Source organism: Lissotriton helveticus, chromosome 1_1 (genome assembly GCF_964261635.1).
Source record: "Lissotriton helveticus chromosome 1_1, aLisHel1.1, whole genome shotgun sequence".
NCBI lineage: Eukaryota > Metazoa > Chordata > Amphibia > Caudata > Salamandridae > Lissotriton > Lissotriton helveticus.
Genome location: NC_136057.1, coordinates 558,494,045 through 558,566,133, shown reverse-complemented (window position 1 = coordinate 558,566,133; position 72,089 = coordinate 558,494,045).

Below are 72,089 nucleotides of genomic sequence, written 5' to 3'. Positions count from 1 at the left end.
CTTGTGGGTGCTAGGCAGAAGGAAGCAGATAGCGTGGTGGTCAGACCAATCACATGGGTCTATAGAGATAAGTTTGACCGTTGATTCCTTAGCGGGGATCCATCCTAGAGTGGTGCCTTTCGAGCGAGTAGGGAGTGCGCAGGCTTGGGTAAGGGCTTGTTCGGCCAAGAAGTCTCTGATGGCGTTGACCTGAGGGTCCTTGGGTCGTTCCAGTGCAAGTTGAAATCACCGAGGAAAATGTCATTAGAGTTAATGCCAGCCAAGGGCGCAGACGCTGGGGAAGTACCACTTGGGGATCAGGAATCCACTCCAGCAGAGACCAGCTGGGCTCAGTCAGGTCCAGTGCAGAAAGTCAGGTGGGCAGTTGCAGAGAGGCTCTGGAGGTCTCCTAGTATAAGGTTTGTGCTGCCTTTTAGGGAGCTGAGCTCATAAATATTCATAGGTAGGGTATTTGGTATTGTGGAAGGGAGTTAAACAAAGATTGTTTTCTGTATGATGCTAATCCACCACCAATGCGATCCTTGGAGCTGCAACGAATGAAGTCCGGTGGGGTGAGGAGATCAATGAAATGGGCTGAGGGGTTGTTCAGCCTGGTTTCAGTTAGAAAGTAAATGTCAATTTTGTGTGTAGGATAGTTTCAGCTATATCTGTGGCATGCTTGGCTGCTAAAAAACTATTTAGTAGCATGCAGCAAAGCTACCTAAAGTACATGCAATCAATTTAGAAGAGAAAGTAGCTAGACAGGGGTCCTGGATAGCAGGATTCCAGTCAGTCTAATTAGAAAACTGTGATACATCAGCAAAAAGTGAAGGTAACAATAAGAAGCATATCCTACTTTCCTACATGGGAAGGTATTAAGTGCTGTATTTTTTGTAGCATATTTAATTGGAAGGTGATGCTGTTAATGTGTAGAATGGAAGTGAGGGAATGATCGAAGGTGAAGCCCAATGTTTTGATTGAGGTTTCTGGAGCACTGGAGAAACCCCAGATGGGGCCACGGCCCATGCAGGTAACAGCTGTGGAGTGGTGCGGCTGGGTGGGGATGGGGCTTTCACATACAACAATGAGGGAAAATTAAATGATTAATTAATTTTCCCTTGCAATTGTCTGTCGAAATACCCCCAACCCGCCCCCACTGCTCTTACCTGCAAAGGCCTCGGCTGGGTTCAGGCAAGGCAGATTGGTGGGAAGAGAAAGTCCCTCACATTGTAATCGATACCCATCCCCTGAGCTCCCCACCTGGGGTGATATCTGGATACATGGTGACAAATTGTATTCATGGGCCAGCATGGATCATGTGGGTGCCCCATGACCAAGGCCTGCCTCACAGATTGCTTACTGGTTAGAAGGGGTGGGTCGCAGAATGCTCTACCCTCATAGTTGTGAAGGGCTATAGTCTTTACCAAGAGCGAAGTAGAATGAGCACTGTACTGGCAGCTAACCATTTTATAATGAGTAATCAATAATACAGTCAGGCCTGGTTACTTCCCTAATTGAAGTGGGGGTTTACTGACCCAGTCAATTGAAGTTCTGTTACTGTGTGGATTTTTGGGCTGGAAAAGCACCTGTGTTTCATGGCGTGCTTTTATGTATGTATGTCTATGACAGCAGTGCATGGAGGCATACATGCTTCTTTATACGGCGCACTATTATGTATGTGTGCCCATGTCAGCAGTACATTGAAAACTATACACAGGTTTTCGTGCAGCGGTAAAGGATATGCAAGTGCCTTGGAGTAATAAAGTGCACGAGGCTTGTGGGTCTAGATTGGGAACACCAGCACTGGATGGAGGAACACATGGAATTTGAGGTTTCCCCCAGACAGATTTGTGAATGACTGCTTTCCTAAATGCTGGGTGGGGCACACACAAGAGGAAGAAATAGTCAGGCTTTCAAATATACTTCAAAATGGGCTCCTTGATTCTGAAAAAGATCGCTGGTCAAAGTGGACCTGACCACATCTCAGGAAGAAGATGGGGCTGATAAAGGAATCATAAAGAGGAGGGCTGGAGCCCTTTGTTGACCTTTTGATGCACATATCACTGAGGCCGGACTCCATTTGTGATCCTCTCGTAACTCCCATGGCCTGGGTTTGGGGCTGTCAAGATTGGAATTCTTCCTGTTGTGATAGACTGGTCTCTGGAGGAATAACACAACAGAGGAGTGGGCACTTCAAAGTGGTTGAGTTCCAGAACAGAAACTTCAGAGACACTAAATCACATTCATGTCTGAAAATGGATTATTAATAGGGGAGCAGGAGACTCATACATTATTCTACTGAAGTTGTACGTCAGAGTGGATAAGCTCAGCATGAGTTTTGTCTGTTGTAACCTGGACTGGGGACTAAGGGTCAGCCAATCTCCCATGCTGGGTAAGGGGATATAACCCAGGAGAATTAAGAACACTTGCCTAGAGTCCTGAGCAACAGCTTTTGTCTGGCCCAAGATGAGAGGACCCTGTGAGAAGAAGGAGATTGCCTGCAGGGAGTGAGTTCCTCTGGGGATCCTGCTAAGTTGTTCCCAGGAGCAGAGTGTAAGATTCAGGTTCAGGTTGAAACTTTGAAGAAGAGTAAGGGTCATCACACTTGGTGGTGCGCTGTCACCAAGAGAAGAGCGGTCACTTTGTACAAAGCTGTGACATGTGGAGGGCTGTCATCTTATTGGCATTGCTCATGACCCCCATGTTTCAGATGGGGGCCACGGCGCATAATGAAGCTCATCATATAACCCTTAGTGCCATGTGATGAACAGAAAGTCAGTTGCCCTATACAGTGTGTGACCCGAGGAGGGCCGTAGCCTTAATGCTACTCGTCACGCCCCCCGTATGCCAGATGGTGGCTGCAGAGATCATTGAGGCCATCTCCCTGGTCCATCACTGTGACGAGAACACGGTCATCACCCTGTAACGAGCTGTGACCTGAAGGAGCTATCACAATGTATACTAAAGATAATGTGGGAGGTACCCTTCTTCTGGAAAAGGGATGGTTGTACAAAGACAAAAAAACAAGGGGGCATATTACCAACGATTAGCGATATTTATCGGTAACGATGCTTAGCAACGAATTTTTTACCGCTAAGCATCGCCGGAAATTATCTCAGAGATAACTTGCTATTAGCAAGGTTTATCTCAGAAGTGATAAAAATCCTCGCGCTAACTGCCAAATGAGAGATTATCACTGGAAAACCAACGATAATCTCTCGAAGTTTGGCGTTAGCTTGATGATAGGGGCTCACAAACTTAGCCATGATATCCACCTTCCATAGGATATCATGGCTAAGTCAGGAAAATACCAGGTGTAAAAAAAGCAGTGCTAACTGCGGTTAGCGCGGCTTTTTTTTATCACTAACAGGGTTAGCGAAATCCTTGATAATAGGAGAAATGTCGCTTAACAACATTTCTCCTATTATTTTTCTCTGGAACGCCCTCTTTGCATCTCATTAGAGATGCAAGGGGAAGCGTAGAGAAAAAGGGTGCTAACATGCGAATTTGCGTGTAAGCACCCTGTTGCTGATAGGGAGATCCTTTTATCTCCGCTTTCTTGGCTTTTAAAGCCAAAAAAGCGGAGACAAATCCCTTGATAATATGCCCCAAGATTCCCTTTTACTTTCCTTGTGGTTGGGATAAGGTTATTTCTTCCAGGCCCACTGTTGTTAAAAAGGGTAGATTTGGTATAGGATCGAGTCAAGACAGGTTACCAAATTTACAAAGACAATTTTATACACTACTTCATGGTTGAGAAAACCAAACAACAAATGCAAAGGAATGAGATGTTTGCCTATTTTATGTACCAGTAGATTATTCTGTCATCATTATTCATACGGTACAATACAAAGAATTACCATTATTTTTATTTAAAAAAACATACAATACATAATTAAAAAAAGTTTTGAAAAAAATGTCGACGCTGTGTTTCGGTGTTCTAAAATATCGTCACCTTCTTCAGGACAACAATTTCAAGTTTAAAAACATCTAAACAGAAATGTAAATATTGTGTTATTCAAAAGAACTGGTATTTTTATAGTAACATTCCTTTGCTTATTTTAGGGAAATACATAGAGGTAATCTTCCACAATTGTGTTTAACATCCTGTTCCACTAGAACCATATATTTCTCCTCCTTATTTTAATTGAACATTGACCAATAAATTCACAGTAGCGCTGCGTCGACATTCTTTTTCAAATATTTTTATTTATTATGTATTGTATGTTTTTTAAAATAAAAATTATGGTAATTTGTTTCTATTGTAATGTATGAATAATGATGACATAAGAATCTACTGGTAAATAAAATAGGCACACATCACATTCCTTTGCATTTGTTGTTTGGTTTTTTCAACCATGAAGTATTGTATAAAATTGTCATTGTAAATTTGGTAACCTATCTTGACTCGATCCTATACCAAGTTTACCCGTTTTAACAACAGAGGGCCTGGAAGAAATAATATCTTCCCAACCACAAGGAAAGGAAAAGGGAATCTTGTTTTTTGGCTATCACAATGTATGCCACTGTTCACAACCCCCAGCATGGCAGGTGGGAGGTCGTGTTAAAGTGAAAGGGCCGGAGCCCTGAGGGAACATGCAACTATGAAGCAGGTGTGGGCCATGACCCATCCAAGAAGAGCAGCGATTCAACTGCCTGAATCCAGGTTCACCTGAGTCCTGCTGCTGGATTCAGAGACTGAAAGAACGTGGTGGAAGTCTTCCGCCTTGACTGCAGGATCCAGATCTTTGCTCATCACTGGGCTGTAGATGTGTGCTTGGACACGTGGCCCCAATGCTCTAGTTTGAGTGGGTACTCCTAAATTTCTGGATTTCTGTCCTAGGGGGAGATGACTTGCTCTGATTTATGTGCTAAGAAGTGGGAACATTTTGACTCTTTCCAAGCCAGTATGGAACTTCTAAGACTCAAAGTAATTAACTAGCTTAGCTTGAATGTCACCTCACATAACTGGGGAATAACCAAGAACTTTAAAGAGGGAGTTGGGACTTGAGAAGTTGACTCAAAGAACGCTGGTGGGCCTGCCTTGGGAAGAAGGCGTTTATGCTATTTCTGGAGTGCCATTTTATAATTTGTGTTCTTTTATAAATATTACAGTTTTTCTAAAAGCAAGTGTTTAACTAACTGGACAATCATTTATCAGGGATTGCTGGATATATTTTGTGTTGTGGGCCTATATTCACCCCATACCTACCTCCTCCCTTGAGGAGCCTGGGACTGCTCGACCTGCACTACCACTGAGAGTCAAGTGCTGAAGATGTACTTGACCCAGTTGCTCAGAGCTCATTGTTTTTTTTAACAATTCTTTTTATTGAAACAAAGCATCAGCAAAAGACACACTTACAGAAGATTATTATCATAGCCAATATAACACCTACTGGGGGTACAGGGCACAAGAATAAATACATGTCAGAAACCTATGGGAATGGGGGTACATCAAAAACAGCAACCATGGGTGGCACACAAATCTCTCCTCTGTATTTATTCCAAGGTCCCCATATCGAAGCCAACTTTCGAGGGCGGCCTCTCGCAATGAAAGCAGTCTTCTCACGAAACATACTCCAGTCTAGGTTATTTTTCCATATCTCAAGGGAGGGAGGCTGCACGGATCCCCATTGCTGGGCAACATTCCTTTTTGCTATCATAAAACTCAATGTAGCCCACTGTGTTTGTGCAGAGTTGCGGTCAGTGAGTTCCCATATGTTGAGGAGGCATCTCCTTGCCTCTGGTAGCAAGGAGACCTCCAAGACCTCGTGTATAGTGTTATGAATCCTACGCCAGTACTCAGAAATATATTGACACTCCCAGATGATATGGAGGAACGTCCCCACAAGACCACACTTTCGTCTACACAATCCGGTATCAGACAGTCCCATGTGAACAAGACGGGGCCCGTGACATAAACCTTGTGTAGTATTTTTAACTGAACAAGCCGTAGCCGTGCAGGAATGGTAACCACCTTAGGAGAGGACACAGCCGATTGCCAGTCCTCATCATCCAGTTCTATTCCATCTCGCACCCACTTCTCCCTCAATTCCATAAGTAGATCCGCCCTGAGATTAATTAGCTTCTTATAGATCAGGGAGAGCGTTTTCTCGGGGAGATGGCCTTCCAAGATTCTATCCTCAAGAGGCGAGGCCTCTGGAAGATCGGCGTCCCCAGGCAGCGCCGCCTGTAGCGAATTCAGCCTGCATTTCCTCAAATTACTTAATCCTCCCTTTGCCCCATATGTCTTTAATGGCGGAGATCCCTATCAGGCCCCACTTATCGAATCCTTTCGTCTTCCAGAGCTTACCCAGCTGCTCGAGTCGAAGAGTGGGGTAGCTAGCGTCAACTATCCCAAAGAGTTTGTGGCATCATGCCAGATATGGACAGCGTGTTTAGTCAGCCCCGTCAAGTCTAACTTTGCTAGCTTTGAGTACAATGCTCTATTATAACTGCCTCCGGGGAGGAGCCATTCATCCATGGCATGGCCAGGATTGGCAATGGGGCCATACATTCCATGATTGATCACGACCAGATGTGAGGCCCAATAATAACATTTAATATCTGGGAGGGCAATGCCTCCATCATACCAGGGGAGCGTTAATCTAGCTAAAGCGATATGGGGTCTGCCCTCACATAGAAGACTACGCTGCAACCCTTCCACCTCACGGAAATAGGTGGCCGGCACTACATCTAGGGTATTTTGAAGGGCATAGAGGAAATGAGGCAGTGCCATCATTTTAAAAAGGACTGCTCGCCCTAACAGGGAGAGTGGAAGTTTTCTCCAGTTGGCGATATCACTTCGAAGCCTCTGCAAAGGGGGAAAGAGATTCTGGGCAGACTGAACTGCAGGGTCAAGAGAGATAAAGATCCCCAAATACTTGAACCCATCTGTACTGAACTGAATGGGACAGTTCCGCAGAGGGACCGGGGGTTCCCCCCTGAGGACAAACAACAGGGATTTCCCCCAATTGATTAAAAGCCCAGAGTTCTTACTGAAAGAGGCCAGGACATCGCACACGACAATAAGGGACTTCCGGGGAGAGGTTAAATAAAGCAGAATATCGTCCGCATACAAGCAAATTCGGTCCTCCCAGTCAGGGGACCACCGAATGCCCCAGATAGAAGGTTCCCAGCGCAACCAAGCCGCTAGGGGTTCCAGGGCCAATGAGAAAAGAAGAGGTAAAAGAGGGCAGCCCTGCCGGGTACCCCGACCAAGACAGAAGGATGCCGAGACTCGATTATTACGACTATTTGAGTTAGCGGCTCAGTATATAACAAACAGAGCTCATTGTTAATCGGGCCCCAGGACATGAGGATTAAAAGGCCTTAACCAGCATGGTTGGGCCCAGTAACTCCTGCTTGCCCTGTTGCATGCTGAAATGGGTTCTGACGCAGGTCAAGCCTTTTGCTGCTAACCACAGAAGAGGGGATCCTATTTTTTTCTGATTAGAAAAAGAAGAAATTTCATGTTCATCCAGAATTGAATTCAGGTGGGCTTTATGTCACAGTCTCTCAGTATTAAACCCAGTAGCACCATTTCAATATTATAATGGGTTAGAGTTAGCATTGAACACCGGGTACCCCACAAACAAATCTGGCAGGAACAGATATGTGCTTTCCAGTTTTTTCCTGAGTGTGTTGATCTTCAAGGACAAAGAGAACCATTTAAGAACAGTTCCTCTGAAACCTATAAAATGTCCGGTGATTTATATAAGTTTTCCATGATTGATCATGCTGAAGGTCGTAGTCAAGTCAATGAAGATGATCACTGCGGAATCTTAGATCCTCATGGTAGCCATTAATACTATAACCAGCTCTAAACCCTGATTGAGTGAACTGGATTGGTGTGCTACGGTTATTTCAGTGGCTTCTCGGAGCAAGGGAAGGTTGTATACTCAGGGGAAACTGGCTGAGTTGGTTGTGTCTAGCCAAGATTTTTCATGTATTGTAGATATAGTTATAAACAATAAAGAAATGACTTCCTAGCTGAGGGAAGCATTAGATAGCATTAGCATTTGCTAAAGAGAGAAATTGTCTTTAATGATTTTGGTTGGTATTGTATCCTTAAAATACTTCGGAGACCTGAGTTTTCTGATAGGGTTTTCTAAGTTACCTGCAGAGACGAGAGAGGACTCACATTTATCGGAATGTTTTGAAGTAGAATGGGAGATGATGAAAACAGGTCAAATTTGTCTTTTTGTAAACAGTTTTTTGATGAAGAAATGAGTTAACAAGCAATCACGCAGTTCACTGGAGCAGATTGATTGTGGTTTAAATTTAGAAGGGAATTGTTTTACATGATAGAGTGATAAGGAAATTATTTGACCTCAAATGTATAAAACGTTTTTAGTCTTGAGGGGCATCTGAGGAGACTTGAGCTTCTACCAGCTTCCCCCTGCATTTTGTGACCATTGCTATTTGAGCACAGAACCAAGGTTCACTGGCTCTTGCATGTATATTTTGAGGCAAAGTGGAAGTAGCTAGTTTTTTTAAAACAATTTTTATTTTCATTTCATCAAACATACAATACGTAACACTCAAGTACAGTCATCTCCAATTAAATTAATTGATTATACATGGTCCGGTGGCTTTTACGCAGCAAGGTTCAAGAACATCATATCGACTTTAACTATCCCGCTAAGCATCCCCACCCATATCCCCCCACCCACCACACTATTTTGGATTCCCAGCTACTACATCGGGGACCTCCCCTTTCATGGGCTGTTTTCAGGTGTCAGCTCTGTACACGGTGCTCACACAAGTTCCCCCGGGATTAATTCCATATCCCCCATATTCGCGTCCCCTTCTTGGGGCAACCCCTATGAGTGTAAACCGCTTTTTCCGCTACCATTGCGAAGTCCATATCACTTTCCCATTGTGATTGTGTGGGTGTCACCCGGAGCCCCAGTTCCGTGCTACATATCGTTTTGCAATGGCCATTCCCATCGTAGTCCACGCTTTCTGCGCCACATTGAGGTCTGTTGGTTCTCACTTAGAATACAACATCTAGGGTCTGCCAGAACTTCCACCCCGCTCACCTCCGAGATTTGCTCCAGCACTTGTTCCCAATATGATCGTATTTTGGGGCAATCCCACAATGTATGATAGTATATGCCGGTTTGTCCGCAACCCCGCAGGCAAAGTGGGTCAGGCGCGCGCCCCAGTTTGTGTATCATGGTGCGAGAGAAATATACCCTATGCAGGACTTTGAGCTGTATTAATTTCAAGCGGAATGGGATCGCTGCTTCCCTGGCTGACGCTAGCGCCTCCATTTAGTCTGAGTCATCTATGTCCCCCAGTTCCACCTCCCACTTGCTGCGCAGAACCACAGTGGGGTCAGGGAGTCTGTTGACCAATTTTCTGTATGTTTGCAAGATGGCTTTTTTGTCTAGGTGGTCTGTGAGGAGCCTATCCTCAAGTGGAGAGGCGTCTGCCAATGTGGTTCCTGGGGGAATAGCGCATTGGAGTGCATGTCGAATTTGGATGTATCGATATAATTCTGTGTCTGCCATTCCGTATTTTTCATAACATCAAATATGTTTCCGTCGTTAAATACCAAAGAGAAACTTGATCAATGGTCTAATCTACATCTAAACTGGTGAGGATGCATTGCAGCAATTAAAATGTCTGTAACGCGACAAATTTTATATGTATTGTCTATGCTGCCCTTCTCCTTCCTGTCCACTTTTTATTCTAATATCCATTATTTACTCAATTTCTTTGGTGTAATAAACCTGCAAGTATTAGTCTTACGACTTTACAATTGCCCAAATTAATGTGCCCAACCGTCTTGTCTCCCAGAGTGGGGTAGCCAGCGTAAGCACTCCCTCCCAACCTAGCGCTTTCTGGGCTGTGTGCCATATTTTGATTGTGTGGTCTGTGGGGCCTGTCAATGCTTGGCGCCTCTTGGTTGTGTACAAGGCTCTCATTAGACGATCAGCCGGTAATACCCCCCTGTCTAGTCGGTAAGCCGGGTCGTCGTGTGGTGCGTGTAGCCACTGATTAACAATTACTAGCTGTGCCACCCGGTAGTACAATTTGATGCTTGGTAGCGCTATGCCGCCATCATACCAGCTACGCGTCAACTTAGAGTGTGCTATACGAGCCGGCCTCCCGTCCCAGAGCAGAGCGGCTACTTCGGCATTAACTGCCTTAAAATAGGAGAGTGGAACCGGGAAAGGGGTATTCTGCAGTGCTTAAAGGTACCTAGGGAGCGCCAAGATTTTGAAGAGTGCTGCCCTACCTAGCAGAGTGAGCGGGAGGGACCGCCAGTGGGAAAAGTCGGATTTCAGTCTATGTAATGGCTTCAGTAGGTTTTCCTCCAGAAAAGTGGTAGCCTGAGGTGTGATATAGATTCCCAGGTATTTGTATCCTCTGGTCACTATTTGTACTGGACAGTCTGGGGGCAAGGTCGGCGCCGGGCCTTGTAGTAAGTAGAGCAGTGATTTTGACCAGTTGATCGTGTAGCCAGATTTCCCCCCATATATTGTAAGGATGTCCAGTAGGGCCTGCAGGGACTCTGTCGGGGATGTCATGTAGATTAGCACATCATCAGTATACAAGGAGATACGGTCTTCCAAACCCGTCTCCCATGTTATCCCCCGAAACAGCGGCGTCGTGCGTGTCCAGGCTGCCGAAGGTTCTAATATCAAGGCAAAGAGGAGCTGCGAGAGAGGGCAGCCCTGTCGCGTTCCCCTGCCCAGCGCAATCTCCCTCAAGGTATGACCATTCGCGACCACATGTGCCAGGGGTGCTGTATATAGTAGCCGAATCCAGCCACAGAACTTGGGGCCGAAACCCATCCGTCGTAAGACGGCAAACAGAAATGGCCATTCCACCTGATCGAATGCCATCCTTGCGTCCAGGGAGAGGATGGCCGTGTCATATTGAAGTAAGTGGGTGCGAGCCAGCACCCCGTGTAGGCACCACAGATTGAGGGAGGTGTTGCGGCCGGGCATGAAGCCCGACTGGTCTGGGTGGACCAGCGTCGTCAGATGGGGCTGGAGGCGCATCGTCAGTGTTTTGGCCAATAACTTTGCTTCCGCATTAATTAGTGATATTGGCTGGTAAGACGAGGGTTGTTCCGGGGGCTTACCCGGTTTGTGTATCGTTACAATTGTCGCTAGCCTCTGGTCCTCGGGCAGAGTGCCATGCATTAGGCTGTCGTTATACATGTGTAGCAAATGGGGGGTGATCTTGCCCGCCACCTTTTTATAAAATTCCACCGGCATCCCATTGGGTCCCATAGCTTTGCCCGTGTGTGGTGCCCCTAGTGCTTTCCCCACCTCTTCTGCTGATAGGTCGGCTTCTAACAATTCCATATCCTCCTCCTGTAGTGTCGGTAGTGGTATAGTGTCTAAGAACTGCCCACAGTCTTCCTCTGCTGCTTGTACTCGGGGTGTGTAAACCCTCTTATAGTATGTTGCCAGCTCCTCGACAATTAGTTGAGGGTCCGGTGTCAGTGAGCCATCCGCTAGTGTCAGTTGTGCTATCCACCTACTCGCCCTTTCCTTCTTTTCTAGCCATGCGAGCATTTTCCCTGTTTTGTCACCCAATTCATATACTCTGTGCATTGTGTCCGTGTGTCTCGCTTTAGCCACATCTTCGGCATATGCCCGAAACTCCTGCCCCGCTAGTGTCAATGCCCGTGCTGTGGTTTTATTGGGGTCTAGTGCGTGCGCCTACTCCGCCTGTAGTGCCGTTGCTTCTAGGGAATCCATGATTTGTTTTTGTTCCTGCTTGTATCGGGTGATAGTTGAGATTGCGTGCCCCCTAATGACCGCTTTATATGCCTCCCAGAGTGTGCATGGGGAATCTACTGACCCAGTATTGTCCGCAAAGTAGAGGTCTTTGGCTGTCACCAGGGCCTTTGCAATCTTACGGTTCTGTAGGAAACCGGGGTATAGAGGGTAGATGCGCTGTCGCCGTGGGCGGTGAGTAGTCTATGTAAGCTGCACCGGGGAGTGATCTGAAATTCCTCTAGCAAGGTGGTCGATCGCTGTGATGTTCTTGGGGATATCGACAATGTAAGGATGTAATCTATGCGGGAGAGACTGTTGTGTGCCCCCGAGTAGTACGTGTATTGTTGTTCCGTGGGATGTTTAAGTCGCCACATGTCGGTCAGACCCATGGCCCCAAGAAATTCTCTGTGGAGTTGACTGGGTTTTTTACTGTCCCTGGGTGGGCTTCGGTCGACGGTAGTGTCACATACTGCATTTAGATCTCCACCTAGGATTAATTCGCCCTCAGGTAAATCTAATAGTAGTTTACAGAGATCCTGGAGTGTTGCCTGGTGAAGTGTCGGGGGAATGTATACAGAGACCATGTTGTAACTGCAACCTTCCCATTGACAGGTGAGTGCTGTGTACCTCCCATGATCGTCCGTCCACGTTCTTGTGATCACCAAAGGGGAGCTCTGGTGTATCAATACGCCCACTCCCCTGGATCCAGAGGAGAACTCCGCATGCGTGGCCATTTTAAACCCCCATCGATTGAGTGCCTTACACGCCGGTCCAGTCAAGTGTGTTTCCTGAAGTAGAACCACTGTGGGGGCCTTCCGCTGCAGGTATTGTAGGACTAGACCTCTCTTAATTTTGTGGTCCAAACCATTTACGTTCCACGATATCACTGTCAAGGGGGGGCGATCATGCGAGGTGCCTGGGGATCACTGCCCGTCAGGTCGGTGCTCTGCATAGTATTTGTGGAGTAGAATGTCGTGAACAATGCCGCTGTCAGTATACGTGCGTCTCATATTTGTCCCCCGTGCCCCATGCCATCACACTATCGGTTTGAGGAGAGACTGTGTAACCATAACCTGTAAACAAATGCACAGAAACTTTGCATAGCTTAGAACCCCTGCCCCCCACTCTGCCTCCCTGCCCGGCGGATCCAAAACTGTCCGCCACCCCAACTGAGCAGAGCGCTTACACTCCCCTGTAACCTGCATAACTCGGGAGGGTTAGACCTCGTCGACCCCAGGAAGTCCCCCATTCGGATTTAGTCCCATAATCCCCATTATTGCGTTTTAGGTCCAATATCTCCTACCTCTTGCCGTCTTCTCAAACTGGCTGGCTGTATCCGCCCAGGTCTGTGGCTGACGTTAGTTGCGCATTGGACCCACCCACCCCCGTCAGTGCCTGCCCAGTAGTCGCAGTCTGCATTATTGAAAATGTAGCCAGGATCACCAGTTCAGTTGCAGTCTCTCGGTCATGCTGCAATCCTCCAGGGGGACATCTTTCAGTGTTCATCCATCAGACGCTGTCTGCCCTCCTCCGGTTCGTCGCCGATCCTCGATTTTTAGGGCCTCTTGCCAGCCGCCAACCCTCTAGCCAGTCTCTCGCCTCTCCCGGGGACTCAAAGAACCACGTCTTCCCTTCAGATTCTACGCGGAGTCGCGCTGGGAATATCATTGAGTACTTGAGTTCCCAGCTCCGCAATTCTTTCTTAACGTCTACAAAGCTCCTCCGTAGTTGCGCCACCGCCGCTGTATAGTCCGGATAGAAGGTGACTTCCGAGTTCTCAATCTTAATCGTAGGGGAACTCGCGCTGCTTGTAAAATGGCGTCCTGGTCACGGAAGTTGAAAATGCGCGCCAAAATGGGCAGCGGTGGTTTCCCTGGGCGCGGTTTCCCTCCTGGTACTTGGTGGGCCCGTTCCACCGAGAAATAATTAGACAGGTCTCGTGGTTTTAGCTGGTTTTGAATAATGTCCTCCACGAAGAGGTCAAGGGTCCGGTCCCTGGCCGTCTCCGGCACGCCAACCAGGCGTACATTTTTGCGTCTGGATCTACCTTCCTGTTCGTCCACCTTAGCTTTCAGCATCGTGCTATCTTGCTCCAGCTTGTGCATTCTGATCTGTAGGTCCGCTGTATCCGCCGACAGTCCCGTTGTTGTTTTCTCCTCTTCTCCCAGGCGGTCCGTCACTTTGGCGAGGTCTGCTCGCATGAAGGAAATGTCCGTAGAGATCGTACCCATTGAGGTCTACATCGACTGTAGCGTCGCCATGACGTCTTTCAGAGTGATTTCACCAGCGTCCCCTGTGCTCGGCGGCAATTGTGCGGATGACTGCGGCGCAGTCCCTTTCGCCGTTTCGGTGCCATCTTTGTGGTAGGCGTATTTGTCCAGTCTTGGGACCTCTGTTTTCGCCCTCACCCCTCTGCCGCTCATAGTGACCCCCTCCTGGGGCCGAAGCCTGGTGGTTTTCCCTCTCGCCTCTTCACACTGACCTCTGGCGGCCTTTGACTGTCCGTTTTCCACCATGCGCTTTGTGCGCAGTGTCCCGGCCAGGGGCTGGAGTTTGTGTTGCGGTGATTGTGGGGCGCTCTCCAAGCGGCACCTCAAATGAATTGGCAGTGCTAGGTGATATTGAGGTGGTGGACCTTCCTGTCACGCGGCCCGTATGCTGGTGCTCGCCGAGTGCTCCTCCGGGGTGGAGGGGGGTGTTGATTGCTGATCACAGTGGGCCCTTAACCGGCACGCCGCTCGCGTCCTCTTGTGTGTGCTACCCTCAGGGGTACCTTCTGACCTCTCGCGCCGTGTTCACTGACCAGACGGTGTGGGCACATGCGGTGCGACTGTCCCGCTTGCACCGTCACTGGGGCGTGGTTCGCGGGGGATCCCGGTGTCTGTTTCGGGCCCTGCTGCTGACACCTGGAGTGGCCTCCCCCTCAGCCGCGCTGTTCCCGGGGCCTCAGATCCAATGGAGTCCCCGGCTCCGGCGGGAGGAGTAGGCCGCAGGTTGCACTGTGGCGGATTTCTGCTTGTGGTGGGCCTGTGAAGACGCAAGTTGGCACCTTTTGGAGCGGACGTGCTCCGATTAAAGAATCTGCGAGTTAGGCGCCAGTATCGGGCAGGATTAATATGCGGATTTCGGCGGGAGGCTCCTAGGGTCCCGGAGCTCTCCTAAGCTGCGGCCATCTTGCCTGGTCACTTGCCATGCCCCCCGGAAGTAGCTAGTTTTGATTTTTACATGCTGACTGGATATTCCTTAACTGTTTCATCAATGAGACCACGCAAACCTCACGCCCTTTCCATCTGCTTTCGGTGGATATGTTATCGGAGGCCCTTACCATCTGTCCATGTCCTCTTTTGGGCAACTTGGAAGATAACCTTAGCCTCTTTCACGATTGGCTGGTAGCCAGACTTGAGACCTTAATCCCCGAAAAAAAGCTTAAATCAGGTGAACGTAGAGCGTCGGCCCCTTGGTTCACCCCCCAATTAAGAGAGCAGCGGCAGGGTTGTAAAAGGGCTGAGAGAGTCTGGAGACGGGCCTATGACCCGACCGAGAAATTGAAGCTTCGAGCAATAACTAAAGCCTATCACCAGTCAATCTGGAGTGAAAAAAAGGCTTACTTCGAGCGTCGTATCGATGAGGCAGAAAATGGATGCAAAGAAATTTTTTAAGTTGTTCTGGATTTCACCTCTCCAGCCACTTGTACACCAGCTCATACTCATTCAGAAGTATGGATAAAACAGCTTGCAAATTTTTTTGTAAATAAAATCACTACCATTCAAGCCTCTCTTTTCCATTCTAGCTCTCGGTCGGCTGTGGATCCTTCATCCCCCTCCCCTTTTAGGGAGGATCCTGGCCCTTCTCTTTTACAGTTTCCACATCTATGCCTTGACACATCCTTAGAGCTTTTGTCAGGCTTGAAATCAGGCTCTCCACTTGACCCGTACCCGGCTAAACATCTGGGGAAGGTGGCACCTGCCCTAAATGCTTTGTTGAACCCTCTTCTAAACTCTTCATTGTCAACTGGAGTGGTTCCGTTGGCATGGAAACATGCTTTGATCCTGCCATTGATCAAAAAGCCCACCTTGGACCCCCTTAACCATGCCAACTACAGGCCTATTTCCCTTCTCCCTGCTCTGGCGAAAGTGGCCGAGAGATTTGCACATCGAACGATTTCCAATTTCATCGAAGGAAACGACCTGTTGCATGATACGCAATCTGGGTTCCGTGCAAATTTTAGCACGGAGTCGGCTCTTCTCGAGGTCACTGATGCCATCAGGGAAAGACTCGACTCTGGGGGAAGGGCCATGTTGGTCATGTTGGATTTGTCGGCGGCTTTCGACACCGTTCCTCACGATCGCCTCCTCATAAGACTCTGGGAGAGCGGCATTCGGGGAATGGTGTGGAAATGGCTTAAATCCTTTCTGGCCGACCGCCGGCAAACGATCTGGGCGCCACCATTCTCCGCTGATATGGCTCCGCTAGAGGTAGGGGTTCCGCAAGGCTCCATTCTTAGCCCCATGCTATTTAACATCTTTATGGCACCTCTGGCGGTAGTCGCGGAATCCTTTGGCGCCCAGATCGTATCTTACGCCGATGACACCCAGCTCCTATTCACTTGTGATAGGGGTGGGGCATTCGACGGCGTAAAGATCAGGGACTGCCTTAGTGCGGTCTTTGAGTGGTTCAGGTGCAATGGTTTAAAGTGCAACTCCGATAAGTCGGAGCTGCTCTTTTTTGGATGCACCTGTGAACCAGATTGGAAGGCTTGGTGGCCACAAGATCTGTTCCCTCCTGACAATGTGTCTCTCAAGGCAAAAAATTTGGGAGTGATTGTGGACAGTGAACTGTCCTTTGGGCCACATATCTCGTGTCTCTCAGGCAAATGCTTTGGCATTTTGCGAATGCTGAGGAAGTTTCTTCCTCTAGTGTCTCTCCAGCACAGGAAGATTATTGTTCAGGCCTTGATCGGATCTCGACTGGACTATGCAAACGTTCTTTTCTTGGGTTTACCAAAATATCTTCTGAACCGCTTGCAAGTAGTCCAGAACTCTGCAGCCCGTGCTATCTATGGACTTCCGAGAAGAGCAGGAGCTACGGTTTTACTGAATTCTTTACACTGGCTACCGATCGCCAAAAGAATTCTTTTCAAGTGTCTGACTTTTGCTTTTAAAGCTCTACATGGATCTGGTCCTAAGTACATACGGAAACGCCTCTCCCGATATGTACCTAGTCGATCTCTGAGATCATCCTGTCTATCTAAAATGACAGTCCCAGTAATCAGGCGTGCAAGGATTGGTGGTCGATCCTTTCGCTATTTAGCCCCGAAGGAGTGGAATGAACTACCACTCTCTCTCAGACAGACTCCCAATCTCCTTACTTTTAGAAGAGAGCTAAAAACGTGGCTTTTCACGAAATAAATGTGATCCTTCTCCTGTGTCTGCTTTTAAGTTGTTGTGTTGTTGTTTACTAGCTGCTCTTTCTTCACCAAAGCGCCGGGATGCTCCTCGGAGTCGCCGAGCGCTATAGAAGAAATAAATTAACATAACATAACATAACATGTCTTTACTTGGCCAATCTAATTTATAATATGTATGATGGGTTCAAAAAAGGAGGGATAATGCTAGCCCAAAATGTTGTTTTGGGCTAGCATTTTCTACAAGGGTTTGTTAGAGGTGAGAGCAGAGTTAAGTGAGACACTGAAGACGGCTGCTAGGTAGTCAGGCCATTTGAAGGAAATGGGTTGTAGGCGTTATTGTAGTCTGAATAGTCAAGAAACAGGTCCATTCAGTTCCATTTCTTGCGCGTGGGGACCCTGATGCGTTGTTTAAAATTGCGAATTTCTGTTAGGTGTTCAGATGTTACATATCCATTATAACAACAACTCTGCCAAGCCCCCCCCCCAAAAAAAAATTAACAAAACATTAAATAATTATAAAAATTAACGTTAGGACTCCTAAATTACTTCTGTGAATACCGAAATGAGTAAGGGCCTTCTGTGAATACCAAAATTAGTAAGTGCCTTCTCTGAATACCAAAATGAGTAAGTGCCTTCTGTGAATACCAAAATGGTAGTAAGTTTAGGATTTTGTCTTAAGTTAGTTCTGTGAATCAGGCCCTAAGGGTTTTTTCTAGGTCTTTCATCACCATTTCCTTATTAAGCAACTCCCTAACAGCCAATCACAAAATAAATGGATAAAGTTAATAAAAAAACAATGATGAATATCATTTAGTTTATTTTAATTTAATGTAAGGATTTGGTATTAAATAAGATTAAGATTAAATTACGATGAAATTATCTAAAATCATTAAAAAACAAAACTAATATATCAGGGGTTTAGGGTTAGGATTATTATGACAGTTCACACAAAGTTGCAATATTTATAAAATATAATAATAAAACCTGATTTGTGATGGTAGAGCTCAGGTAAAGTATGAGTTAGTGGTATCACTAGAGAGGGTGCAAGGGTTGCATTTTTAATAAAAATCAAATTACAATAATTGAATTGAAGAAAATAAGTAAACTATTAAATGCAATACAATTAAATATTCAAGAATAATTAGTGTAAAAGATAGAAGTTGTATTAAGTTTAGTATAAGGGTAAAATATTGCAAATGCAATAATCTATAATAATTACGGTTAAGTTCAGGGTAAACAGCAGGGTTATGGTTAGGGTGCCTTAGTTAATTTGGTTTGATCTTAGGTTAAGGAACACTTAATGAATTACATTGCATTGTATCTAATAGTATTTAAATGTATTTAATATAAGTAAGAAACATCACATACTTTTAAAGGTGATATTGAGTGTTATGTTAGTAAATAAAATAGCCAATCTATTTACACTGCATTACATTAATTTAAAGTAAATGTATACCTTTAAATGTTTACTATTGGTTTGGAGTGAATGCATATGTTTAAATATTTACTATTGGTTAGAACTAAAGCTAGTGTCACTAATAGGATTAAGGCATTGTGAATTTACTTACCTTTAAAAATGGTTAAGGTTAAGAATGAGCTGTTTTAATGAATAGAGAGTAGCAAAGTAGGAGTTGCATTAAAGTTCAATATACCTAGAGGTAATGCTATCTGAAGGAAAATTATGAGGTAATGTTAGGTAATGCATGCAGTTTTAAGCGGACACGCTTTAAAATAATCCCAAAACGAAAGGATTGAAATTTAGAGAAAATTTCAAACCCACTGTTTGCTAATAACACATCTGACTCTTTGGTTAATCATGATATGGCACTGCTGCCATTGACTGACAAATATTGCACCTACAAAAGTATTACTGCAGGGATTCTGCACAAAAACAGAACTATGCATAGGATTATGGACCTTAGTGCATAGGGACGGAGTCATCCTACCACCTTAGTACCCATGAGCTCAGGACCGACTAGCTATAGTGTCTCACTTGCTCTCCTACTCACTCACTGAGAAACAAATGATTAGACACCCCAGAACAGAACACTCCCTACTCTCTCATGAATCGCAGTTACAAGACACACCCTTTCGCTCGCACTGTTGTACTTTTCCACAATAAGATCTGACAGAGACACACACAAGTTTAACATGTTTATTTTAATTAACATGCTCAATTATGCAGTATATGTGCCACAATAAGCAGGAAATTGCATAACACAAATATGGTAAGCAAACCAATTAGTCCATAAATCATGAAAGAAGCTATCATTATAAAAAAGATAGGGTAACCTAATCTCCCTCCCCTTGTATAGAAGCAGAATGATTGTATATCAGAATATCTCTTTGTGTTATCTGCAGACCCCGTGCCTTAGTCTATACCTGACACTGACCTGCTGATTCTGTGACCTGAGGAATCCCTTTCTTGCTCTTGTAACACACCGCATTCCCTGTGGCAGAGGTCGGCTGGTGGGAGCGTTACTGCAATCGGCGGTAAATCACCTCGCTCTCAGCGCGCCCTGCCCAGGTTGTAGTGCTTGGGCTGTGTCCAGGAAAAGCCTACCGGGGGACTGCGAGGCCCAGAAACCACCGCTCTTTGGAGCCGGCGCCTCTTCCCCCGGCGGCCACGCCCTCTGAACTGACCTGCTTCTACATAACTTTTCGCGACACCCGCTGCGCGGGTGCCGCTCACTGACCTGCTGATTCTGTGACCTGAGGAATCCCTTTCTTGCTCTTGTAACACACCGCATTCCCTGTGGCAGAGGTCGGCTGGTGGGAGCGTTACTGCAATCGGCGGTAAATCACCTCGCTCTCAGCGCGCCCTGCCCAGGTTGTAGTGCTTGGGCTGTGTCCAGGAAAAGCCTACCGGGGGACTGCGAGGCCCAGAAACCACCGCTCTTTGGAGCCGGCGCCTCTTCCCCCGGTGGACACGCCCTCTGAACTGACCTGCTTCTACATAACTTTTCGCGACACCCGCTGCGCGGGTGCCGCTCACTGACCTGCTGATTCTGTGACCTGAGGAATCCCTTTCTTGCTCTTGTAACACACCGCATTCCCTGTGGCAGAGGTCGGCTGGTGGGAGCGTTACTGCAATCGGCGGTAAATCACCTCGCTCTCAGCGCGCCCTGCCCAGGTTGTAGTGCTTGGGCTGTGTCCAGGAAAAGCCTACCGGGGGACTGCGAGGCCCAGAAACCACCGCTCTTTGGAGCCGGCGCCTCTTCCCCCGGCGGCCACGCCCTCTGAACTGACCTGCTTCTACATAACTTTTCGCGACACCCGCTGCGCGGGTGCCGCTCACTGACCTGCTGATTCTGTGACCTGAGGAATCCCTTTCTTGCTCTTGTAACACACCGCATTCCCTGTGGCAGAGGTCGGCTGGTGGGAGCGTTACTGCAATCGGCGGTAAATCACCTCGCTCTCAGCGCGCCCTGCCCAGGTTGTAGTGCTTGGGCTGTGTCCAGGAAAAGCCTACCGGGGGACTGCGAGGCCCAGAAACCACCGCTCTTTGGAGCCGGCGCCTCTTCCCCCGGCGGCCACGCCCTCTGAACTGACCTGCTTCTACATAACTTTTCACGACACCCGCTGCGCGGGTGCCGCTCACTGACCTGCTGATTCTGTGACCTGAGGAATCCCTTTCTTGCTCTTGTAACACACCGCATTCCCTGTGGCAGAGGTCGGCTGGTGGGAGCGTTACTGCAATCGGCGGTAAATCACCTCGCTCTCAGCGCGCCCTGCCCAGGTTGTAGTGCTTGGGCTGTGTCCAGGAAAAGCCTACCGGGGGACTGCGAGGCCCAGAAACCACCGCTCTTTGGAGCCGGCGCCTCTTCCCCCGGCGGCCACGCCCTTAGAACCTCCCCAATAAACAGCCAGCCTCTAACGTGCCGCGGGTCGCGCGCGGGTCGCAGCCCGGGGCGAAGACCGGGCAAAGAGCGGGCCATTTAAGGCCGTTAGAGGCTGGTAGAGACTGGACTGGGCCACCCCTCTGATATTTTCATCTGGACTTCTCCAATTTATCACTACTCTAAGAACCCCCTCTGACTCATAGCCCAAGAAGAATAATAATGGTTCTCACGAGAGGATCCAAAATTAAAACCAAAGCCCCTAGCTCAGTGGGTAAGTTGCTTGGCCCTATGGACGACTTCCTAACGAAAGCTAATACATTTATAGATCAAAGTATTTCAATGATGGAAGAAAGGGTCTCTTTAGATCTGGCATTTGCCAAAAGATCCTCACTGGGTATCCTGGCGCAAGCCAGATCCCCAGTACTAGGAGCTTCAAACGCTGAGGTAGTGCCAACTCGAGAGAGACGCAGCTTGCCAAACACAGTAGACCTGTCAGTATCCCAGCTTGCGGACTCCCAGCTCAGCTTTGATTTAGAAAAAACACCAGATTTACTTCCGGTAACATCTCCACAAACTTCCTCCACAGACAAAAGAATAGAAAGGGGTAGGAGGGAGGGAGCTATTAGTAAGAAAAGGGCGCCCAGAAATCCTATCACACCAAGAAGCCTGGTGCTGCCATCCAGCATCTCACAAAATCAAGACGATAGGTTGGTACAAATAGAGATTTTAGCATCAGTCCATCAGCCAGAAAAGGAACCATCTACTCCGAAAGTCTTGGACCCTCACCTTCTCACACAAGCCCAAGTGGACTTGAGTGTTACGGAGGCCCAGGAATTAACACTTTCCAGCATAGCTAGCATAGTTAAACAGGCACTCCAACCCTTAGAACACCGATTAGTAATCCTAGAGTCGCAAATCTCAAAACTCCTAAAAATCCAACAATCAACTTTCTCATCATGCCCACAAAAAACAGGAGGAAATAACACTAATAAATTAACTATTACCAACTCAGCCAACGCTAATCCATCTTTGCCCAACCCGCAACAAAAAACTCTCCGGATAACCATTCCAAATGTGCCCGCTAATAAGAACACCTTAAATTCGACTGAAACATCAAAAACTGCTGCTGCTCTGAGTACTACTAATAACTCGCAACAGGTAATCACTTTAACCTCCTCAGGTGCGACACCTACAACTGCAGCCACCCCGGTCGCACCCAGCAGCTTCGCTAATAAAATTCCTGGCAAAAATGTAAATAAATTAACAACAAAAACTTTAGTCCCCTTAGTCCCACCACCAAAAACCCCCTCGGATAGGCCCAAGAGAAATACTGCAAGGAACCCTGGCCCCTCACGACTCCCAGCAGATTTTCCTCCTGAGGCCTCACCGTACGTGGTGGTTATGGCCGGTGTACCCGAATTAACAGATCTCAATTCGGAACCGGCTTGGTCCTTAAAAAATAAGGCCCAGCATTGGCTCCAGACTAACCGCCCGATTCCATCTACCTGGCACGGAAGAATTAGATCCGTAGCAAGGGTACCGTGGGTGGGCAGTACTAGAAAAACCATTCCCGGGGATTGTATAACGATCACTTTTGAGGACCCACGCGTAGCGGACTATGTCTGCGCGTGGGAAGATATCACCTCAAATGGAGGAATTAAGATCAAGTCACTTTCCTTCGTTTATCCTTTTAGGCAAGTGGACCGCTTCATACAGGAGCAGGAGCCTCCCTGGTCTGTTCCATTCCCCAGGCAGGACGACCTACCAAACCCTAGATACCACGCTCCCCCTAACATATATGAGCCAGATTATTCCCGGCACACAGTAAGACAACGCCACCAGGGTGGACGATGGGACGATAGAAAACCCCACACGCAATGGCCCCCATTCAGAGGTCAATCCCGGTGGGATCCATGGCATAACATCCCGTTATACAATAGGTACAGTGGCCTAGAAATGGTCGACTGACCATTAACAGAGATCCCTCCAAACGAGCTTCACGTATTCCCGTCACCACAGCTCCCTATTACTTCCTCAGATCCCAGAAACAAGGAATTCATAACCTCAATAGAAGAATTAAATGATGACTCTTCATCAATTACAGTTCTTTACTGGAACACCGCAGGCCTCCGAAACTAAAATCGAGGATGGATCCGCGCAGAAGTTCCTAAACCCATATCAAATAATCTGTCTCCAAGAGACATGGTCACTAGAAGAACTACATCTACAAGGTTATAAAACCTTCTTCATTCCAGCATTAACCAGCCTAATGGGCAGACCGAAAGGCGGATTAATAATTTACATTGCAAACACCCTAACACTTAACAAAGTGGTTACACTCTCTCAGGATGCTAACCACCAAATCCTCTCACTAACCCTGGCAAATAAAGAAATAATCATCTTGACCAATTTATACAATAATTTACCGGAAGAAAACTTTATAACTCTCCTCACAACCCTATATGATAAATTAAAACAAGTTCATCACTGGAGATCTGTAAATAAGGCAACCAACCTAATCTGGGGAGGAGATTTTAATCTCCACCCCTGCACAGCGACCAACCTATTGTGCTGCGGGATAGTGGACGAATTTAATGTACCATTACCGCACTTTGCTCATAATAAACTGGGAAATGCTATTAACACTGTCCTGTCGGACTTGGATCTGCACATTGCAAACCATCCGGAGGCAGACCCAAATAAATTCACCCCGACTTATGTGGGCAGAGGTCATCAAACTACAGTAGATTTTATACTTCTTTCCCCAAACCTTATGAACAAAGTTAAAGATTTTGGGGTCATTGCTAACCCCCTCAGTGATCACTCAGCCTTAACAATTAAGATTTCTATGCCATCCAACTCCTTCCATAAATTGGAGATGGCGACCACTCTCATACAGAACAAAATCCAGGTCGGTAAACATAACGGTTTCACAATTAAATGGGCAAAAATTAATCCTCAAGATATAACGAAAAAATTAATAACTCGGACCTACCCAAATATTGTAAAATGCCTGGACCTTGCATCAAATCATAAGGAAGTTCTGATAAACTTTAAATCAATTTTAGATTCCATAAAGGACCTACTCACCTCAAAACCCAAATCAAATCGTTCTATAAAACCAAAATGGTTTAATCATGATTGCACAGCCGCACTAACAAAATTAAAATCTGCACTACATAACAAACCGCGAAATACAGCTCAGATCCAACTCTTGAGGCGTCAATATATAGGGGAAAGAAAGCTGAGAACTGCTCAACTCAAGCAAAAACTATGGGATGACCTCCATAAAGGCGCAGTGTCAAAAAACAGCGAGCTTTTTTGGCGCACAGTCAGAACTCCATATCTCACGGAAACAGGTATCCCAAAAATAGAAGTCGCGATTGACGAAAACACATGGGTTTCTCACTTTGAAGTTATCTTTAAAAATACTTCATCAACAGAATAACTACCCCCAAAGGCCCAGTACCCCATCCTGGTGCCTTTTGACATCCCAGATCTTTTGGAGGCACTGCAGAACAGCAAACTTGGCAAGGCACCAGGACCCGATGGGGTCCCAGTGGACCTTTTTAAAAGCAACCTAGATCTTTGGGCCCCCATCTTAACTAGAGTCTGTATAGCGGCCGCGAATGAGGGAATCCTAACCTCTTGGACCAAATCAATAATGGTCCCCATTTTTAAAAAGGGGGACCGCCAAGATGTAAAATGCTACCGGCCTATTTCACTGCTGGATTCGCTCGGGAAAGTAGTGGGGAGAGTGATCCTAGAGCGTCTACAGCAGTGGAGCGAGGACCGGGGCATAATCTCGGACATTCCATTTGGCTTCCGCGAGGGCTTTGGCACTCTAGAGCAGGTCCTTAACCTCACCCTAATAATGGGCAAATACACCCAGGCCATCCCAACTAAGATCTATATGGTCTTTGTCGACCTTTCCGCAGCTTTCGACTGTGTTTCACATGCAAAGCTGTGGAGGGTCCTAGCCCAATTAGGAGTAGATCCACCTCTCTTGGACTTTCTAAGAGAGCTTTATACCGGAGCAACGGCAAGAGTGCGCTTTGGCGTAAATGGAGAGCTGACGTCGCCGTTTAGCGTAGGGCGTGGGGTCAGGCAGGGATGTGTCCTGGCCCCCTTCCTCTTCTCACTCTATACCAATGGTCTGGAGGGGGAGATGTTGGAGGGGGCTCAGGACCTCCCACGCATAAACCGCCGCCTGATCCCAGCCCTGCTCTACGCGGATGACGCTGTTATCCTCGCACGAACACCTCGCGAACTCCAGAAAGCAGTGAGTAGGTACACGACCTTCATGGGCAACCTAGACCTAATGGTGAACGTGAAAAAAACGTTCGTAATGACAGCTGGTAGAGGCCAAAAAAGAATAAAACCCATACAGCTCAATAACCAAAAGCTTGAAGCTACCCCCCAATATCCTTATTTGGGGGTTATGATAGACGACCAACTTAGCTGGAAGCCAGCAGTGAACACAAGGGCTCATTTGTTCAAGAGGTCAATCGCCGCCCTAACAACTTTTTCTCAGAGACTAGGCAAAAGGGCACCAGTGGAGCTCCTCAAGATCTACAACGCCAAATGTCAGGCTATCGCAACATATGGTGCGGGAGTCTGGGGTTACACCGACATTAGTCTTATTCAGAAGGCAGAAAACGCCTTTTTAAGATTCCTGTTAGCCACCCCCAAAGGTACCTCAACCTATGCAATGCATTTAGAACTAGGCATACCCTACATAGAGGACCTAATTAAAATAGAACCGCTGATGTTGTGGCGCCGCATTTGGATGTCAGACAAAAACGCATTGACACAAGCCATCATTGCAGACTCAATGAACTTGGACAATTCCACAAAAATAAAGTGGCTCCTATATGTTAGAAACTTTTTTAATGATCTAGGCTCAGTGAACTATTACCTGGATCCGCTAACTATAACAGACATCTCGAAAAAAGACCTCAAACAGAAAGCACTAAGACATCTGGAATCCTTAAGACTTGCATCTAACGCATCAAAAACGGCAGTTATCCATGCAAATATGATTCAACTAGCCTATGACATTCACCCGTATCTGGCACTTCAAACATCAACCTACGAAAGAATGTTAATCACAAGATTTAGGCTAAACACCTTCTTTAGAATGGTTACCTTTCCGTCACAAAACTGTTGGAATGTCATTCTCCCGCCCTGTCCATGTGATGGTTCATCAACACAGTCTAATCTGCATGTGATCCTGCTCTGCAAATTCCATCAAGCCCATAGAAAGATCTGGCTATTACCGATATTAAGATCTTGGGGGTTGAGACAATGCAGACCCGCTCTTTTAAGACTGCAAATGCTGGAAACGGAAAATGTCTGTTATTTTGTTAGTAGTTTCTTAAAATCCATTATGAAACACAGAAAGAACCTTTAAAAATCCTCGTCAAGTTCACTTTGAGCGGCTCCCTGCACATTCTTGATTGACTCTTTTTTTAATTGTGAAATGAATTTTATATGAAATATTATGTAACATATGTATTTTTGCATTGTATGATATTTTCTGCTTCTTTTATGGTTTTTCCATTGTGAACAAGCCGAATAAAGATTTTATATATATAGTCTATAGATGGTAGATCTACATCATAGGTGTTGTCCTGCTCTTCTCCCTGAAAAGGTCCCTCTCCAAGTGTGTGTCACCTATTTGTGTATTCCAATAAGACCAAAGCACGTACTCCCAAACAACAGCTTCATCTGTATATTTTGTCTAGGCGCTTAGGCCTGATCAGAACAGAATAACAAGGGGCATTGTTGATCGACCTTGTTCACAATGTTCAGACTAAATCCCAGGAACCTGCAGAGTGTGTACACAGCAAAAGGTTCTCACGTGCAAACGGCAAAAGAGGCATTTGCAAAATAAACTTGTGTAGTAACGTGTGCAAAACAGCGAACAACCTGTAGCTTGCTCATGCTAACTTAGAGAAGACGACTATGTCCCCCCGGGACATGTGACAGTATCTAAACATGTTCTAAAATAAAAGCTACCAAATCTAAAGTCCTGAGTTAGACCATGCTAAAAAAAACTGTGAAATAGAGTCAAGGTGTACTTTCAGCACATCCTATACCTTGGGATAAATGAAACAGATGGCTATGATGTTGTTTGCTGAGTCAATTGCCTAGAGTTATTTATGATGCTAATAGAGCAGCTGATTGGACCGGGCATACGAATTTCTGTGAAGATAGCTTGCTGCCATTTCTCTTTTACTTTCAAACGTCACTATCAGTGGTGTCAGCGCTATATAAAACTTTGCAAATAAAATGAAAATTAGGGTTCCAGCTGATTGGATTTGAGGACAAGAAATGCAGTGCGGAGGATGAGTACCTTGGCATGTCATACCTGGTTACATTAAAATGGTTCTGTGCAGTGCACATCTTTTGTATTTATGTTCAGCAAGTAAAACGAAATTGTGGGATATAGCCCGCTAGCAAAGGCACTAGCAGTGGTTAAACACCCTTTTCTCGTGGCCTGAGCATTCCAAATATCATCAAATGCAGGTTCTCTGCTTGTTTAAAGAGGAAGGCAGCCCTCTCCTCTGCTCGTTTGTCAGCTTCATACACATGTCTTTCACACTCAATGCCAGGGGCTTAATAATGCGAGTGGTGCCGAATCAATAACATGTATTGATATCACATGCACACATTTACCCATTCAGTACCAAAAGGATTTTAAATTCTCCACCCACTTTCAAAAGAACCTCAGACAGGAAGGATTGACAACAAAAAATGAAAAATGCAAATGAAATTTGACAAGATGTGCTATTCTATTGTTGTACTGCATCTAGAAAAGATATAGGGCCTGTTTCACAAAAGGCTTTTGCAATCATGGTGGAGGCTTTGCACTCGTGATGGAGGGTCCACAGTTGTGGGGGAGGCTCCGCAGTTGTGGGGGAGTCTCTGCACTCGGAGGGGAATCTCCACAATGAGAATCTCAATGCGGAGATTCCGCACCGAGAGCGGAGTCTCCCCCACGACTGCAAGGCCTCCGGCAAGAGTGAGGCGGACTTTTGTGAATCATGCCCATGAACACTAAACATGTGCTGACAGAGGGTGGCATCTTGGGCCTACCCTTCTTCTGATGTCATGATGCCATGATTACCTAAGATTCCAATCTGGGTGTTGGTTTCCCAGGTTATAGACTGTGTTGATTCAAATGTTAAGTGAACTGTTACCTTTGACTGGCTGAGGACCTGGATGGGATTCTTCTTGCTGAGGAATAAACTTGGACTTGTACTCCTCAACCTGCCTTACTTTGCGTGATCCTTTCAGCTGCTTTAGGGATCTTACACTGGCGTAGTCTGCAGCTGCAAGGCAAGAAGAACCCAACAAGCCTCAACTACATCTCTATATCTGCGCTTCGTACAGGTAGTGAATGGACACTCCTACCTCAGGTACTTTGTCCTTGCCCCACATGTCAACTTTCATTGGGACCCTGCTTCAGCAGTAAATTCCTGTGTTGCTCTTGACACTCTCATTAACATTGTATGATCCCGGGACTGGGCGCTATCGCCGCGCTACTCACCCTTTTGTGTCCCCTATGGGTGTTGGAATGTCAACACGGGCTCGTCCTCTCTGGGTCCTGGGTTGCCCTTGATTGTGTCTCTGACTTGAAGGCTTGTGGGGTAATCGGCTCTACATTTCTATTGCTTCCTGTCAGTTCACCCATCTAACTTCAGTGTGCTGGTCTGTGAGGTGTTCCAGCCTGTGAATTCACTTTTCTCAACTTTTATTGTTTGGTTCTGCTGGCCTCGTGAACTTTTGATCCACTGTCATCTTTTAAATTCCTAAGAAAAAAGCTCCTTGCTCGCGTGTTCATCGCGAGCCTCGGAAGCCTTTGGACTGTCTTTGAACTCTGCCTTCTGTGTTTGAGCCTTTGGTCTCCACTAAGCTCTTCCTTTATTGCGAACAAGCTGGCCCCATTACTTGCCTTTTCTGTGCAAATCTCGTCATTTCTAGAATGCACACTTTTAGCCTGCGGGGCCAAACTTTTCACATTGTGTAACCTTACGCGGCATCCATCTTAGTTTTACTACTGCAACACTTTCAGCTTCAATTCTGCATGCTACATCTGTGACACACACACACATATATTTTAATTACCGCTACTCTGTGTGCCACTTTTGTGACACACACACATTTGCTTAATTCGTTTGGAGGAGAGTTAAATCGCCCATACCTCTACCATGCGTGCCACATCTGTGACACACACACATTTGCCTATTACGTTTGGAGGAGGGTTCAATCAGTTATACCTCTACCATGCGTGCCACATCTGTGACACGCACACAAACACATAGATCATACCAGTGTGTCACAATGCTCCTATGAGACATGTACATTTTGGACCTTTACCTTTTACTTTGTAATTTCTCTTTGTCAATTTTAAACAAGCTCTCTCTTTTGGAGTTCTCAAGTTTGCTTTACAATTAAGCATGCAGAATGTAACTGCTCCTCCCTTCTTCCTGATGTCACCCGGGGAGCCTCCCATTATAATAATAATCCACATTTGTAAAGCGCAAACCATCACCCATTAGGGTCTCCAGGCGCTGGGGGCCATTGGGAAGATTATGCAAGCTATTGTCCAGAGTCACATGGTGCTGGGCTAATCTGCCGCCGGCCCCGGGGATCGAACCGTGATCCCCAGATTCTGGAGTCAGTCACCCTGGCCGCGACGCCACACCTCTTCCCTTTAAATGGCAGACCAATTCATGTTGGGATGCAACGTAGGAACGGATCCGAGAGGAGCTTTGGTTGAGGGATGAACCCTCCTTAAATGAGGTAATACAAGTAGCAAAAAGGGTCGAACACTCCTTAAAGTGTGTTGACACCATAAAATGGGACAAGCATGCAGCAGTTCAAGCTGTCAAGCAAGAGGCAAAAACCATACCCAAACCTGAAAGTGTGGTTAAAAGTAAATTGTTCCGAAACGTTATAGGTGCGATAAAATTGGTCACTTGGCAAATGATAAGAAATGTCCTGCCTTGAATGTAATTTGTTCTAAATGCAAAAAGAAGGGGCATCTTGCTATAGTTTGCAAAACCAAGAGGATCACCTCTAAGTTCAAATGTGTAGGGGCAGAGATTGCTGAGGAAGATTTTGTCTGTGGCCAGATTGTGGTCAAGTGGATTCTGGTGTACAACATAAATCCTGCCCCATTGACACCATTCTGGTGGAAGGTGACCCCACCAAGGCTCTTTTTGACTTGGGTGTTAATCTCAAAAGTGTTTTTCCAAAACAAACTGACTCACAAGACTTCACTACTCAAACCTCATATACATCCATTAGCCTATGGTGGGAAGTCTATTCCCCTACGTGGTTACTTCATTGGGCTGATTGAGTACAAGGAACGTTATGCCTCAGGCAAGATTTATTTGTCAGAGAAAGGGGACAGCGTAATCAGCTGGTTCCATCAAGGGGACTTGGGCGTCATGCTTGATCTGGGTAGCACGTGCTCCATCAATCTAAAGAGGGAAGTCAATTCTATTCATGAAAACTATGATAGTGGTATCGAAACTCGGATCAAGCAGAGTTTCCCTAACATGTTTAGGGATGAACTTGGTTGTCTCAAAGGAGTAAAACTTGAAATATGTCTGCGTCCTGATTCACAACCCTCTAGCTGCAAGGTGAGAAGTGTACCCTTGGCTGTGAGGGAAGAAATGAAGAGAAAATTGGACAAGCTCAAACAGGGCGGGATAATTGAAGAGGTTGAAGGGACTGATTGGTTGGCTCCAGTAGTCGCAGCTCGCAAGGCCAATGAATCCCTCCGCTTGTGTGTAGACTTGAGACAGCTAAACAAATGTGTTATAGTTGATCGTTATCCACTCCTGAACATCTCACAATTGTTGGTCTTGTTAGGTGGAGCCAATGTCTTCAGCACTATTGACTTGGCCTCGGCATATCACCAGATTGAACTAGCTGAAACTTCAAGGGACTACACAGCCTTCATAACTCCGTTTAGCACATTCAGATTCGTAAGGATGTTGTTTCGCCTTGTGTCTGCGGCATCTGTCTTTCAACGTGTCATGGAAAAGATACTTAAAGGTTGTGAGGGGGTCTGTGTCTACCAGGATGAAATTCTGGTGTTTGGCAAAGATTATAAAGAACATGCAGAGCGTCTTAATGCTGTTTTGGGTAGACTTGAAGCAAACCTCACCATTACATTTGAGAAATGTCAGTTTGGTACCTCTACTATCCACTACTTAGGACACACTGTTTCCGGTGAGGGAATTATGCCAAAGTCCAATCTGGTGGATACCATTGTCCGCATGTGTGCTCCCACGTGTAGGGAGGAGCTTATGAAATTCTTTGGGATGGTTGAATATTACAATAAGTTTATTGGAAATTATGCTGAGCTCAGTGCCAACATGAGGGGGCTCTTAAGGAAAGGTGTTGAATTCAAATGGAATGAGGATTGTGAGCAGGAGTTTGTCCCTCTCAAAAGAAAACCAAGGGGCACATTATGATGCCGGGCGATCGCCACTGCCCGACCGGCGTTGGCGAACCGCCCTACATCTTTACCCGCTCGCCTGCATATGGCAAGGCCTCGCCTTGCCATGTTAGAATGTTGGGGGGTACAGCAGCGGACGGAAACACCGTCGCTTCTCTGCCGGTCAGATTGCTGACTAGGCGGAAAATGCACACAATATGGTGGTGGTGCCCATATTATGATGCCTGCAGTGCGTATGCCTTTCCATGGCGGAGCCTCCGCCAAGGAAGGGCATACGGTAAATGGCTATGTGGGCTCATTGTGGGCCCCCGGGGGGGGTGGTTGGCTGCACTTGGGTGGCGGTCTCATCCCCATCGACCCCGCGGGACTGCCGCACCTCTGGTGGTCTGTCCGGTTTTCCGTTAAGGTGGCCGGCGGACAAAGTCCGCCCGCCATCGTATGGGGCCCTTTGTGATGCTTCCAAGCTTAAAAGTTTTGACCAATCTAAGACATCCATTATTACAACTGATGCCAGTCTCAAAGTTTTAGGGGCCATCCTTCAACAAGAAGGGGAAGGAGGCATGAAAACTAGCATGTTTGTTTCTCGAGGGCTCAAGGACGCCGAGTCGCGTTACTCCGTCATCGAACGGGAGGCTTTGGCAGTGTTCTGGCCATCAAGAAGCTAAAAAAGTTGGTAAGTAGTCTAAATATCGATTTTTATATATTGATATACAGAAATATCAAGTTTTATATATCGATGGGAATAAATCTTGATGTTTTGTATATCGATGTAAAAAATATCATTTTTAAGTGTTTACAAAAATATCAAAGTTTGTAATATCGAATGACAAAATATCATATTGTTAAAATATCGTTAAAGTATGATATTTGTTTTTATGTGTTTGTAGTAGTATAACATTTAAATAATGTTAGAAAAAAATTATATGTATAATATATTTTTAGGATCGGGGTGTTAGGTTTATAGGAGATAAGGGTGGGTAGTGTTTTAAAAATATTGTTGAGAACATTTTTTAAATTGAATTTTTTTAATGTAATTTTTACATTAAATAAAAAAAATTAGAAATATATTTTTAGGAGCGGGGTGTTGGGTTTATAGGGGATAAGGGTGGGGAGTGTTTGATAAATATTGATAAAAATATAGGTTTGAAAATGTTAAAAATTTTAAAATTAGATTTTATAAATATATTTTTAGAAGTGGGATATTGGGTTTGTAGGGGATAAGCGTGGGTAGTGTTTTAAATTGGTTATTTTAAATATTGAAATAATTTTGAAAATATTAATTTATTTATGAATTAAAAATGTTAATTTAAGTCTAATTTTAGGAATGTGATGTTGGGTTTATAGGTGTTAAGGGTGTGGAGTATTTTATAAATATTGTTAAGGATACTTTTTATAATTGAAACATTTCTAATTCAATTTTGAAATTTAATTTAAGAGTTTAGAAATATCATTTTAGGAATGGGATGTTGGATTTATAGTGGTTTAGGGTGGTTAGTGTTTAAAAATGTATATGCAATATTTATATTTTGTTTAATTTATATAAATTTGGTATTTAATAAAAAAAAATGTTTTTAAATTTTTTAAAATTATATAATTTTGTAGGGTAGTTATTTATTTAATAGTTTTTGTAGTGTTGTTATTCCCATATTCCATTACAAAATGTAGGGGTCTATCCGCCCACCATCGCAATGGCAAATGGGACCGCCCGCAGTAGGTGCGCGGTCCAGCGATTCCAATTAGGATGCATCCCGTATTTTTCACATTGCAGCGGGTGGTGCTGTAAGCAGCACCTGCCGCAATGTGAAAAATGCATGTTGTGCATTTGCATGCACAACGTGGCAGGCACCGTGTGGTGCCTGCCACCCTTGCCCACCCCCACAACATCCTGAGGGCCCGCAACTGGCCCCCAACTGCCACCACGCCACCACGGAAAGGCTGCTCTCTGCCTGCAGTGTAATATGGATGGCGATGTCTAGCAGACACCGCCACCATATTCAACCCCTTTTCCGTCCGCCGCGGTACCCCCGCCATCATAATATGGCGGGGATAAATGGCATGCAGGCGGTGTGTTATAGTGGGTGGATCACTACTGCCGTTTGGGCGGTGGTGATCCACCCGCTATAGTAATAGACCTCTTAGTATTTCTATTAATTTTATATTTGTTGTTGTGTCAATAGTTATGTCATTTTTTTGTTTCCTACATTTACCTAATTTAGGGGTGTATTACGATGGCGGGCGGACTGTACCGGGAAACAGGACCGACCGCCATAGGTACGGCGGTCCCGCCATGGAAATTAGGATGCCTCTGCCACTGTGGGGGTGGCATCCCGCTTGCATCGCATTGTGGCAGGCGTACTGTAAGCAGCACCCGCCACAATGCAATATATACATGTCGTGCAGTTGCATGCACAATGTGGCAGGCACCACACGGTGCCTGCCACATCAAGCATGTAAATGCAGAGTGCACCCCCAAGCCCTGCACCGAAGCCCATCCTAATATGGATGGCGGTGTCCTGCAAACACCGCCACCATATTGAAGCCCTTTTCTGCCTAGTCGCCTGTACGACCTGGGGAAAACCGACGGATGGTCTTTCCGTCCTTCGGGGTCTCCACCGCCATCGTAATTTGGCTGGGGAAAATGGTAGGCGGGCGGTGGAAAATGGCGGGCGGGCGGATCGTCACTGCCCGCCATCCAAATAGATCCCTAAATAGCATATGAATTGGGAGTAGTAAATTAATTAAGTTTAGTGTCCAGCACCTACTCCAATTTAATCCTGACTGGAGAGGGAATAGTACATTAATTAAGTGTAGTGTCCAGCAGCTACCTTAATTTAATCCTGACTGGAGTCGGAATAGTAAAATAATTAGGTTTAGTGTCCAGCACCTACCCCAATTTAATATGGACTTCAGTGGGAATAGAAAATTAGGTCACTATAGTGTTCAGTATGTTTATTGTGTTCATGTGAAGTAGAGTTGCAAGTGTAAATTAGGATAAATATTGTTAATATTTTGTAAACATATTTGAACAGTTTACATTAGTATAAATATATTTAAAAAAATAGTGCAGGAATTTAATAAAGATTAAATATATATTATAACATGTTATTCAATATAGTGTAATTAAAAAAATATATACAATATAACTTTGACTTTTAAAATTTAAAATGGTAGACAATAAATTAGACATATTCATTTTGTACAATATTTATTATGAAGAAAATGTAGTACGTAAATGTAAATAAAACTTTTTTAATCAATATACATATAATAATAACAGTAGACTAGATGTTCTTTATTGTAGAAGTAATAAAACATATTTTTATTGTAATTTTGATGGTGAAAATTCTATAATAAATGTATATATATATATTTTTTTTTTTAAGTTTCAAAAACCTTTATTGAGTCATAAAGCATGGTACATCAATGCATGAACTTCGAATAATGACATTAAACATTAGAAAGCATAGTTAGGTCATCTTCCCATGCTGTGTCGTAATAGTCATTACCCTAAAAGTAAGGGGATAATCAAAAGTTACCCCAACCCCTCCCTCCCTCCCTTTACATAACATGGATGAATTGGTAGGAAGCAAATGTCCATAGTAGTCCGGAAGCAGTCCATATGCATAGCAAGTGTGCAAAGAGCGATGTAAGGGTGTCGTCCACCTTCTGTACCCCACCCCCCCAGCTGCCAGTAAGGAGACATAACAATCAGGCCTCGACCTCGACACAGAAATCATAATTAGACCCAGTCCCACAGAAATACAGAGCGAGCAACAAATGCAAATACAATTCCAATAGCCGGTGAGCAGTGGCAGAGTGTATGCGGATACGGTTTCACTCAGATGTTGTAGTGAGTAGCGTTGCATTGGGTAGAGCCTCCCCAGCCCGTATGTCTTCTTCCTCTGCACTCAACCTAAGAAGATATGCGGTGAGTGGTGCCCATATGTCTTTCGGCTGTGAGGTGAGGGGGAGGAGCTCAGCATAATCATGTAACCTCTCTTGCCATGTGGACAGAGATAAATCCAACATTTAAACTTGGGGGCGCGGCCCCTGCCCCAGCGGCATGCAATTAAATGCTTAGCAAGCAACAGACACATGGCTAGAAATTTTTTGTGTACGGTGACCACAGATTGTGTTAGTCCCAACAGTGCCATGAGTGGACAGGGGGTGATTGTCACACCGAGCATGCTCGTGAGTCCCTCAAATATCTGATCCCAGTATCTAGCAATTTGGGGGCAGAACCAAGCTAAATGTATGAAATCGGCTCCAGCGGCGCCTCATCGAAGACAGCAGTCAGTGTCTCTTAAGCGAAACCTATGTAATTTGGCAGGTGTGTGATAGAGCCTGTGAAGAAATTTATAATGGAGGAGCCGCAACCTGTTGTTACTGGTAATTGCCTGTGTTTGAGTGCAGCTGGTTTCCCACTGTTGGCCAGTGAGGGGCGAGTCCAAGTCTCCATCCCATTCCAATCTAGCTCTAGCAAGGGCAGCACTGGGCGCATTCAGCGCGTGTTTATAAAGCATGGATATGACGTGTCGAGGGGCTTCAGGTTGTACGAATGCATGAAGTGGAGCGAGTGTATCAGGTTCAGGGGGAAAGAGGGAGTTAAGGCTCGCACATTTTGCCTCAGTCTGGTAAATAGAAAGGTATCCATGGTAGAAGGTGCCACTTCCCCGAAAAATTGTTCCGCCGTGCGGAATGTACCCTGTACATAAAGGTCTCCCGGGCACCTTATTTTAAATATACGTAGCATTATGTGACATATTACCTCACATGTAACTTGGAGTCTAGGGTCTTTAAGCAAGGTTAGGTTGGGCGAGTAGGCAAATGGGTTACCTAGTGCAGTGAGAAGACGGTCCCATGCCTGTGCAGTGCAGTCCACAGTGGAAGGGTCACGGCTCCTCTGACTGACATGGGTATGAATATAGCCAGTGGGGACAACAGGACTCATATAACCTTCCTCTACGGCCAAATGAGCCATTTCTGGTGGGGGTGATACCAGTAAACCGCAAAATGGGCCTGTGCGCAATCATAATATCTCTCAAAATTGGGTACTTCAAATCCACCCATATGGAAAGGGAGCATAAGAGTGTCGAGGCTGAGTCTGGCTTGTTTCCCTCCCCATATAAGACGCGAAAGCTGGGAATTGAGGGTGTGGAAAAAAACGGCGCCAGGGTTGTATGGGATGTTAGCAAATAGGTATAGCAGCTTGGGTAGTATGTTCATTTTTATCAGCGAAATGCGGCCCTCCATGGAGAGGGGAAGGTGTAGCCATTTCGAAATGTTGTCTGTAATCTTGTCCATTGTGGTGCCATAGTTGGCACGCATCATTGCTTCCTTGTCCCTGAGTTTATGGACCCCCAGATATTTCACCTCCTCCTGCTCCCACAGCAATGGGTAGTCGAGTTGGAAAATGTGCGTATTATCTGTGAGTGGGAAGACAGCAGATTTAGACCAATTGATCTGAATGCCAGTGACACCTCCAAATTTAGTAATTTCGCGAAGTATCGGGTTAAGATTCACGCTGGACTTTTCAATGTACAAGGTGATGTCGTCGGCATAGAGTGACACCAGGAGAGGCCGGGAGCTATAAATGAGGGAGCGGTGGTTGTGTTTTTGCCTAAGTAGTGCAGCTAGGGGCTCAATTGCCAAGGCAAAGAGGATGGGGGACAGTGGGCAGCCCTGTCGGGTCCCTCGCTGGACATGAAACGGAGCGGCCCTGGATCCATAGAGGAGTACAGTAGCAGTGGGCTGATGATATAGTAGTTTCACCCAGTCTAGGAAACTGAACAGTACCCCCATATATTGTAGTGTACCTAGCAAGTAGTCCCATTCAAGGGAATCAAATGCCTTGGTGGCATCAAGAAAGACCGCAACGGCATCACATTTGGGGTTGAGATCTTGGATCACGGCATGAAGTGTGCGGAGATTATGGGAAGTAGCCCGATTGGGCACGAACCCAGCTTGGTCAGGAAGAACTAAACGCTCCATGAGGAGATTGAGTTTCGTGGCTAAGACCTTGGCTAGTATTTTAGTGTCATTGTTCATGAGGGAGAGGGGTCGGTAGGAATCACAGTGTGAAGGGGGCTTACCCGGTTTAAGTGGAGAAGTAATAAGCGCCTCCCTCATGGTGCAGGGCAGGCTACCCTCCTCCAGGGCTGCGTAGTATACCCGTTGCAGGATGGGGGCTAATATAGGGGCATAGAGTTTATAAAAATCAATAGGGAGGCCATCGGACCCTGGGGCTTTGCCAGAGTGCATACTCATAATGGCGTCCGTTATCTCCTCGAGTTCCAATGGAGCATGCAAGAACTTTTGTTGTCCCTCACCCAGCTATGCCAGCGCGACGTCTTCAAAGTAGGTTGGGAGGTCAATGGGTTCCCCTCTGTGTGATGTGTACAGTGCACGGTAGTGGTCTCGAAATACGCGGAGGATATCATGGAGGTTCCTGTGTACGTCCCCATTGTCATCTTGTATCTCTGTGACGTAAGTTGTAAATCTAGGGGGTTTAACAGCATACGCCAAAGCTCTCCCCGGTCTGTCCCCTTCACCATATATGCGTGCCATGTGTGGGCGCCCTAAAAACCTTTCCTCCTTGTCTGCCACCTGTGTGTATTCAGAACATTTGTTACGTAAACGCAGGAGAATGTCGGGGTCATCTGGGCTGCGCATTCTGACCTTCTCCAGCTCTTTAAGCTCGATGTCTAGTTTATGTAGTTCATTGCGCAGAGACCTCAACACTCCACCTCCCTTTGTGATGCACCACCCCCTGACGGTAACCTTAAAGGCCTCCCAGACAGTGGACATACTTTCTACAGAGGAGATGTTGCGTTCAAAAAAGTCGCGAATATCTTGTTTGAGTTCGGCCTTAAAAGCCGCGTCACGAAGGTGAGCAGGATTGAGCCGCCACGAGAGGTAGGGGGAAACATTAAGGGGCAACTGGATCTCTACAAGGACCGGAGAGTGGTCCGACAAAGTGCGAGCAAGGTGCACCGCTCGGGTCAGCCAAGGAGCTAGTCCAGCAGAGACAAACACATAGTCAAGCCTTGCCCATGTAGATTGTAGGGAAGAGTAATGTGTGCCTTCTTGTGAGGTAGGGTGGAGATGCCGCCACGTATCCACTAGGTTGTCATCTGCTACGACCTTGCACAAGGCGCGCTGCATGTTAGTGTAATGTGTGGGGAGTGGGCGGGACCTATCGACAGACGGTTTCATAGCAGTGTTAAAATCCCCGCCTAGAATAACGTGAGTGATACCTAAAGTGTGTATCTTACTCCATAACATCATCAGGGTGGATGGCTGGTCTACGTTGGGGCCATAGAAGTTGGCTAATAATATATCATGTGAGCATAGACGTCCCCATACCAAGCAGAATCTGCCCTCTTTATCCGAGTCGCATCCATCAGGTATAAAGGCCACCCCTTTTTTAATTAAAATCGTGACCCCCCTAGCGTAGTTGGAATATTGTGAGAAGGTGCGACAAGAGGCCCATCTAGTTGCAAAAGTGGGGGTTTGGCCGGGGGATAGGTGCGTTTCCTGCAGAAGGGCCACATTTACGCCCTGTCTGTCAAGGTATCCTAGTACTTGTCGACGCTTTCTAGGGTCATTCAAGCCTCTAATATTCCAGGACAGTAACCTAACACTCTGTGCCTGAGCGGTGCGGGTCATGATGGTGGGGAAAAGAGTATGGTAAAGAATGGTGGTGCAGCTAACAAGCGAGTGTACACAGGTGGAACAACTGCAGTACTAGCAATACATAGCATTTGTAAGTGATGTAGGAATGGTGCTCCGGACTTAGGACAACTATGCTCCCCCCCCTCTCCCACACTGGCTACCCCAACACGCCAGGAAAAAGCCATCCCTCCCCCATAAACCTTCCACTGAGAAGCTGCTCCCAGCAGTAACAGTCCCAACAAAAGAAAGTCATTAAGTCTCAACGGGGAATGCCCTTAGAAAAGGAGGGCCGCCAGGGGCTCCCGCCCATAATGCTCCCTCTCCCTATTTCACCCATCTACCACCACCTGGGTCTCAGGGGCGGAAAACAACGGGGTGGAGAGGAGCAGTCCAGGGACAATAGAAATTCTTTGGACTACTATAGTGCAATACATCACCGGTCAGCAGGATGTCGTCTTGGTGCCCGGATGGGGAATCCCACCGCTGGATGAGTGCATCTCAAAGGGGGCACCTCAAGAGGGTTCCGACATGGGTGAATGAGAGCGGGACCGATGCCTGGCCGCAGCTTCCCGCGAGACCGACCTCCTGTCATGTTTCAGGTACTCTTCAGCTTTATAAGGCGTTTGGAAGATGTGCTGGCGGCCTCGATGGTGGATCCGCAGACGTGCAGGATAGAGCATTGCATACTGGATACTGCGGAATTGGAGCTGCTTCTTCACCGCCAGAAATTTACTTCGAGCCTCCTGCACCGCCTGCGTAAAGTCTGGGTAGAAGGATAGTGTGGTGTTCTCAAAGCGAATTTCCCCCTTCTCTCGTGCCAGGCGTAGCAAAGTGTCCCTGTCTCGGTAGTTGAGAAATTTCATGATAATCGGACGCGGTGGCGCTCCAGGAGGAGGTTTGGGCGCCAGCGACCGATGTGCCCGTTCAATAACTAGGTGCGCCGAAAAAGAGTCACGGCCAAATATGTTGCTCAGCAAACATTCTAGGTAATCCTCTAGGCGGCCAGTGTTTGTGGATTCTGCTAGGCCTAGCAGGCGCACGTTGTTCCGCCTGGAGCGTGCTTCCAACTCCTCATTTTTGTCCGCAATTACCTTCAAGAGTTTGTCCAAATGCGTCACTTGCTGTCTAGTTGTTGTTGCGCCATCCTCAAGGCCTGAAATCCTTTGTTCAGCTTCATTAAGACGCTCCTCGTGCCCATCCAACTTGGCCACCACATTGTCCAGTCTAAGATTCATAGAATCTATTTTGGAGTCTATTGAGGTCAGGCTTTTTTTGCATGGTGACCAAAAGGGTTTTCCAGCCGTCATCTTGCGTCTCTGGGGGGTCCGCCTCAACCGGATTTTTGGAGCTGGCACCCGATGTCCTCCGGCCCGCGAATGGCAGCTTCGACTGCTTGGGTTCAGTTTTCCCCATCTTGACAGTCTGGGCCGAGCAGGTGCGCTGTAGATCTGGGTTCCGGACAGTCAGCCCACTCTCCCCCACTCGGCTGCGCAAATCCAGCGCAATTGTGCTCAGGGCAAGGCAATGGCGAGCGTGGTAGCCGGGCCAGCAGTGCCAGCAGGCGCAGGTAACTTGAGGGACAGGGTCTAAGGTCTCTGATGGACCAAGTGTGAGCAGCTTCGACGAGCAAACAAACTTACCCCCTTTAGAGTCTGAGGGTATGAAGTGGCGAAGCACGTGGAAGGACCTCCAGTGAAAATAGCCACAGGCAGCGACGACGGCGCAGGCAGCAGTATCTTTCACCTACCCTTGGCAGGTTCCAGGTCGGCGAGTAGGGCCCCCAGAGGCTGGCACAGGTTGAGGCGTCCCAGGAGGCCACGGAGTCAGCAACAGGGCCAGGCGTGTTGTAGTCGTGCCACTGGGCGCCACGAAATGGCAGCCGGCATGCAGGAGGCGAGAGAAGAACAGGGGCCTGGAGGCTATCCCCGCTGGCGTAGCACTTTCAGGACAGTACAGGTGTGTGAGTCTGTAGATTCGGCGGAGCACAGCCCAGTAGGTCCCAGGATATCACAGCCTCTGGCAAGGTTTGTAGGAGTCACAGAGCCCAGCCTCCAGGAGGACAACAAGATGGAGGTTGTGAGTCCCAACTCCACAGCGCGCGTGCCCTCAGTGCCACAGGCTCCTAGCTGCCCCTTGTCTCCACCGCTCTCACCGCCTTACACCGGAGCCGTCGAGCGGGGAGGCGGATAGGGGCTCCACAGGATGTCTCGTGGCTTTGCCGTGCTGGCCGGAATTAATCTGTGGGATGTCGGTGGCCCGAGGGGGGTCGGTGGCACCCCGGCACCAGCCTCTGGTCGTTTTGGGTTCCGGGGGGAGCGGCAGAGGGTACAGCGGTGATTGTCCCGGTCAAGTCGGGACGTCGCGCGGCGAAGCAGGGCCCTGTATCTGGAGCGGCCTGCTAGGCCCCGCAGCACCGGCCCCCAGTAGCTCGCCGCAGCCGCCGAGATGATCAGGCCCCTCCACAGCCCCGTCTCGCGGCAACTTCATGCACGCCTCCCGGGCTCGCCGTAGGTGGTACCGCCCTGAAACTTCAACCGAGTGTGGAGGAGGACCCACTGAAGGGATCGCGGGTGTCTGTAGTCGGCTTTATGTGGCCAGGATGGGGGTTATGTGTATCTTTGTCCCTGGTTGGACAGGAGCTCTACGCTAGAGCGGTCATTACGCTCCAGGGCCACCCAGCGCCCCCATAATAAATGTATATAAGAATTATTAAACATATTGCTATATACGTTAATGTTTTAAAAAATAAATTTCAAAGTTTATTTTTCTGAAATTAAATTATGTATTTTCTTATTTGTTTTACAAATATTTTTATGGGGTGGGTGTTTGGGATGGATTTTGGGTTTGGGTGGGTGATTACAGGTTTATTTATGGCTTTAGGAAAATTGTTTTGTTTAGAGTTGTCTGTAGTGGAAATAAAAAATAGAACAAAGATGTAAATTAGTTGTTTGAGCATGAATGTTATTATTTAGAGAACATTAGTTTAACTGTTATTTAGGATATTTTATTTTACTTACTTTTAGTAGATTTAGGTTTGATGATGTTCTTTCTTTAGGTAGTAAACTAACAGAGTTTTGCCTTTTTAGCTTTGTTGGTTTGACGTGTGAAATAAGAGGAAGATATGTTTTTTATAGGGTTTAGTAAATTGTTAGTTTAATTTCATTGGTAGGTTTTAAACTTGTATGTTTCTATTGGTTAATCTACATTGTTTGAATTGTTTTGGAAGTTGTTTTCCTTATATAGAAAACGCTAATTAAGAGTCCGTTATCTTTTTTCCTCTCCTTATGTTTAAAATGTTTGGTTTATGTGTTATAATATATATAAAACGCAAGCAAATTATTTTATATGATGAAAGTTTATATGTATAAATGTTGTTAATAGTGTTTTTTAATACTTAATTTTTCAGTTATGTATTTATTCTTTGAATTTTTTTTATTTGATTTGATATGTAATAAATGTTTATGTATTTATGCTGTTTAATTTTAATGTTTTATAAAGTTTTGTATAGTCAATAATTTTAAAATAAAGATATTTTTGCTGTCGATATGTTTGTGGTCGATATTTTAGACATAGTGTATGTTTTTAAACAAGGTGCTATATTTTTTAAAACTATAATAATGTGCACGATATTTTTGATGTCGATATTTTTGAACAACAATATTATGGTTTCGATAATTTTGTGTTTTTTTAAATAATATATAGTACCGATAATATTGTCGATATTTTTGTGTCAAAATAAATGTAGGTCGATATTATGTTGTCGAAATTATGTCAGTGATTCAAAAAAGTTTCTTTGGGGTACCAAGTTTTTAGTCAAGAATGACCATAAGCCTCTCTTGTATATCTTCATCAAAAAGGGATAGACCTAGGGGGTCATTAGTATAAAGTCCGCCCACCATACCCCCGGGAAACTGGACCACCCACACTGCTTGCGGCGGTCCTGCACCCACAGTTAGGATGTGCCCACCACACTGGCGGGCGCATCCCGCATTTGTAACATTGCGCCCGGAGGTGCTGAAAGCACCGCCCGCCGCAATGCCACAAAAGCAAGTTGTGCCTATCAGTGCACAACATGACAGGCACCGCGCGGTGCCTGCCACTTTGTACATTGAAATGCAGGGGAGTACCATAGGTACCCCCCCATGTGCACCCCCAGCCCCCAGAATCCCTGGGGGCCCGCTACGGGCCCCCAATGATGAGAACCGCCTGCCTGCATACTAATATGGATGGCGGTGTCTACCATACACCGCCACTATATTAACTGCTTTTCCACCCAGTTGCCAATCGGGCGGATTGCCTACCGGTGGAAAACCAGCTGACGGTCTTTCCGTCCGCCGGGGTCCCCCCGCCATAGTAATATGGAGCGGGGAATTGGCATGCAGGTGGGCACAAATGTCAAGCGGATCAACATCGCCATGCGGGCGGAGGTGTTCCGCATGACATGCTAATGGGATCCTTAGGGGCCCATTAGGATCTTCGGCGGATCACCACCGCCCGCATGGCAGTGGCGATCCGCCCAAGATCCGTCCCCACCCGCCACCCATTCCCCCCCGCCATATTACTGTGGAGGGGGGGGACCGCGGCGGACAGAAAGACTGTCCGCCGTTTTTTTTGCAAAATAGTTTAATATGGTGGCGGTGTCTGTCAGACACCGCCAGCCATTTTATCATGGGCGGAAACATGCATCTGGTAAATGCTTGCGGGGGCCCTTTGCGGGCCCCCAGGGACTCTGGGGGGTGCACCCCCTGCAGTGCCATGCACAACATGGCAGGCACCACGCGGTGCCTACCATGTTGTGCATGGAAGTGCACCGCCCGCCACAATGACAGGAATGCAGGATGCGCCCGCCACTGTGGCAGGTACATCCTAATGTCCCCCACAGGAACGCCGCCCTTATGGCGGGTGGTCCCATTTCCCGATAGGATGGCGGGATCCTAATTACCCCCTTAGTCTCTAGCAGTATAACTCGGTGGGTTATAGCCCTTCAGGAGTATGATTTTGAGATTAAGTACATTCCTGGAGTTGAGAATTGCATAGCTGACACCCTTTCGAGACTAGTGGGGAAGCTTGAAGAGAATGTCTCTGATGAGGACTACAATGAAAGTGATGCTCATGTGTGTGTTGTCGGAGAAGAAATCATTGATGAGCATCAGTGGCGATGTGAGCTATCCTCTGATCCCGTGCTTACTGAGGTGCTGTCTTTCATTTACAAAGGGTAGCACACAAAGAAACAGGCATCTGAGGAGGCTTCCATGTTTTGGGGCTTAAAGGATGAGTTGGCAGTTAGTGATTGGGGGGTTACCACGTGGAACAAGACTTGTTCCCCCTCTCAAACTTTGTGAGCTTTTAATTGATTTGGCTCACAAGTCCCATTCTGGAATGTCCAAAACTAAAGAGAGGCTCCTCTCCTCTTATTGGTGGCCAGGCAAGGATTTACATGTTGAAAGAGTCATAAGGGACTGCATGGTGTGTGCGACAAGTGAGAAGTCCAAGTTGGTAAGGGTAGAGCCCATGGTGATCAGGGAACTTCCCCGTGGACCCTGGAAGGAAGTGGCCTTAGATATACTTGGGCCAATTCATTCCGATGGTCGACAGGTATTCATCTTGGTACTCATAGATTTATTTTCTAGGTGCCCAGAGATTCACTTCACCTCTAGCATAGAGACTGTGAATGTAATAAGGTTTCTGGAGACTCTCATGGCTAAGGAGGAGAATCCCAAAACCATCCTCACTGATAATGGAGTGCAGTTTGTCTCACGTGTGATTGTGCTTTTTTTGGTTGAACCATGTGGCATGTGCTCCCTTTACCACCCGGAAACCAATAGAATGGTGGAAAGGTTCAATAGGTTGTTAAAGGAAACCACCTCTTGGGCCAAAAGCTCTGGTCTCAATTGGAAGGAGGAGGTTCTTAAAAAAGTTGAGACCTATAGGGTGACCCCACACAGTACGACTGGTAAGTAACCCTTTGTTCTCTTCATAGATAGATCCCTGTGTACCATTGTTGACGCCTCTTGGGTGAGGAATCTTGAGGAGTCAGTCTCTGTGTCTCTGTCTAAGAGTGCCTTGCCTGACTGGTGCATGAGGGAAGAAGCCAAGTGCTTGTCTAGGAAGTTGTATTTTGACTCCAAAAAATCCACTGAGGGCACTGTGGTGACGGTGTGTGACTTGGTTGTCATCAAGCAACCTAGTTCCAAGGTTAAGTTCTCTAAACCCATACGTGTCACTAAGGTTTTCAAAAACGCTGTTAGGACCCAGGATCACAGCAATAGGAAATTGAACAGAGTTGCAGTGTACAAAGGGCCTGTGTCTACTGATGGTGCTCCTGTTAGTGAAAATGCTGGTGCTGCCTCTTTTGTTCCCTCACTCTCGTCCTCTAGGATTGTCAAGAGGCCGAGTTATTTAAAGGACTATGTATCATCAGATATGCGCTTTATTGTTAACACTTTATTTGTGCTCATTTGCTATGTCTGTTCCTTTTTCTTTCCTCATTTCTCTCCTCTCCCCTTCTTTCCAGTCATTCCTTTCTTTCCTCACTGTGTTAAGGGGGAAGATGTGTGGCATCTTGGGCCTACCCTTCTTCTGATGTCGTGATGCCATGATTACCTAAGATTCCATACTGGGTGTTAGTTTCCCAGGTTATAGAATGTGTTGATTTTAATGTTAAGTGAGCTGTTACCTTTGACGGACTGAGGACCTGGATGGGTTTCTTCTTGCTGAGAAACAATCCTAGACTTGTACTCCTCAACCTGCCTTACTTTGCGTGATCCTTTCTGCTGCTTCAGGGATCTTACAAGAAGCAATAAGAGGAAATGTAAGACTCAGTGGGCCCATATGTATGGAATGTGTAAACATAGAGGTTAAGAGTTTCTAAAGAAGGAGACTGCTTATTTGTGCTCCAAGAGATACCAGAAAGCATTCCAAACTTGAAGGAAAGGATTTTAAGATCACCATATTTGTGTGGGTTTAATGGAATGCAAAAGCTATGCTATATAATGATGATAGTACAATAGCAGAGGGACTAAGTATATCCATGTACATCCTGCCAAGCATTCTAGAAAATAAAAATGGAAGGGTATTTGGCAATTATGTGATTGATAGAATATTTCAAGTAGAACTGTTACAGAGTAAACCTCCACCTGCCACATTCTGAGGGTCCGATTCCGATCTCGGTTGGTCAGCCCTCCGAGACATGTTAGTAGGCTTACTTTACGGCCGAACCGTACCAGGAGCGGGACCGTCCGTCTGAGGAAGTACGATGCGGAAAAGTGCCAAATTCCTGACCGATCCGCACGCTCCTACTCCTTCCACAATTTCCGTCCGAGGCTGACCCGGAAACACCCAACCTGTGCCGCACGGCAACATAAACACTGCTACTTCCGGCCGGTCAAGTACGATGCGCAGTTCCTACATTCCGGATGGGTCACCACGTACAGGACGTCCTCAGCACCCTGAATAGCTGCATATCAACTCCGTTTCGCACCATTAACCGATTCCACGGATTCGAACCGGAGCAGCCAGCAACGGATCAAGACGGAGCATGATTCCAAACACCAGGTCATACCAGTCCTGTACGTATATGACCGGATCAGGAACAGATGCGGACGGCGCAGACAGTAAGTTGGACACCCACCCTACAAACAAACCCAGGGGGTCCACACCCTGTCCACCAGTATCACGCCTCCCCAGGGAACCCATGGCCACCCCATCCATATGTGTCATGTTGCCTATCACAGATGCCACCCCACCCATATGGGTCATGTTGCCTATCACTGATGCCACCCCACCCATAGGGAAAAACAATTGATGTACGGAATGTTGCACAATGGCAAAACATTCACCCCTAGTCACAGATCTGGGTTTAATCCATCATTATTTTGCTCACCACACCACCCCAGTTCAGAAATGGCCATATGCAAATCAGTCTTGACCCTGTGCCTCATGGGAACAGTCCAGCCCGAACTGCCAAGCCATGTCTTCCCTGGACCGGAATCAAGCATCCTAGGACCGGTTTCTGGCTATCAGCCGTCATCAGCCAGGATAGCTTGATTCCAGTGGCATGGAGCGAATGCGACACACATTAACAAACATCAACCACAGGCATGTCAGCCAAATACATTTCACAACAACATCATGCCAACAGTGGGTAGTGCCTGACAAATACACCCAACAGTGATTTTGATTCATAACACACAAAGTAACTACCCTCACATGTGTGAACAACACCAGAGTGTGGGCTACACAAGTCAAGCTTTGAAATTGCACTGGGCCAATGTGTGAAACCCCCCATCAGTGTGTACATCCAATGTAATATCTGTGGACACAAACTGCAGCTAAAGTTGAGCATTGGGGCAAAGAGTGCAAATCACCCATCATCACAGTGACCACAAGGTAGGTGTCATCATGGAAATAGCAGCACATGCCAAACAGTAGGTAAGATTCCTGGGCATGTCAGCACAACACCTGTACAGTCAACCTTCATCTACCACCCAATGTAGGCACTGGTGACATACACCTGGCTACGGTATTGCCCCTTAAGTCACCTGCACATAGACAATACATATGTCTACCAAGTTACACAGAGGACACAGTTTACTTTACACCAATGATGCCCACCCCTGCATGTATAGTGGAGATGGCACAACAGTCAGGGAAACTGTCAAATTGGACATTGTGAAGCACATCATATATGCATGGGTGCAAGCCACAGATGTGGCCATGCCAATTAAATGTTACCATCCCTGTGATAAATTAGTTAATCATGACACACCCACTCAGCTGCAAAGGATGACATGGATACCAACCTGAACATGAAACCCATCTCATGGGCCACATGGAGTACACCACATCAACACCTCAGTAACTGACATTTGTAAATCCTGCTTCATCACACCAAGGTCAGACTAAACAGCATCAACAAAATCTACAGCTCAATCAAATGCACAAGGAGAAAAAACAATGCTTTAATAAGCAATCTGCCATCTGGAAGGGAAACTCAACTATGAAATGTAGTCCAATATCCCTTTGAAAATCCAAAGTCCAATGATGGTGTGAGTGACACCTGTCACCCATTGCTTGCCTGCACTGATAAGGACAGGGGAAATCCACTCATAGGGGCATACATGGGGCAGGCCAGGCACCACAGGGACAGGATCAGGGCTCAGCAGGAGGAGGTTGTGAAAGGGTGCTGGGTGCAGGAGAGTCAGTGGCAACTGCAGTGGAGGGATCTGACATGGGTTGTGCCGCCACAACTGTGGGGCACAAGTCTGATGGAGTGGGTGCTGGAACCACTGCAGTGGGCAGGTCAGGTGTAGTGGACATGGTCCCACTAACACCATGAGAGTGGAAAGGGGTGCAGGTGAGGTTGGCAGGACAGCTGGGGGGGTCACGCTCCCCACAGTAGTTGCAGCAACAGACAGACTGGTGGTGGTGTCAGTGGAAGAGCAAGTGGGAGCTGGGGAGGGCCCGAGCATTTTGGGGATGATGAATCTGTGGGTGGGGGAACCTGGGACAGGCAGTGGCGGGGGAACCTGTGGTGTACTGACCTGGGGAATGGAGGAAGGCGATTGTGCAGTGGAGCTGGGGGATGGGTGTGGCATCTTGCTCTTCCAGGTACAGGATGACTTGCGGGTAGGGGCCTCAGTCTTCCTGCGCTTGGGGGAGGGTGACTGGGTGTGAGGTACTCTTCTCTGTGTGTGGGGGCTTCCCCTTCCCCCTGTAGTCAGGATCAGCTGGATCTGAGTGGAAGAGGCCTAGGTCACACAGGAAGAGCTTCTTAGGAGATGGCGTTGCAGGTGAGGCAAGGGAAGGGCTCTTGGAGGGAGAGGGATCTGAGGACTGCGGAGTCGTTGTGGATGCCTGTGTGTGTGTATGCGACCCATCCCCTGTGTGTGTGGTATCAGTCCCCTGACTTAGCTTGCGTGCACGTTTAGACTTATGTTTGGGTGATTGTGTGCTGTCTGTGTCTGTGTGCTTGGGTGACCGTGCAGGTGTGTGTGCTGGGGACAGGTGGGGTGCTAGGAGTAGTTGATTGGGCTGAGGGTGAAGGGGTCAGGGACTGCTGTAGGAGGCATACTGCTGCCATCAGTGAGGAGGCCATGGACTGATTGGTCCTCTGTAGGGCAGACATGCCAGATGAGATGCCCTCCATGAACGACACCAGTTGTGTCAACAGACCAGTGTGTGCATGGAGGACACTCAGCATTGATGTCTGCCCTACATGGATCTGTTTATGTAGTACCACAGACTCCATACTCAGGGCAGCAGGGGACACAGGGGCAGGGGGTGCGGTGCCTTGCAGGAAGGAGACATGCTCCCGAACACGGGAGCTGCCTACGGACCTCTGGGATGGGAGCCGAGGGGAGGGTGGTGGTGGTGGTGGCAGTGGCGGGTAGAGCCTCAATATCAGTTGTTTCCTGGCTGCTGACACCCGCCCCTACAAGGGAGTCATCCTCCGAGCTGCTGTGGCCCTCAGCTGAGATCCAAATCAAGTCACAGAGTAACTGTAACTCTATGGACGTTATATATGCGATCTTGTGTCCATGCAAGTTAGTGTATGTAGGGCAAACCCAACAAAAAGAGAAAAATAGAATACTACAGCATTGTAGCCATATCAGATGTGGTACCCAGGGCGCACCGCTGGTAGAACATTTCAAGGAACATTCCCACCCCCCAGACTCCATCAAATGGTTAGTTCTAGAGAAGGTTTCACTGGGCCCACGAGGCGGGGACATAGGGTTGCTCCTTAATGTTAGGGAATGTAAGATGATGTTCTCACTTGACACTGTGAACAATGGACTTAATGAGCTGGAAGGCACTAATGCGCAGTGGGCAGGTTTAACAAGAGAGTAAGATGCCACAACATCCAACATAACATCACCTGTGATCCATATACAACAATGCGGATCTGCCCCAAGGGGTAAGGCCAATGTAAATCTCATCTCTAGATTTCTGAGGTGAAATACTATACATGATCAAGATCAACGTAATATCTATGTCTTTAAGGCTGGTGTCATTTACCACACTGATGTGCTAACTAAGAACATAGCCCCAGACACAACACTTGTAATATGTGAATGGAATGTTTGGCCTTACGATCGCCTAGTCATTTATATAAGACATCACTGTTTAATTTTACCATCATTGTAGAAATGTACATGTACCTTAGATGGATTGAGAGTAAAGGCCAATGTGATTCTATGTGATCTAGACCAATGCAACACCTGTGTCTCAAATGCTGGTGCCCTTTACACATAATTATGTGCGGACTTAGAGCATAGACCTTAACAGAACATGTTCAACATGTGTACTTAATGTTTGATTTTACTAGCACCTAGTCATTTGTAAATAACAACGCTGTTGAATTTTATCATTGCAGAAATGCGTACTCTATCATTTCAGAAATGTGTATTTAATTTGTATGGATCTCACTAGAGTGGCCACACATACTGATTTAGACATAGCATTATGATTCATTACAAACCGTCCACAGGCTTCTGACTATGGATGTACTAACTTGTACTAGTTCTGCCATCATTATCGTTCACGTGTGGCTGCTCTGACTGCCCACAGTTACGTCAGACTATAAGCATGACGTATCACGTCTGAACGTCCTCGCGGGCCGCTTCCCATTGCAGTTATCGAGGCCGCCCGCGTTCTGCTCCGGTTCACCATTAAGGCAGTGACACGGAGGAAAGCGGTAAGAGCACAGCGGCTCGGTCTTAAACAAAGCACTTTGTATTTAAACTTTAATAACAGGCCGGTTACTTGTATATACATGCCAATATGACGTTTTAAAATTTTGCCACAGTAATAGTTGTTGTAGACGGCACTTGATCTCTCTGCCGTATACAGTTCTGAGGTTCCCAGCAAGCACACAGCGCCCGTTTTTTCAAGTGGGCTTCCGTTTTGAGTCTAATTTAATATTATGAATATGATATACACTGGTACTAGCGCCATGTATCTGGTACTATGTACACGTAGGCCCGATGTCCATCCTTATTTAAAGGTCTTTTCTTTTCATTGCGTAACTGCCGTAAATGATGACAGTCTGCCGAACAATTACTAATTGCCACCCGCCGACAATTGTCAGGCATAACATGCGGGCACCACCATGCCTTGGTCATGTCCCAGTAGCTCATTTTTTAATTTAAACGCCGCACATCCTCTAGTGAACCCACAGAGAGAGGGGGTTGTCATGTCTCCATGTGGGAGACGTACTGTCCATACAGGCACCTACAGCAGGTGGCCTCTCAGAGCCCGCTCTCACATAGTGGACAATGCAGATTATGAATCTGCCTTTCATAGACTCATTGATGATTGATATTTGAACAATGTCGTTTCCCACATATGTTCTTTTTTAAGTTTTGGACTCTTGTCTTTCCTCAGCACATCAGGGATTGTTCCCATGACCTGTGAGCAAGTACCGCCACAGGTAGACCGCCCTTAAGCTTTGATTCCGCTCCAAGGAGATTTATACCCTGTTGCCAAGATACTAGATACTTCAATTGATTTGAAGTGAGTATGTGTTATGTACGGACCATACAAATACTGAGCCTATGTTGACTCAAGGCTTAGAGTGTTTCCTGTTTTCTCATTTAGGAGCCTCATCACACAGCCCTACTACTAGACTGAATATGGCGGATTTTATCCCCCGTTTTTTCCACACGTAGGTATTAACACCACCAAGATCGTTTTTAAAAGAAACAAAAAAACACACACACCACTGTGAATATAGTACCTCACACATTGTTTATTTTCCATAGGTGCTCCCTTAGTCCTGAAGAAGACCCCACCACAAGGACCACTAATGATCCTGTACAAGAAGGGGTCGAAACGTCGACTACAATCTCAATACAAACTCTAGTGACACCTTACAATTTCAATTTCAATTTTATTTATTTATGATTACGGAACTCTCATGAGGTCCACATAAAAATTAGCATGATATACATTCGAATAAATCATGAATAAAACAAATGAGAAAAATGCATAATAAAACATGGATATCGTCAGATATACAGAATTAATCAACATCTCTAATATTACCACCTAATATAGATTCAAAAAACATTTAAAAAAATTGTATAACTTGAAACAAAACATTTCATTAGGGGGATTATTCGTGGCAAAAATAAAGTCAGAGGCAGACAAGATATTCAATTGCAGACAGATGGGTCTCAGCCATTTACGCCTAAACGACATTAAAGCTGGGCAAACAAAAATAACATGCAGCAAGTCTTGAGCTTTCATGTGACATAGGTCACAAACGGCTGATGAGCCGTACCATCTGGATAAGAGCAATTTCAAAGGGAGTAAATCCTGTCTTACTAAAAACATAAAACGCCTGACACCATGAGGGATATTCCAGTGAACATAAGGTTGTGCTTTCCTCACCAGACAGGAGTCAATGGCTGGATTTATGCCCTTTTTCAAAATACGGAGCTCTCTATCCAGTCTAAACCCTAGTTCCCAAGAAGAAGATTTCAAAAGGGTTTTTAACTGATATGGCGATAAAGAAAATAAGACAATGAGACAATTGTAATTGACTCACCGCATATCTAAAAAATGTTATAATTAAGGAATAATCATTAAGGTATCCCAGCAACTCATTTTTTATTAAATGTCGTAACGTACCTGGCTCACTCGTTGCTAGGCTAAAAACCCAGCGCACAATCCCCGCTAGACCTTGAACCCAGCAACTACGTAAGCCAAATTCCTGTCTAAGAGCAGCTGTAGAAGTAGCTGTATTGACAGATAAAAGGCTACGTAAAATTTTACCTTCAGTGGAGTTTAAGAAACTCCAACTTTTTATATCAGTTAACTCTAAACCATAGAGTAAGGAGGCTGGGATTTTTGCTCGATATACATCCAGTAATATCGAGAAATGCCTTCTGCCTGTGGCCTTATATAAGGATATCAAGCTCTTACCCTGAACAATAGCTTTCCGGATGTTATTAGCTATATGAGCTTTTGCACTTAAGTTGCTCATGACAATTTTGCCGAGAAAAGTGTAGGATTTCACAGTTTCCAATTTTTGGCCCCCCACTGTCCACGAAAAATTCACAAATTTAGGTCTCTTCCTACCAGACATACACATCACTTTACTCTTAGCAATATTTATCAATAGATAATGCTTTTCTGCAAACTTATGTAAGGCATGCAGACTACTATTCAGCCCGTTAGGCGTTAGGTCAAGGATCAAAATGTCATCAGCATACATCAGGCACACAATTGGGGAACCCCCCAGGATCGGAGCAATACCTGTACTTGCAGAGAGGACCTGGGGTAAGTCAGCTATATAAAGGGAAAATGGCAGAGGAGCCAATAGGCAACCCTGCTTTAACCCGTTCGCTGTGGGGATAATTCTGGATAGACCTCTTTCCCCACCCAGCAACACTCTGCACCAAGTATCCGAATGCAGGGCGTGAACTAATCTAATAAGAAAGGGAGGCATCCCTAAATCAAATAACTTTCCCCACAGTAATGTTCTGTCTACTTTATCAAAAGCTGTGGAGAAGTCAATGAAAGCTCCATAAACTCGCCCTCCACGAACTTTAACATATTTCTCCATTATAACCTGGAGTGCAGTCAAATTATCTTGGTGCCGTGCTTTTGTCTAAAGCCTGTTTGTTCAAAAGGCAACATTTTGGCCCTAGACACCCAATCGTTGATTAGCTTAAGGAGACATTTTGCAAAGACCTTGCCAATGGCATCTAGTAAGGCAATTTGTCGGTAATTTTGAGGAAGAACTCTGTCCCCTTTTTTAAATAACGGAACCAAGATGCTCCCTTTCCAGGATGAAGGGACAGAACCGCTAGAAAAGCAATACCTAAACACCGGATGAAGAATTTTACTCCATAATTTACTCTGCTGTTTTAAGACAGAAATGGGAACCTCATCCGGCCCCATTGCGCCGGAAGAGCGCATACACTTAATGGCTAATTCAATGTCTTTTTCGGACGGAGGGTCAAATGGGACGATGGACACAAAATTAATGGCGTTATTCTGTTGCAGGTCATTACTGCTGTATAAGTGCTCAATATAATGAACCCACATCTGCTCATCAATGGCAATTGGCGTGGGACAGGATCTAGTGCCACAACCTTTGCCTATCAGTGACCAAAATAATTTGGCTTGACCCTTAAAAGAGGACTCCCAGAGTTTAATCCATAAGGAGTCCTCCTTGTCTCTTTTCAATCTAGCCTTCAACCTTGATCTCCTTCTTTTTAACAAAGTTAATAAGTGGTGCCTTTCCTGATTAAATGATAAGTATTGACCCCTTGTCAGTTTATTTATTTCAATATTTAATTTCCGAAGTGATTCGGGGAATACTATAGATTTTTTAATGGAAGGGACTTTCCTTGATATTGAGGTTACCGAATTTAAAAAATCTACAAAACTTAGAAACTCCCTCCCATCCCATTGGGACAAATTCTCAATGGTAGAGATTAAAATACTCAAAAACCCATCACTAGCCTGGGAATTCCAGTAACACCTCCCTGAACTGGCACCAAAGTTCACCAAATCAATATCTAAGTGCCAGGGATCAGACGGGGGAGGCCTGAGAGCAACTGTAATAATCAATACCTTATGGTCACTTAGATCAGAGTTAACAACCAAAACATCCTTTATAAGAGGGAAAAAGGAACAATCTGCCACTACATAATCAATGATTGAATCTCCATTTTTTGATTTATGTGTGAGAGCTGCAGGGGTATCAGAGGGGAGTCTACCGTTTATTATTAGACAATCCACCTTAGAAAGACCTTCCAAGATTAATTTACCTCTTTTATTGGATTTAATATGCATTGGGAACAAAGCTTGGGGAATTTGGAGAGATTCTTCCCTAAGTTTATTTCTAAATAGATCAAGGCCACAATTGGAGATCTTACAGTTGAGGTCCCCTAATAACAATATATATGGGGCGGGAGAGACATCCATAAGTTTGGATAAAAAGGAAAAAAGCAACTTTAAACCCTCATTAAATCGAGTGTCGGGGGGAATGTAGATATTTATTAAAATAAGCAGTTTATTAGGACAATCTTTAAACAGATTTTTCAAAGTTAGTGCCTGAAACCATTTATTAGGCTCTAGATAATAGGAGAGATTCCAATTAATTTTATTAGAGAGTAAGCAAGCTATTCCACCCTTCGCGTGACCTCTCCTAGAAGGAGCGCTGCCATCAAAAACCAAATAATCTTTTTCCAACATTAATTTTCCATCCACCCAAGTTTCCTGCAGACAAATTATGTCTGCTTCTAAGGAAAGTAAGGATGACAATTTTTCCTGGCTATTCTTAAAACCAGCAATATTCCAGGAGATTATTTTCAAATCTGTGTTAAAAACTTGGCTGTGGTTTAAGAAAAGGGGAAAGTTTACTAGAAAGAACGCCAGGCAACCAGCTCCATTTAGAGTTGTCATCCGTCAAAACTTGTTTGGGAGGAGAGGGATTTTTATACAGAACTTGACGTTCATTTTTAGATACCCATATTTTTAAATCCTCGGTTTTAGCTGAGGACCAATCAGAGGAATTCGAGTTAACACCATAAGTTGTTGGGTGACACCTTACAAGAGAAATTCAGTGTCCTACATAGTATGTATGGAAACGTATACAGCGAATAAATTGGATGTATATATGTCACCACTACCTTTCCTGGTCCCTCACCTGCACTGAAACACCTTATCCCCATCTCCCTCTTCCTCTATTTCACCCTGAGCACTGTATATAAAAAAGTTTTTCTATTTTTCTGAACCATTGAGCATAACCATTGAGCATGTAAGACTCATATTGTTAGATGCCTTGATTTGTACTGCATCTGCTCCTTTTGAAAAATATACAAAGGAAAATATACAAAGCATTCAATAGTGGATCAAATGACCACATTTATATTTGTGTTGTGTTTTTTTTGGTAAATATATACATAATTGTTCTTACTGGCGCAACCACATTGTATAATACTGTATGTGGTGCTCAGATGAGGTGGATGGTGCTGAGGACTCCTCGGTGTGACTCCGCTCACCCTCCGTGCCACTGGGTCCCTCTGACTCCTCAGTCCCTGGCCCAGGCTGCCTCTGCAGCTCCTCCTGTTCCGTGGCGCTGTCTCCTGTGCCCATGGATGTATCTGCATATAAGTAGGAAAAGAACGACCACATTAGTTGTCTGCACTGACTGCACACAACACTGTAAATACACCACATCACAGGCCTTGCACTGGCATCCTTAGCTGATATGTGCTTAAAATGCACACACAGGTGTACATAGGGCAATAGCCAGTCTGAACATCAACCATGACACACAAATCCCTCCTGGACCTGTACCCATATGTCTGTTGCATGCTGGCTGATGATACCCGAAAGTGCACACATGCACCACAAACACAGTTGATGAGCATGCAACTGACCATGTAGAAGTACAGTACAGTACTATTGACAAACATTACATCAAATGCCAAACACTCAGTACAGGGGTCTGGATGAATGTATGCCCAGACTCACATTTCACAATCTTGTGATGCCTAGCAGCACAACACACACTGATGTCCTTATATCCTGAAAGTTAATGACACAATGGGGAGCATGGAGCACCTCTGACTCCAGCCCAGGATCCCTCTTCTCAAGTCAATTCCCTGGCTCAGATATGCATGGTAAGTCAGTTTTCACTGTCACATGTCATGGGGCAATGCATCCGGACAACATCAGTCTGCACTGCATCACATTCATAGGTCAGGCCCATACCAAACTCTGCAGCTGACAAGTGCACCACTCTGTCCCCTGCCACACACTGTTCTTGGACTTTGATGAACCTACATCACTCAAATCTTCGATATGAGTGACTGCAATCACAACTACATGAATATGAGCACCTAACAGTCTGCTGACAATGACACACAGCTGCGTGAAAGTCACTCTTGCATACAGCATTGTGCACATTCAACTGACCACACCCCTATATGTTGCACAAGTATGATCACCATTGTCACAACTCAGATGTCCTGCTGCCACTAAAATTCTCAACACACCAGTTGTCACAAAAAGGAAGCCACAACACAATGACATTGTGTCAGACACCTGATGGCACATTTTAGGAAGCACAATCAGTAGGGCCATACACGTTAGTGTGAGAACAGACTCTCCCAATGCTGTGGAGTGGGCATGACTGACCAGGTATACCTAAAACAGTGTATTGGCTGGACAGTAGGCAGGTGTCTGGGCAAGTGTGACATACTTCCTAAACATACTCCTGAGGACATTACATGGACTCACCTGATGCATGTGCATGTTTTAAGAACCCCATCACACATGTTGTGACCCACACAAGCAATTTGAACACATATGAAAGGCACACACAGGACACATGTCAGAGACCAGGCATAGTGCAAAGATTAGACCCACCCACGATGCACACATCAGAGTCCCAGTAACATATGCTATGCAGGACCCTCAGCATAGCTGAATGAAGGGACACAGTGCCCAAGTTAAAAAACTCACAGACTGTAGGGTCCACAACTGTGGATCAGATGAGGAGTGTGACTGGCACAATTGAGGGACACGAGCCCTGGACTCCAAGACCAACGTAATGTGGGAGTATGACCAGGCCAAAAGACTGCAAATGGCATGTCAGATGTTCACAGATCAGGCATGGACTTGCACCCTCCTTGCTGCTGTCTGGCCTTCAGTTGCCCATCCATGTCCGGGAAGACCACCGCCAGGATCCTGAGCATGTGGAGTGTCAGGGTCCGGTGTCCGCCCCTACGGCGAGGAGGTGACAGCTTCAGCTGGACCCTCGCGATCCTCCGGGTCCAGCCATGTAGGTCCTGCCACCTCTTCTGACAGTTGCAGATCCGGCGCTTGTAGACCCCCACTGATTGCACTGCCCAGGCGATGGTCAGCCAGATTTCTTGCTTCTGGTGGGCATCAACCTGTGAGGATGACAGAGTGAAGAGCACATTACCACACATGCCACATAATTGTGCTGCAATTATGAGTATACATGTAGTCATCACAATGCTAAAAGAGGTACACAGGTAGTGGGCCCGTATGAATGTGCATTTTGTGCTGTGGGTCTGACATGGCAACACTGGCTAGGAATTTAAGGCTAGCACTCCTGCACTACTGCAGCAGGACACCTGTTCATCACATGTACCCACCTAAATAGATAGTCGAATGTACTCAGCTCAGTGCATATGCCTCACACTCCTGTGAACACTTCTATTACTTTTAGTCATACAACTTGAATAAAATGATAGGCAGTGGACTGCACACTCACCTGCTCCCTTGGTTTCCGATACAGCTTGCTGTACTTTCGGAGGACCCCATCCAGCAGGGCCTGGTTCTCCTCATCAGTGAATGCTGGGGCCCTCTCCAAAGTACGTGCCATTGTAGGATCCAGAGGAAGCACAGAGGAAGCACAGACAGCAGCAGCAGTGGATTTGGGAAAGTGGTCCTGTAGCATGTAGTGCAGGCAAGTGAGCTCCCTGGGGGTCTGCCAGCCTTAAATCAGTGCTGCAGAGGCAGATTCTGTGACATTGCCCCTCACTGATAGGCCAGACTTGGTTGCATTCTATGAATCTCTCCAATCCATGGAAATGTAAGATTCCTACAAGTCTTCCGCATCGTTCAAATCACTCACCTTCGGGATGCCCTAGGATTGCAACTTTGTTGTACGCATCCAACTGTATTTCCAGCGCTCGACTCAAACGTTTTTTGAATTTGCGTCCGTCTCCATGACAGCCCATTACCAATGAGTGCGCACGGCTCAGTGAACTGACTATCTGACGCGTATATTTTTAATAAGATGCATCCGTCCGGATACAATTCTATGGGCTATGCGTGCGCACAGCTCGGTCCATGCCTGTACGACGCGTCTCCTTACAAGTCACCCGCGTCGGCTCAGATTGCATACGCGTTCAACATGCATGAACCGAGCCGTGCACATGCATTGCCCATTGGCATCAATGTGATCAGATGCGGGTGACTGTAATGCATACGCATCGTGCAGTCAATGGAAAAGGTGTGAGCACTACTCGGCCCATGCATGTATGGCGCGTCTGCATACAAGTCAGCCGCATCGGATCACATTGGTGTGACTTGCAGATGGTTTAAACACAGATTTAAGTGCCATGGCAACACCTTTAACACCACAGCATGTCCCACACTGCATACCATGGCATGTAAGGCTGTATCACCTGTGTGTGTATGGGGGGCAACATTTCTATTCTTGAATAGCACTTAGGTCAAGCCACTCCCAGGCTGGGCAGGAGTTCATGGGGACAGATTAGTTTTGGTGTGGTGCACCTCACAAAGGTTATTTCAAAGTGAAGGCATATGGGCATGAGTAATGGACACAGTACCAGTTTTGAGATGTGTATGACCTGTCACATACACCATGAGTACAGGGTTGCATGTCATGTACGTCACAGCCAGACCCATGGCTACAATCATGATCTACCCACACAGTCTGTGTGCATGTTGTGCCTCTGATGTTTGTGGTTCCATGTGCCCAATGTGAGACAGGGTCCACCATGTGTCTTGTGCATGCAATTTCATGCTGTGTGTGTGCTTAAGGGGCTTCCATGTATGGCCTGTAGAGACCACAGGGGTCCCTAACTGTATGACTCATCATTAGTTGTGTGATGTCCATGATACAACATGTCATTCCAGTGCACATGTGGCAACTATGGTTTTTTCCCTGACATGGATTTGTGATGCCTGTGAAACATCAGTCCTCCCTTGTCACTGTGTTGTGTGTTTTGAATGTGACAGCAGTCCATGGGTACTGTGCCACAGCCCAATGATTTGCCATTGCACCCCAAGGAACTCATGTACAGATGTGTGATTTATATGTGAGATGATGGGCATAAAGGTGACATATGTGTTCATAACCAACCGCACACACCTTAGTTAATTGTGAATAGCAATGATGTCAAATGTGATTTTTTGCAATGTGAGTGCCACATGGGTAGCTGAATATATGATGTTACTTTGCTCATCTCTGTACTGCAGGGCCCCAGCAGTCCTTAGACCGTTCCCTGACCTCGAGACCATGGTGGAACGCAACAGCATCCGACGGTACCGCTTCACCAGGAGGATGATCGATGAGTTAGCGGAGCAGTTGCCACCAAATCTGCTACCTGGCTGCACATACCCGACAGGACTGACACCAAAGGTGAAGGTGATGGCAGCCCTGCACTTCTTTGCCACTGTTACCTTCCAACACACTGTGGCTAGTGTTGGTGGTATGTCACAAACTATGTTCAGCCGTGTGCTACGAGATGTCTTGGAGGGGATTTTGACTCATCTGGACTCCTACATCAAGTTTCCTATACTGGGTGAACTTGCAGAGATCAGGGATGCCTTCTATGTACTGGGGAGGATGCCAAACGTGATTGGCTCAATCAATGGCACACATGTGGCCCTGATACCACTAGGGGCACAGGAACAGACATACCGCAACCGCAAACATTACCACTCTATCAATGCTCTTGTGGTATGCCTGGCGAACATGGGGATTACACATGTGTGTGTGTACGTTTCCCTGGTTCGGCCCACGATGCCTACAACTTGAGGAGGAGTCGCATACCATTGATGATGTCACAGATGCCAAACCAGCGTGCCTGGTTTGTTGGTGTGTACTGTTTACCATTGTATGTGTTTTGCAATGTTGTCTCCCACCCCCTTACAATACTCAACTACTGTGTGATTCTTTGTATGTAGTTGACTCTGGATACCCCAACATGCCATGGTTTCAGACACCCCTGAGAAACTCTGTGACAGCATCCAAGATGCGCTGCAATTAGGCATATGGCAGAACCAAGCGAGTCATCGAGCGTACCTTTGGTCTCCTGAAAAGCCGCTTCCCCTGTCTGGACATGACCGGAGGGGCCCTCCCATATGAGCCTGCAAAGGTGTATAAAATCATCATTGTTTGCTGCATGCTCCACAACAAGACAGCCTCTCATCCAGGACAACAACGACCAACATCCACCACCTGTGGAGGATACTGGCGTGGGCCACGAGGCCAGTGATGAGGATGATGAGGGTGACGTCTGCACACAGCTCAACAACTTCTTCAGCTGAAGGTGAGTTCACAGGGTTGTCATATCAATGTCCTGAGTGAGCCTGTGATGTGTTTGTGCAGCTCAGTTGCTGTTAGAGTTCGTCCGTGTGGTACTTGACTCGAAGCGTGCAGTGATGTGTCCTGTCAGATGGTCTGTAGTCCACAATGGTGTTGACATGCTAAGTTGTTAGTGTGTATGTTTCTTGTGACATGTCTATTGCATTTCCATCCTGTTCTGGTGTGTTTCTGAGTGTGTCTCATTTCTCTCCTTCCCAAGGTACTTTACCAGTTGCTGGGGCAAGTCTGACACTGACATCCAGAATCCACCCTTAAAGGGCCATTTGACGACACTTGGTGACCATGTGCCCACTGTGATGTGGATTCACCTTGATATTGTTGTGTAATAAACTTTTTTCTGATTTGTAATGAACCTGTGCTTCACTTAGTTATGTGTGCTGTCTGTCTTCACACAACTGACTGACATTTGGTTACCTCACCTGTGGGCTTGTTGGCAGTGACTGTGGAAAGGTGTGGTGTCTGTGCATTCCACCATATATCTGGCAACCATATTTCTAGGCAATGTGTCACATGTCCATGGTGAGTATGTGTTGTGGAGCCCAATTGGTGTGTCTCCCTCATAGGTGTCACATCAACATGAGTCACATAACGGTAATGACATTGCTGTAGTAGTCGGCATGCACTGTGTGCTTCAGCATTTCTTCATCTCCATGACACATACCAAGTTGGGATCACAACATAGGCAAGTATAGTGTAATACTGATTTTATTTACATACATGTGTGGAGATAGTGCTGTACATGAGGTTTAGAATCCAAAGTTCACACATGAGTTTGAAATAATGGGAGATGAAATGTCCAGAGTGCAGTCCACATTCATCTTCTACAATGGTACAACATGGACACTCCATGTCATGTTGGGGACTTGTCATGTGCAACAAGGTGAACACATTGCACACAAAGACCAACATCCAAAACAGGTTCTGGGTTCCTGGGGGATGTGCAGGGGCAACTGTGGCTCACTTGTCCTTCTTCGGACGACCCCTCCTCTTCTGCTGGGGGGGATCCTCAGGAGCAGGCGCCAACGGTGCATTGGGCTCACCACCAGATTGATCCTCCCTCCCTGTGGCATTTGCAGACGTTGTTGCAAGAGATGTTGTGGGCACATATGGAGGTGTGGACATATTTGTGCTGATCTGGCAATATGTCCATATGCACCGCAGTAAGTTTGTCCCACTTGGCCTCCATGCGGGTATGATGGGCAGCCTGCTCCTGTTGCATGTCCTTGAGGACCCCCACTACCTAGCTGAATCCTCAGGTGCTATCCTGGTACGCATCTATGATGTGTACCAGTTGGGGGTCATCAGGCAGTCCAGGCCCCTCTGCAGACCATGACCTCTGCCTAACACCACTCCTACCACCCCTAGACACATAGGCTGTACCTGTGGTGGCAGGTGCAGTTGACCCAGGTCCCCCTTGGCTGATGCCACTGGTGTCATTGTTGGTAGCATCCTGGGTGGCGGCGCCCCTGTGCTGTTTGAACTTGGTCTCCTAGGTCTGTCCGTGTTGGCGGGGGTGGTAGGTCTGTGGCCAGATGGTGTTGACATGGTTGCAGGGGGTGCAGGTGTTGGTGATGGTGGGGCTGCCTGATGACTCACACCGGAGGTGCCAGGTAGATCGTCGTCATCCGAAGGGGACAGAGCCAGATCGACACCAGAGAGCTCATCCTCCACCAGAGTCTGGGCCAGGGACTCATCTCCACTTGCTGCTGAATCCCCAGTGGCACCTGTGTTTGGAAGAGACAGACATTGTAAGTTATGTTACTAAAGACATCAATGGTTGACCTATGTATATTGCAACAGGGAGGGGGGAAGAGGTACTGATACATTAATCTTGCAATGGGTAGTACTAACAATGAAGGAGGGGGCAGTGGATCACTCATCCTGTGCAGCCATGATATGTACATGATTTCATTCCTTAGTAAATTGCTGTAGCTGCATTTACTTTGGTTCACCTTTCCTGCAAATATGATGTGCCTCCACCTGGAGGTAGACTGGCTGCTTTCCCAGTAGTGTACAGAGAAGGTTTTAGGTGTAGGATCACAGTGACCAACCCTTGTGCGGTGGATCAGTAGCTGGATCCACACACAACACCTTTGTTGGTAGCTTCATACACCACAATGTTCAACATTTTTCCTTTGCCTTTGGGTGTTGTGTGTGTTTTTGACTGACAGCACTTGAGCACAAACACACACTCTCAGTTTTCTCCTCTGGGCACTACTGGGGAATCAGCCAAGTTACTCCAGGTGGAGGCACAGCATATTTGCAACAAGGGGGAGTACACTGATGCTGAAAAACATGATGTCACGCACTACACATTTGTACATATGTGTGGCTTTCAATGGAGGCAACACAATCAGTTATGGACCAGGTTGCCCAGGAGGAGTAGACCATTCACTCCTCCTTGATCTTTGTAACAATGTTTGATATACATGACATTTGCAACGTGACGTCAGGATGCATGGCTGAACACTGCATTGTCTTCAGTTGTCACAGACAGAGTTTGATGTTGGCGTAGCACATTGTCCTGCTAACATGGAGCCTTTCAATGCGCATGTTGATGTGTGCACATACCCAGCTCATATATGGATTTCCATGTGGTCATTGTTACTCAAGGGCCATCAGGTGGCAGACACAGGAGTGTGATCCCTGTTAACATTTGACTCTGCTTCCCTGTGAGGGGTGTGCCTGTGCTGACAAGATAGCTGACAGTGGAGTCCTGGTGTTTGTTGGTGGCCAATTCCCAGTGGAGCTTTGTACTCCCCACAACAGTGCCCAGTCCCAGAGTTCTTGTCAGTCCCCCCCCCTGTGAGGTGAGTATGGTTCAGTGCGAGCTTGCTGGGCCATTTGGGTGGGTGGGTATTGCGAGTGACTGTAAGTATCAGCATGCTCTTGGCTACTCCCCCTTCCCAGCATGCCCTCACTTCCCTCCTTCTGACTCTGCTTCCCTGTGAGGGTGTGTGCCTGTGCTGACAAGATGGCTGACAGTGGAGTCCTGGTGTTTGTTGGTGGCCAATTCCCAGTAGAGCTTTGTACTCCCCACAACAGTGCCCAGTCCCAGAGTTCTTGTCAGTCCTCCCCCCCCGTGAGGTGAGCATGGTTCAGTGTGAGCTTGCTGGGCCATTTGGGTGGGTGGGTATTGTGAGTGACTGCAAGTACCAGCATGCTCTTGGCTACTCCCCCTTCCCAGCAAGCCCTCACTTCCCTCCTTCTGACTCTGCTTCCCTGTGAGGGTGTGTGCCTGTGCTGACAAGATGGCTGACAGTGGAGTTCTGTTGTTTGGTGGCGGCCAATTCCCAGCAGGGCCTTGTGCTGCCCACAACAGAGGCCGCTGCCACAGTACTTGCCAGCCCATTTCCAGCACCTGTGAGGTGAGCATTGTTCAGAGAGGTGTTGATGGTATAATTGTGAGGGGGTGCATTATCTGTGACAACAACAACATCATGCTTCACAAACATACCCATTATTCCTTACTGTCAGTCAGCTTTTCTGTGGGCTATTGGTTGTGGTGGCAGGGATGTCTGACATTGTTAACTCAGATTAGTGCCACTGCCTTGCCCTATTTGTTGGTAGGTTTGTACATGTCATTACACAGTTACAATTCACTATGATGTGGCCATTATTGTGTTTGTCTGACTAGCATAGACTTCTTGGGCTGATTGACTTTTGTTTCCTATGCCTTTTCTATCACTGCATGGTTTCACAGTCCCCTTAACGGTGCTGTGTGTGTATTGCGACACAATATTGGGCATATTGGTTGTGTACTCACCAGGCTCTGGTATGTCAGGTAGGCCATGGATGCCCTCTGGTGGTAGGATGTCCCGCACCTTCTCCTCTCAGTACCTGAAGTATACTGGTTTGGCAAGAGGGCCACTGCCAGTGACTTGGCTCAAGGTATGTTCCTTCTGGAGAAGCTTCTTGACCCTCCTGCGCACGTCATACCACCTGTTCTGGAAGTCAGTCTTTGTGCGATACGCTGGTACTTGTGCGTTCACCTTGTCCATGATTCTGTCCCACATCTTGGTTTTCTGTGACATAGGGGTCCTTTGTATCAATGTGCCAAACAAATGTGGCTCCACTCTGAGTATCTCATCTACCAATATTTCTAAAGGTGGATTCTTCTTAGGGGGCATGGTGATGGGTGGTGGTGAGGAGTTATGTGGGTGGGTGGGTGGCTGGGTGCAAGTGAGGGTGGGTGGGTGTGTGTCTGTTTGTGTAGGTGTATGTGTGAGTGCTTTTGGAGGGGTACTGATGGTGTGTAGGTTGTGTGATGGGTGAGTTGTGTGTATGTGACTGTGGTTGGTGTCTCAGGTAGTTCTGTGCTGGCTGCTCTGTTGTATTTGCAAAGGATCATGGTCGTGTGTTTTGCCTTTTTATAGGTGGAGTTGTGGGTGTGTCTGTGTTTTTTTTGGTGTATTTATTGACTTTGTCATGGCTTGACTGGTCCTTTTTTTGTGTTTTTGGCATTGTTTTTGGTGGGCATGTGGGAGATGTTCTGAACAAGTCAGCCGCTCATGTTGGCTTGTGCATGCTGCTCTGTGTCATTTCATTTCATGAAGTTTTATTCGGTTCATATTGTACAAATGACCATAAAAGCACACAGGCAAAACCAATTAGGTGATAATATACACTTAAAAAAGAAACAGGTTTAAAACATCATACTTTTCCTAAAATAAATAGATTTACATATAAAAGTAGCAGTAAAAATACATATGTCCGGCGAGTTCACATTATAAATCAGCTTCATAGCCTCATCAACACTGTAGATTCTATATTTTATAAACATAGGCTTAAGATAAACCTTCCTGAGATTCGAGAATAGGGTACAAATTAACATAAAGTGCAGTGTGCTTTGTTTTGAATACCCGTCACATGGACAAGGGCCAACAGGATGTTTCTTAGGATGAGGAAAGGCCACCAAAACGTGAGCCAGTCCAAATCTAAGTCTTGTTAGAACAAACCTGTGGGCTGGTCTAGTTACCTGGCTTAGATATAACTGAGGGCTTTCGCAGTCCATGTATTTATTATAAAGACTGACGGTAGTCAGGTGACCATTGCTATCTAGACGCTTATTTGCTTGGTACGACATAAAACTATTTCTCAATTCCTGCTTGGGGATATCTCCTGCAACACAAGGATCCACTCTTATATCGAGACCATAAATAGCCTGAAAACTGTCTACGGTGTATTTTAGCCAAGGGATCTTGGTATAATTAGCCAGGTCAAGACAATCCTTAATAACATGTTGGTTGAAAACTGTCTCTTCCTTGTGCCAAATGGCACGCCAGATAATTAAAGGCCTTAATGAAACAAGCTCACACAAATAAGCGGCCCCCACTTCCCTGTGGATCAGGTCGGTTGGGGCAGAGGTAGGTAGGCAGAGAAGTTTTTTTAGGAAGATATTTTCTTCCGTTTGCAAACTGCCTACATTAGAGTGGCCCCACAGCCCTGCCCCATATAATGCAATCGAGACACTCCTTGCCTTATAAATCTGCATCATATCACCGACTGGTCTAGCGTCGATTTTTTAGGTGAATTTAAATATGCCGTAGGCACTTTTTGACACTTTAGACCTTACATTAATGAGCTCTTTGGACCAGCTACCATTGCTCGAGAAGGTCACACCCAGGTAACAAAACTTTTCAACTTGCTGCACTTTCACCCCTTCTATAAAAAATGTATGGTTTTTATTGGTCCTAGCGCCACAAACCATCGTATGGGTTTTGCTCTTGTTAATTAATAATTTCCTTTCTTTTATAAAAACTAAGAACCGATCCATCAAGCGCTGGAGTCCTATGGGGGTCCGTGGTAAGAGCACGGCGTCATCTGCGTAAAGCAGTACTGCCACTCCTGACCCATTTACCTGAGGTGCATCAGCTTTAACTGATTTTAAAATTTTGCCAACAGCATTTATAAAAAGAGTGAATAGCAGGGGGGCGAGAACACAACCCTGTCTTATTCCCCGCTTTACATTAAAATTAGGGGTACACTCCCCTCTTACTCCATAGCGTACACACGCTTGCATCTTTTCGTAGAGGCGAGCTAAAAAGAAAATAATTGCCTCTGGTGCACCGAGTATTAGCAGGGCTGGCCATAAAATAGAGTGGTCAACCAAATCGAATGCACTGCTTAAATCGGCGAAGCAAAGATATAAAGTGCCGCGCTTGGCCTTGGTGTATTTGCCAATTAGTAAATCTAGATTTAAGCATTGGTCTAGTGTACCACGGCCCTTCCTAAAACCATACTGCGAGGTCGCCAGAATCCCCTTCTCATCAGCCCACTCTTCCAGCCTGATCAGCAACACTCTGCTCATAATTTTCACTGATGAGTCGAGTAGGCTAATTGGGCGATAATTACAAGCTGCTGACTTGTCCCCCTTCTTATAAATAGGGACAATGATAGAGTCTCCCCATGTTGGCGGAATCATGGTTGTTACTGCTGCATTAAGAACCAAAGTAAGTATAGGGCCCCATAACAGCGGGAGAGTCCTATAGATGTCAATTGGAACCCCGTCAGGTCCCTGGGCCTTGCCCCCCTTGCTGGCCTTAATACTGCAGTCCACCTCGGCTAGAGTAATCTTCAATGGGACTATAGGCCATAGTCTTTGTTTTACACCATTTTGGCCAACAGCCTGAAATATAGCTGAAAAGTGAGTGACCCAGGCCTCACTGCTAACATTGGACGCAAAATGAGGGGCTCTGTCATCCTTAAGAAAGGGGGAGTTGACCGTAGCCCAAAACAGGCAGCAATCGGAAGTATCTGCTGCCTGCGATAGATTATCCCAGGCTTCTTGCTGCAACTCCCTCTTCCTTTTTGAGAGAACCACTTTATAATCATGTCTCAAAAGTATTACCCTATCCCTGGGTCTATTAGCTAAAGCCTGTTTCAACTGGGTAAGGAGGGCTGTACAAGCATGATCAAACCATCCATTCGGATGGGCGGTTTTCCCTTTCCTGGTCCCAGTAAATATGGTATCTACATTCTTATTAATATTAGTGAAATTTTCTACAATAAAAGAAGGAGCACTCCCTGGTGTCAGGATGCCGTTAATATCTGCCATAGATTTAGATATAATTAGACCCATTACCTTCTCAGATTTTTCCCCGTTCCACCTTAACCTTGTTCCGTTTAATCTGTGCGGTTCTATGTGAACTATGACTCTTGAGATCCGTTGTGTGCTACATTTCCAGATCTCAGTTCTCATTATGTTACGGTTATGGTCACTTAAGGTGGATTCCTCAATAACCGGGGTCAGACAATATGGCACAATACTTGATGAAACCATACCATGGACAATATGAGAATTACTATTCCTGCCTGTATAGGTCGGGATTATTTGGCCCTTAGCATCTTTGGCAGGCTGTAAGAGCTCTAAATCATAAATTGACAGTAAATTATTTATTGCCTCCCCATACTCATTATGTGGGAAATGTGTTGAGTTATCTCCCCTGTTGTTTAGTATCCCACATACACTGGAAAGCGACATTGGACAGATTGAAGAATTAAAATCACCTAACCAAATATAATCAAAGGTAGTTTTTGCCTCTCATACAAGCTTCAGTAGAGCACTTTGTAATTGTCTATAACTTTGTGCCATGTGTTGTCGAAAATATTATTGTAAAAATTAATTAAAAGCACGTTTTGGCCTTTCTTCTCACGAATCCATAGGATTTGTGAATGTATCCCTACAGTTAAGTGTTTAACAACAGTCAGCATTAGATTCAAAGATAGTAGGATAAGCAAGCCACCTTTAGCTCTACCGTGCCGTGACTTAGATGCTTCTAGATGGTAACTTGCAAACCCATCAAAACTCGGTTTAGTAGGACACCAGGTTTCTTGAAAACACAAAATATCATGTGATCCAATCAAATCGGTCCATCCCAGCATTTTTTCCTTAGATGGCCAGCCTGCTATGTTCCAACTAAGGATTGATATCCCCCTCATATTGCGGCAATCAGACTGGTCTTGGGCAATAAAACAAATAATACCATCCCCTCTATGCTCTATCTCGTCTGAACCAACATTTATAATATTTGCACCTGTGGGTCCTTGGTCATTTGCCGCCCTCTCCATGGTAAAGACAGATTTGTGCCCACTGTCAATCGTGTTAAGATCAGCCTTTAGAGCCGTCAAAGTTAGCTCCGGTACTATGCATTTTTCACTTAGTTCGTTCCCCTGGTTATTAAGAATCACATACATTGGAGACCCACTATCCTGTGTCTGTCAATCGTTTATATCTAGGGAACTCAAGGCTTGATATCTGTTCTGTACCGGGACCTCAAAGATTGGACAATGAGTAGGTGTAAAAGTAGGTGTAAAAAGTCTACCTCTACTGTTAACAGGTGGTACTTTCATATGATGACTGTAGAAGTAACCAAGTGGGCGCACACATATACTGTTCTCACCATTACTTAGAGAGGCCGCTCTTAACAAAACAGTTGCAGCATGTTGTGGATGTTTAAAATTAACAATGACACAATCACCCCTGCAGGTCTTACTTGAATAGCCAATCCAATTTACCCTTCTATTAGTGAGTATTTGATCAGAATATGTCATTGGAAACCCGCATTGCTTGTGCAACCAAGAAACTGTTTTGTTTTTAAGTGATTCGTGTGATTCTTGCTGAGGCATACTGGGATTTAAATCAGAAGGTGAAACATTGGTTAAAACAACTACATAAGGTGCACAATCAGGTGGGAGATTAATAAAATGACTTTTCTTAACTACTATTGCCCCCGTCTTACTTTCTGGTATTACTGTTACCTGTTCTTTCTGGCATATTATTGACAGGGGGTCAGACGTAGTTTCTTTGGTTATGTTTAACCCTCCAATAGGTAACTTTGGTGGATCTTTACTAACTTCAGGGCCCTTATCAACACCCCTACATCTTTCGGCCATGCCAATATGGGCCTCCAAAAGTCCACCTAATCTTATACTTCAGCTGACATCAGGTCAAGTTAACTACTAGGGGTTTAATGATCTTATCTAACTTATCCTCAATAATGCCAGCTAAAAGATCAAGTTGCTCATTGTTCAAATTAGCTGTACCATTTTTATCTATTAGATCCACGTCTGATGCGGTACTTTTGGGTGCTATTTCAACTTTTCTTTTGTTATGGTTCCCCCCTCGTTTAAGTTGCACTTTCCTACAAGTCCTCAGTGCTCTAGGGGCTGGAGGACACGGGACTGGAATGTCAAGGGATGTATCCTGTATGTCCTGGTTCGATGCTGGTAAAACAGGCATGTTAAATCATCAGGGTCACATCTGTCATCCGGTGGTAATACCATAGTTGGTGAAGGGGGTGTAGAGGATAAGGCAGGGGGACTCCCCCGGCCTAGCGAATTACGCCGTTCCTTGTTCATTTTGTTAACTACTTTTACTAAGTAGTTATCTAGCATGGCCTTTAGTTTGGACATGGTTGACGCTGTGAACAAATCCCAATGTTTTTAGTTATGAAGGGCTAGAGGTGCTGGGTAACAGTACAGGTAAAGTATATATCACCTCAGACAGACCAAAAAAGTTACAAAACTGTTAGTAAACACACAATGTTAAAAATAAAGATCTCACTTGGCATGTGTAAATGGTCTGTATGGCAACGAACAGGGGGCCTGGCCCAGCCCTGCCTCGTCCTGCCCCGGACTGCCCTTGTCCCGGGCTTCTCCCGGCGCGCTCCCGCGTGCATTCCGCAAGGCGGAAGTAGCGCTCCTCCTTTCAAGCGCCTCCGGGCGCTTCCTGGTGACGCGGATGGTGTGCGCCACCAGCGGAGTACTGGGACTTGGAGTCCTTACCCCTGGCGGCAAAGATGGCGGGAGCGGGAGCCGTGCAGCAAAGTCCCCGGTACAGCCTCTGGTGAAGGTAGGCTGGTGGCGTAGTAGCAGGTAAGCCTCCTGCCGCTGTTTGGACCCCCAGGAGCTACAGCAGCGCTCCTCCTTTCAAGCGCCTCTGGGCGCTTCCTGGTGACGCGGTTGGTGTGCGCCGCCAGCGGAGTACTGGGACTTTGAGTCCTTACCCCTGGCGGCAATGATGGCGGTAGCGGGAGCCGTGCAGCAAAGTCCCCGGTACAGCCTCTGGTGAAGGTAGGCTGGTGGCGTAGTAGCAGGTAAGCCTCCTGCTGCTTGTCTTTCACGCTGATTGTGTTCTGTGTTGCAAGCGAGTCTATCGCCGTGGTCTCTCTCGCTTCAGGTACATTTTCGGTCCAGGTCGGTCGTGCGGCTTGAGCTCCGTGTGATTTGGTCGGATCTCATGCATTTGGCATCGTACTGTGCAGCTCGGACATCATGGGTACGTATCGGTCGGGTTCATTCTGGGTTCGGTTTGGTCGGTGCGGCTCATGTCCATTTTCCAGACGGATGGCCGAAATTCGGTTGGTCGGCTTGGTTTCCATACGGCTCGGTTGTAAATAACGGGCTTTACATCGTACTACGAGGCTCCTACAGTGCATGTAGGTGTGGATCGGACTCCGGTCCCGGTACGAGTCGGTCGGGCCAATTTCCGACCTGAGTCAGAATCGGCCCCTGAGTGAGATCTGAGCGGTTGCCGGTCGAGTTATACGTAACGTATTGTGGTTTGTGTGCCACTTTCTGGGGTTCTGAGTTTCTCCTTCGTCATCCCCTTAGACTGGTGGCTTTTGGATGACCAAAGTATGCATGTGTTTACCATCATCATCATTATCATCATCATCATAATATTCAGTTGAGAGGCAGCTCATCTTCTAATAACTTCACAAGAAGGTAAAGGTCATTGATGTTTGCACTGCTGATTTTCTGCTTTTTCAAGACAGGGAGAGGATTACACTCCAGGGTTGACATCAGTTTGCAATGTTCCTTATTA